Below are 72,089 nucleotides of genomic sequence, written 5' to 3' on the forward strand. Positions count from 1 at the left end.
AACGTTGACCGGCTTACTTTCCTGAAAATGAACAAGGCCTGGATCTCGCAGGAATTTGCCACTCCTCCTCCTGATTAAATAATTAGGTCACTGTATACGTTATCCAGGTCTCCTGTTGTGTTCATCTTTCTACCACCTGAACTTAAATTCCTGGGCTCCAACACCGCCAGTTGAGGCTCAGAAGTGCCGTCTGCACAGTCAAAACATACGACCCAGTGTTATTGGGTTTCAGTAACGTCAGCTGATCCCCAGCTGTGTAGCCGGCAATGTGTCATGCGACCGCCATGCTGACACAACAACTGAAATGTAAGGGAATCTGTCCCCCCCCCCCCAAGGCGTTTGTTACTGAAAGAGCCACTTGTACAGCAGTAATGCTGCACAAGGAAAAAGGTAGCTATTTTGGTTTTGCTCCTTGCACACGCAAAACTTAACACTTATAAAATGTGTCCACTGATACCGTAAAACCGTCCCGGAGGTGGGACTTTCCTTCGTAATATGACGCAGCACAGCCGTCATTCCTACCCCCCCGGCGCCACGCCCCGGCTCATCAGCGTTGTTTGATTCCGTCCCGGAGCCTGCGCTGTTATGTTATCCCGTGGCCAGGCACACTTAGCGCTGCCCGTCTTCTGGCATCATTTGGTGTCAGGCTGGCTGCGCCTGTGCGGCCGCGCTGGCCGAGAGCCCGCCTCTCAGTGTCTTCTGATTTAATCCCACTGGGGGCCTGGGATCCATGGACATGCGCAGTGCATATCTGAACCTCCACCTCTCACTCATCTCCCTATGGCTTCTTCAGACTGTTCAGTGTCAGCTGGTCCCTAATAGCATGCCACGGCCGTGACACCGCACAGTCTTAAGAAGCCATAGGGAGGGGAGTGAGAGGTTCAGATATGCACTGCGCATGTCCATGGATCCCAGGCCCCCAGTGGGATTAAATCAGAAGACACTGCGAGGCGGGCTCTCGGCCAGCGCGGCCGCACAGGCGCAGCCAGCCTGACACCAAATGATGTCAGAAGACGGGCAGCGCTAAGTGTGCCTGGCCACGGGATAACATAACAGCGCAGGCTCCGGGACGGAATCAAACAACGCTGAGGAGCCGGGGCACGGCGGCGGGGGGGTAGGAATGACGGCTGTGCTGCGTCATATTACGAAGGAAAGTCCCACCTCCGGGACGGTTTCACGGCTTCAGGGGACACATTTTATAAGTGTTTAGTTCTGTGTTTGCAAGGAGCATGATGAAAAGAGCCACCTTTTCCTTTTGCATCTTTTGTGCTGCACAAGCTGGCTCTTTCAGCTACAAACGCCTTGGGGGGGGTTAAAGGTTCCCTTTCGACTTTCTCAGGCTTCGGCCTACATTGTGTTCCTCTGCTTTTCCACCTGCCCCTGGGCTCCAACACCGCCAGTTGCCGTCCAGAAGTGCTGTACACACAGTCAACAGTCCCTCCTCTGTTATTGGGGTTCAGTAACGTCAGCTGTTCCCCTGCTGTGTGTGTGGCAATCCCTCCTACCTCCTCCAACCTCCTCCTCCTCCACCTGTCCCTGGGCTCCAACACCGCCAGTTGCCGTCCAGAAGTGCTGTACGCACAGTCAACAGTCGCTCCTCTGTTATTGGGGTTCAGTAACGTCAGCTGTTCCCCTGCTGTGTGTGTGGCAATCCCTCCTACCTCCTCCAACCTCCTCCTCCTCCACCTGTCCCTGGGCTCCAACACCGCCAGTTGCCGTCCAGAAGTGCTGTACGCACAGTCAACAGTCGCTCCTCTGTTATTGGGGTTCAGTAACGTCAGCTGTTCCTCTGCTGTGTGTGTGGCAATCCCTCCTACCTCCTCCAACCTCCTCCTCCTCCACCTGTCCCTGGGCTCCAACACCGCCAGTTGCCGTCCAGAAGTGCTGTACGCACAGTCAACAGTCCCTCCTCTGTTATTGGGGTTCAGTAACGTCAGCTGTTCCCCTGCTGTGTGTGTGGCAATCCCTCCTACCTCCTCCAACCTCCTCCTCCTCCACCTGTCCCTGGGCTCCAACACCGCCAGTTGCCGTCCAGAAGTGCTGTACGCACAGTCAACAGTCGCTCCTCTGTTATTGGGGTTCAGTAACGTCAGCTGTTCCCCTGCTGTGTGTGTGGCAATCCCTCCTACCTCCTCCAACCTCCTCCTCCTCCACCTGTCCCTGGGCTCCAACACCGCCAGTTGCCGTCCAGAAGTGCTGTACGCACAGTCAACAGTCGCTCCTCTGTTATTGGGGTTCAGTAACGTCAGCTGTTCCTCTGCTGTGTGTGTGGCAATCCCTCCTACCTCCTCCAACCTCCTCCTCCTCCACCTGTCCCTGGGCTCCAACACCGCCAGTTGCCGTCCAGAAGTGCTGTACGCACAGTCAACAGTCCCTCCTCTGTTATTGGGGTTCAGTAACGTCAGCTGTTCCCCTGCTGTGTGTGTGGCAATCCCTCCTACCTCCTCCAACCTCCTCCTCCTCCACCTGTCCCTGGGCTCCAACACCGCCAGTTGCCGTCCAGAAGTGCTGTCCGCACAGTCAACAGTCCCTCCTCTGTTATTGGGGTTCAGTAACGTCAGCTGTTCCCCTGCTGTGTGTGTGGCAATCCCTCCTACCTCCTCCAACCTCCTCCTCCTCCACCTGTCCCTGGGCTCCAACACCGCCAGTTGCCGTCCAGAAGTGCTGTCCGCACAGTCAACAGTCCCTCCTCTGTTATTGGGGTTCAGTAACGTCAGCTGTTCCCCTGCTGTGTGTGTGGCAATCCCTCCTACCTCCTCCAACCTCCTCCTCCTCCACCTGTCCCTGGGCTCCAACACCGCCAGTTGCCGTCCAGAAGTGCTGTACGCACAGTCAACAGTCGCTCCTCTGTTATTGGGGTTCAGTAACGTCAGCTGTTCCCCTGCTGTGTGTGTGGCAATCCCTCCTACCTCCTCCAACCTCCTCATCCTCCACCTGTCCCTGGGCTCCAACACCGCCAGTTGCCGTCCAGAAGTGCTGTACGCACAGTCAACAGTCGCTCCTCTGTTATTGGGGTTCAGTAACGTCAGCTGTTCCTCTGCTGTGTGTGTGGCAATCCCTCCTACCTCCTCCAACCTCCTCCTCCTCCACCTGTCCCTGGGCTCCAACACCGCCAGTTGCCGTCCAGAAGTGCTGTACGCACAGTCAACAGTCCCTCCTCTGTTATTGGGGTTCAGTAACGTCAGCTGTTCCCCTGCTGTGTGTGTGGCAATCCCTCCTACCTCCTCCAACCTCCTCCTCCTCCACCTGTCCCTGGGCTCCAACACCGCCAGTTGCCGTCCAGAAGTGCTGTCCGCACAGTCAACAGTCCCTCCTCTGTTATTGGGGTTCAGTAACGTCAGCTGTTCCCCTGCTGTGTGTGTGGCAATCCCTCCTACCTCCTCCAACCTCCTCCTCCTCCACCTGTCCCTGGGCTCCAACACCGCCAGTTGCCGTCCAGAAGTGCTGTCCGCACAGTCAACAGTCCCTCCTCTGTTATTGGGGTTCAGTAACGTCAGCTGTTCCCCTGCTGTGTGTGTGGCAATCCCTCCTACCTCCTCCAACCTCCTCCTCCTCCACCTGTCCCTGGGCTCCAACACCGCCAGTTGCCGTCCAGAAGTGCTGTCCGCACAGTCAACAGTCCCTCCTCTGTTATTGGGGTTCAGTAACGTCAGCTGTTCCCCTGCTGTGTGTGTGGCAATCCCTCCTACCTCCTCCAACCTCCTCCTCCTCCACCTGTCCCTGGGCTCCAACACCGCCAGTTGCCGTCCAGAAGTGCTGTACGCACAGTCAACAGTCCCTCCTCTGTTATTGGGGTTCAGTAACGTCAGCTGTTCCCCTGCTGTGTGTGTGGCAATCCCTCCTATCTCCTCCACCTCCTCCTCCTCCACCTGTCCCTGGGCTCCAACACCGCTAGTTGCCGTCCAGAAGTGCTGTCCGCACAGAGCCAAACACCTCGCCAATGTGTTAGTGGGGTTCAGCACCGCCAGCTGTTCCCCTGCTGTGTAGCCGGCAACGTGTACTGCGACCGCCACGCAGGCACAACAAGTTAAATTTAAGGGTACCTGTCCCCCCCCCCCAGGCGTTTGTTACTGAAGGAGCCACCTTGTGCAGCAGTAATGATGCAAAGGGAAAAAGTGCCTCTTTTCGTGGTGCTCCTTGCACATGCTGAACCTAACACTTATGAAAAGTGTCCCCTCCTACCGTGATACCGTCCGGTAGGTGGAACTTTCCTTTGTGATGTGACGCAGCACAGCCGTCATTCTTACCCCCTTGGCGCCGTGCGCCGCCTCCTCAGCGTTGTTTGAATCAGTCCCGGAGCCTGCGCTGTTAGGTTAGCCCTTGGCCATGCACACATTTTGCGCTGCCCGTCTTCTGACATCATTTGGTGTCAGGCTGGCTGCGCCTGTGCGGCCGCGCTGGCCGAGATCCTGCCTCGTACTGTCTTCTGATTTCATCCCACTGGGGACCTGAGATCCGTGGACATGCGCAGTGCATATCTGAACCTCCACCTCTCACTCATCTCCCTACGGCTTCTTCAAACTGTGCGGTGTCAGCTGGTCCCTAATAGCATGCCACGGCCGTGACACCGCACAGTCTGAAGAAGCCGTAGGGAGGGGAGTGAGAGGCGAGGATATGCACTGCGCATGTCCACGGATCTCAGGCCCCCAGTGGGATGAAATCAGAAGACAGTACGAGGCGGGATCTCGGCCAGCGCGGCCGCACAGGCGCAGCCAGCCTGACACCAAATGATGTCAGAAGATGGGCAGCGCAAAATGTGTGCATGGCCAAGGGCTAACCTAACAGCGCAGGCTCCGGGACTGATTCAAACAACGCTGAGGAGGCGGCGCACGGCGCCAAGGGGGTAAGAATGACGGCTGTGCTGCGTCACATCACAAAGGAAAGTTCCACCTACCGGACGGTATCACGGTAGGAGGGGACACTTTTCATAAGTGTTAGGTTCAGCATGTGCAAGGACCATAATTAAAAGAGCTAAGTTTACCTTTTCCAGCATTAGTGCTGTACACGATGGCTCTTTCAGCTACAAACGCCTGGGGGGGGGGGTTAAAGTTTCCCTTTCAACTTGCTCCAGTGCAGGCTTCGGCCTACACTCTGCTCCCTCTCCTCCTCCTGCTGACCCTGGGCTCCAACACCGCCAGTTAGGGCCCGGTACTGCTAGCTGCACAGAGCCAAACACCAGCCAATGTGTCAGTGGGGTTCAGCAACGCCAGCTGTTCCCCTGCTGTGTAGCCGGCAACGTGTCCTGCGACCGCCACGCAGGCAAAACAGACCCAAAGCTGCCGCCAGTGCAGGCTTCGGCCTACACTCTGCTCCATCTCCTCCTCCTGCTGACCCCGGGCTCTAACACCGCCAGTTGGGGCCCGGTACTGCTAGCTGCACAGAGAAAAACACCAGCCAATGTGTCAGTGGGGTTCAGCACCGCCAGCTGTTCCCCTGCTGTGCAGCCGGCATCGTGTCCTGCAAAAGCCACGCAGACACGAGAACTGAAATTGAAGGGAACCTGTCCCCCCTCCCCCAGGCGTTTTTACGTTATCCAGCCACCTTGTACAGCGGTAATGCTGCATGTGTGCAAGGTGGCTCATAAACGTATTCTCCTCGCACATGTGGAACTGAAAACACGTCTGAAATGTGTCCTCTGTGTGACCATTTAACCGTCCCGGTGGTGTGACTTTCCTTTGTAATGACACGCTGCAACCCCCTTGGTAGCGCTGCCCGTCTTCTGGCATCATTGTTTGGCTGGCTGCGCCTCTGCGGCCGCCCTGACCCACACAACGCCCCTCGGTGTCTTATTTATTGGGACTGCGAGGGTGTGATTGATGGGCATGATCAGTGCATCAGTTCGCCTGTCCCTCCTCTCCTTCCGCCTTCTTCGGACTGTGCGGCTTCATGGCCGTGGCATGCGATAAGGGATCAGATGACGCCGCACAGTCTGAAGCGGGTGTAAGGACCCGAGTGTGAGAGGCGAACATATGTGCTGCGCCAGGCCCTGAATCCCAGCCCCGCAGTGTTTTAACAATGTTAAGACACTGCGGGGCTGGGATTCATGGTCATCGCGAACCGCACCGGCCGACATTAAATGATGTCAGAAGATGGGCAGCGCTAACAGCGCTAGGCCAGGGGATAACACGACAGCGCAGACTCCTGTACAGCAAATAACAACGCTCAGGAGGCTGCACCCAGCACCAAGGTGGGATTCTTGACATCTGTGCTGCGTCTCATTACAAAGGGAACTCGCGCCTCCAACACAGTTTGACTGTATAAAGGGCTAAATGTTAGACGTGTTTCATTCAGCATGTGCAAGGAGCGAAATTAAAAGAGCAACCTTTGACTTGTGCAGCACTACTGCTGCATAAGCTGTGGCTCTTCTACTTTGTAACCCCTGAGGGGGGGTTAAAGGTTACCTTTGAAATTGGTTCAATTAGGCTTCGGCCTACACTCTGCTCCCCCTGCAGAGCCCGGGCTCCAACACCGCCAGTTGGGGCCCGGTACTGCTAGCTGCACAGAGAAAAACACCTCGCCAATGTGTCAGTGGGGTTCAGCACCGCCAGCTGTTCCCCTGCTGTGCAGCCGGCAACGTGTCCTGCAACTGCCACGCAGGCACAACAGACCCAAAAGCTGCCGCCAGTGCAGGCTTCGGCCTACACTCTGCTCCATCTCCTCCTCCTGCTGACCCCGGGCTCTAACACCGCCAGTTGGGGCCCGGTACTGCTAGCTGCACAGAGAAAAACACCAGCCAATGTGTCAGTGGGGTTCAGCACCGCCAGCTGTTCCCCTGCTGTGCAGCCGGCATCGTGTCCTGCAAAAGCCACGCAGACACTTGCTCTTGTACCTTCTGCTCCCCATCCTGGTTCCAGTACCGTCAGCTGGTTCCGGGCAGAGCCTTTGGCTTAGGTGCCTCCCTCTGGGTATCCGAGTTCCACCAACGTCAGGTGGTCCTTGGTAGTGCTTTCAGGCACGGGTACCTCCTGCTTAGTAACCGGGTTCCAGTAACGTCAGCTGGTCCTCGGTAGTTCCATTGACTCTTGGACCTTCGGCTACCCATCCGGGTTCCAGCACCGTCAGCTGGTTCTCGGCAGTGTCTTTTGCTCTTGTACCTTCTGCTCCCCATCCTGGTTCCAGTACCGTCAGCTGGTTCCGGGCAGAGCCTTTGGCTTAGGTGCCTCCCTCTGGGTATCCGAGTTCCACCAACGTCAGGTGGTCCTTGGTAGTGCTTTCAGGCACGGGTACCTCCTGCTTAGTAACCGGGTTCCAGTAACGTCAGCTGGTCCTCGGTAGTTCCATTGGCTCTTGGACCTTCGGGTAGCCATCCGAGTTCCAGTTCCATCAGCTGGTTCTCGGCATTTTCTCAGCCTTCTTGTACCTTCTGCTACATTGCCAAGTTCAAGAGACTAAACACGATGACCCGGAAGACCACCCCTAAGATGACGACGACACCAGAGACGACAACCACCGTGATGACGACGACCCTGGAGACGATGACCCTGAAGACCACCCCGATGACGACGACCCCGGAGACGACGACCCTGGAGACGACGACGACGACCTGGAAGACCGAGAAGCAGAAGAACAAGAGGCTGCAGAACAAAGAGCAGAAGAACATTAAGCATAACACTAAATATCAGAGCAAAAAATATTATCTAAATTATAAGCAGAAGAAGACTAAGCAGTGTATGGGGGTGAGTCCGTTCCTCCTCGTGGTGCCCCTGGATAACGCCTGATGCTGCAGGCCAAACTGAACGCGGACAAATGTAACTGTTTTGTGACAGGCAGAACGGAAGGTGTAATCTTCAAACTTTTATAGATAACAACTACGGGAATGCCTGTCACAAATAAGAATATGATGAAGAAGTAGAATATGATGAAGATAATAGTAAAATAAAAAGAATATGAACAATGTAACCCAAAAAATAATAGGTAGAAGATGAAGAAGAAGATGAATAAGGTGAAGAAGTTGATGTCAAAGAAGCTGATGATGAGGATAATGAAGAAGAAAGCGTGGGAGAAGTAAAAAAGAAGGTGAAGGGCGTGGAAGTAGTGAAACATCAATATCTGACATAAAAAAAAAAAAAATTAACATAGTCAAATTCTTTCTAACGCCGAACGTCATAAAAAAAAAAAAAAAATCATGCTATTCTATTACATTGGGCTAAACCTCTGTGCCTTTAATGTCTCCGCCACGTCCCCCAATACATCCTACATTATTCTTAGTTGTTTTCCTTCATGTAGAATGAACCTACAAGTTTATAAAGGGTTTATTTTAATTCCGATATTTTCGTCCCATTGACTTGCATTGGGATCGGGTATCGGTATCGGATTGGATCCGATATTTTGACGGTATCGGCCGATACTTTCCGATACCGATACTTTCCGATATCGGAAGGTATCGCTCAACACTAGTGGTCACAGCTTTCTACAGTAATACTTACCTGCACAAACAGATATCCTCCTAAGATAGCCAAATCTAAAAATAACCCACTCCAACTTCCATAAATATTAAGCTTTGATATTTTCGAGTCTTTTGGGTTGATTGAGAACATAGTTGTTGATCAATAATAAAAATAATCCTCTAAAATACAACTTGCCTAATAATTCTGCACACAGTGTAGATCAAGTAAAGTAATTATGCCCCTCTACTCTTCTTTGGTCAGACCTCATCTGGAATATCTGGAATACTGTGTCCAGTTCTGGGCACCACTTTTAAAAAAACTATGAACAAACTGGAGCAAGTTCAGAGAAGAGTGACAAGAATGGTGACCGATCTGCTTTAGAAATGTTTAGCTTCCAAAAGAGAAGACTGAGAAGAAACTTAATAACTGTCTACAATCTGAAGGGCTGTCACATTGTAGAGGGATCAGCTTTATTCTCATTTGCACAAAGAAAGACTAGAAGCAATGGGATGAAACTGAATGGGAGGAGAGACTGATTAGATATTAGAAAAAACTTTTGGACCATGAGGGTGATCAACGAGTGGAACAGGCGGCCACAAGAGGTGGCGAGTTCTCCTTCAACGGAAGTCTTCAGAGGCTGGACAGACATCTGTCTGAGATGGTTTAGTGAATTCTGCATTGAGTAGGGGCTTGGACCAGATGACGCTGGAGGTCCCTTCCAACACCGCCATTCTACGATTCTATGAATGAAAGACAGCTTTCAACACACGGGACCGTCATTATGAATACGGTGTAACAGGCCACATTAACCCCCCCACCCAGAATATACCCGGGGTTAAAGTGGCCTAGGCCAGATTATACCCCGGGTATATTCTGGCCTAGCCCAAACTATACCCCGGGGTATAAATTGGACTAGTCCAGTTTATACCCCTCTGGGCCAGATTATACCCCGGGTATATTCTGGCCTAGCCCAAACTATACCCCGGGGTATAAATTGGACTAGTCCAGTTTATACCCCTCTGGGCCAGATTATACCCCGGGTATATTCTGGCCTAGCCCAAACTATACCCCAGGGTACAAATTGGACTAGTCCAGTTTATACCCCTCCAGGTCAGAATATACCCCAGCTACTGTAGATCAGATTTTTCAGGCTTTTGAGAACCATTGAGTGACATTCTTAATAACGGGGCCCCAGGCAGCACCCAGGGCCCTAAGCAGCACACAGGGGCCCCAGGCAGCGCACAGGGGCCACAGGCAGCACATGGGGCCCCAGGCAGAGCACAGGGGCCACAGGCAGCGCACGGGGCCCCAAGCAGCGCACAGGGGCCCCAGGCAGCGCACAGGACCCCTGGCAGCCCAGAGGCCTCAGGCAGCCCACAGGGCTCCAGGCAGCGCACAGGGCCCCAGGAAGCAAACAGGGGCCCCAGGCAGTGCAAAGGGGCCCAAGGCAGCACACAAGAGCCCCAGGCAACGTACAGGGCCCCAGGCAGTGTACAGGCCCCAGACAGAACACAGTGCCCCATGCAGCCCACAGGGCTCTAGGCAGCACACGGGGCCCCAGGCAGCGCACAGGGCTCCAGGCAGTGCAAATGGGCCCAAGGCAGCGCACAATGGCCCCAGGCAACATACAGGGCCCCAGGCAGTGCACAGGGCCCCAGACAGAACACAGGGCCCCATGCAGCCCACAGGGCTCCAGGCAGCACATGGGGCCCCAGGCAGCACACAGGGCTCCAGGTAGTGCAAATGGGCCCAAGGCAGCGCACAAGAGCCCCAGGCCATGTACAGGGTCCCAGACAGAACACAGGGCCCCATGCAGCCCACAGGGCTCCAGGCAGCGCACGGGGCCCCAGGCAGCAAACAGGGGCCCCAGGTAGTGCAAAGGGGCCCAAGGCAGCGCACAAGGGCCCCAGGCAGTGCACAGGGCAGAGACAGCAAATGGGGCCCTAGGCAGCACACAGGGCACCAGGCAGCACACAGGGGTCCCTGGCAGCACACGGAGTGGCAGAGACAGTGCACAAGGGAGGGGGAAGAGACAGCGTGCAAGGGGGGAAGAGACGGTGAACGGGCACCCAGGCAGCACACAGGGCCCCAGGCAGCACACGGGGGGCAGAGACAGTGCACAAGGGAGGGGGAAGTGACAGCATGCAAGGGGGAAGAGACAGCGCGCAGGGCCCCTGTGCGCTGTCTCTGCCCCCTGGGCGCTGTCTGGGATCCCATGTGCGCTTTTTGGGACCCCCTGTGTGATTTCTGTGGCCCTGTTCTTGAGTACATTAAAGATTAAAGCATATTAAAGATCAGATTTTTCACGTTTATGAGCACCATTGAGTGATACTCAAGAATTACATAATTTTTCAACATTTTAGTGTTTAAAACTCTAAACACACAGACTTTTTTTTACTTCAACCTGAAAACCTTGACTGTTCATAAAAAAACTGTTCAGGATATAATAAAAGTCATAACATTCTGAAACATCAACTTATAAAGGTACTTTTACATGGGGCGATTATTGGTTCCATAGAGGCTTTCGGCTGATGATCGTACACATGGCTGGTGACAGGACAATACAATATAAACGTTCAAAGGTAATCACTGATAACATTAAAATGATCATGATTGTTTTCAAGATAAAGTGCATGTTCTGTTGATGACTGCAGATTGAAGCTTGCGGGATAGGTCAACCAATCCATGGTGTCACCAACTTTGGTGTGGATGACGATGTCACAGCTCAACAGATTTGTTGTGGCCATGATTTCAGCATCAGTTGCCCAGACTCCATCACGAGAGATGCCAGAAATGTTCACATATTCATTCACATCTTGATTACAGTAGCCCTGTAGTTTTTTGGACAAGTCAGTTTTCATGTGGTGGATGACTTTAGCTCTGAGAAGGGAGTAGTTGTCCTCTGTTCCTGTCAGGAAATAGCTGATGGCCCGAAAATAGCAGTTCCCATCACCTTTGGTTTTATATGTACGCCGTGGTTGTCCAAGATCTCTTGTGCCTCCAAAGTACACAACCCTATTAAAGGGCCACTGTCACCCCCTCCAGCCATTATGAACTAAAAGAGCCACCTTGTGCAGCAGTAATGCTGCAGTCTAACAAGGTGGCTCTTTTAGTTTTTGATTAAGTTATTACCTCAATAAAGCGTTTTGAAAATTGTCCACAAAGACCAGCTATTGTACCGGGAGGCGGTCCTAAGCGTCCTGTATGAATCCCCCAACGGCCGTCACTCTTCTCTTCAGGGGCGCTGGTTTCCGCCCCCTTCGCGGTGTTTCTTCTTAAATCCGGCGCCTGCGCTGTGCGTGCCTGCCTGGGGCCTGCGCAGTGTTCATTGTGAGTCACACTCAGACGCAGGGTGCCTGACTGCGCCTGTGCGGGCAGTGCGGCCACCCTGTTGCTGAATACAGCAAGCCTCTGCCGTCTGTTCTGCACCAGCTGCAGGAAAACTACATTTCCCAGCGTCCCCCGATAGACCTGGCAGTCAGGGCATGCTGGGAGTTGTAGTTTTCCAGCTGCTGGAGCGCAGTGACGTCCATGGAGCCTGTACAGCGCTGGATAACACCGTACAGCGCTGGATAACACCGCACCGCGCCCGGAGGAGCCTGAAGACAGCGGCCACCACTGGGGTAACAGCTCCGCCGCCGCCGCTGTCAGGAGCCCTGGATCTGCGCTATGACCGACAATGAAGACTGCGCCTGCCCCAAGCAGGCACACACAGCGCAGGCGCCGGATTTAAGAAGGAAAAGCGCGAAGGGGGCGGCGACCATCGCCCCTGAAGAGAAGAGTGACGGCCGTTGGGGGATTAATAGAGGATGCTTAGGACCGCCTCCAGGTACAATATCTGGTCTTTGTGGACAATTTTCAAAACGCTTTATTGAGGTAATAACTTAATCAAAAACTAAAAGAGCCACCTTGTTAGACTGCAGCATTACTGCTGCACAAGGTGGCTCTTTTAGTTCATAACGGCTGGAGGGGGTGACAGTGGCCCTTTAAACGTAAGGTCAAGACTGGTGGTAAGATGCTTCCTTCCTGAACTTGGTTGTGGGTTGAGTCTTGGTTTGCTGGTGTTTCTGTGTGGCAGAGTCACTGGGACAGTCATCAGGGGACTGGGGTGGTAGAGAAGTCTCTTCATCCTGGTAAATCTTAAGGTTGCTGGCAAATAAAGTTGTACAAAAATTTTGCTACTGACATGGCACTCTTGTCTGGAACAGCTGTTGCTTCAGTCCACTACGAGAAATGATCAGTGACAGCAACTATATATTTGTTGCCGTTTGATGTTTCCTGAAGAGGACCGATCATATCAATCCCAACTAAGCTCCATACTTTTCCAGGCACTGGTATACTGTTGAGTGGTGGAGCTTCTTTGCTGATTTTGGGACGTGTGATAAAACATTTTTGACAGGCTTTGACATCATTCTTCATTCCCTTCCAGGAATAATGGTCAGAAATTTTGGCAAATGTTTTATCTCTGCCAAAATGGCCACCGGAAGTTGGGTTGTCGTGACAGGCCTTCAGGATATTTGGCAGTCGGCTGTTAGTGAGAACCTCCTTTTTTCCATAGTAAATTATCCCTTTCTCTGCTCGATATGGCTTAGATGTTTCTCTATACTGGGACTGGGCATTTGATCATTTCTCTGGAGGTAGATCGTAGATCCACTGGGGGTACTTTTGTTCTGTTGCAGTGTAGAATCTCAAAAGCTGATCATATAGTTGGTCTTCCATTGTTGTCAAAATTGGGAAAACTTTTTTTTTTTGTTGGAGGTGTTCCAAGTTCACTTTATATACCTTATCAGGATAGAATAGGAACTCACAGTGGAGAACTTCAGGTGCATATCATAGAGAGCAGGGAGAAACATACATAACAAGTTACAAGACATAACATTAACTATGCACTGATGGAACTGCACCATCTACTGTCAGTTCAATGTAATGCCTCCAACACATGCTAGAAGTCTAGTCCACCCATTACCTTGCACTAGATTTGCTGCTGATTTTCAACAGGGGAAAAATCAGCAGTCAATCTGCATCAAAATCCGCATCCCAACGATGTGGATTTTTTTGTGCAGAAGCACAGCAGATTTCTCCGTGTCACGTGGAAGAGGGAAATCTGCTGCAGACTGCATGAAAATCTGACAAAAGCCGCATGAAATGGTATATGGCTCGTGTGTGTGCATCTATATATACTGTAGCACTACAGCAGCAAAAACACACTAATATTCTGCCCTAGAGGAGTATAGACCATGGGTATATCATACCTAGGCCAGATTATACTCCTCCAGGTCTGAATATACCCCTGCTGCTGTAGATTAGATTTTTCACGCTTAGGAGAACCATTGAGTGATGTACTCAAGAACGGGGCCCCAGACATTGCACATGGGCCCTAGACATCTTAGGCTAGTTTCACATTTGCGCACAGCTGTGTATGCTCTTAGTGAAGCCCCACCCACTGCCACGCCCGCCAGTTAAGCTCCGCCCAGGTACGCATGCGGCCTGCGTACCCTATCTTTATCATTGGGTACGCAGGCCCTGCGGATGTTTACGTTTGCGTCCGCATGCGTTGTTTTGACGATTTGGTGAACGCAAGAAAATCCAACTTGTTGCCTTCGCCGCGGGTTGCAGCACCGTCAAAAGAACATGGAGGAAACATAAAAAATCAACCATACATGGCCACACGCCAAAGGAAGAAGAGACATCAGTAACTAAAGAATTTAGTGTGGTAAACCTTTCCTCGCAGTCATCGACACAAGATCAATTAAATGTACTTGCGTTAGGATTGAATTTTGTGCCTGATACAAACTTTAATCTATTCATGACAATCTTAGACATTAACAAATTTATTCGGAATTTGACTGTAAAAAAACCATTTTTTGAAAGAAGGAAATGAAATGTGTACGGATGAAACCAATGCAATTATCAACGAATATGAAGAGCTGGACTTCAGGAACCAAGTAGCACTTGCATGCCTACACGATTTATCCATGGAATGGAAAGAGAGTGGACATAAAATAAATCAATCCAAAACCTTCAGGTCAAAAAATCCTTATTTTTACCCTATACAAACTAGGGTTGACAGTATGGACAGGTTTCAGGAGCTTATAGAAAAAGATTTGTTGAAATTAAAGGATGAACTAAGTTCCAAACCTGAAAAAAGTAAAAATAACACTCTTACAATGAAAGAAAGGCTTTACGTGAATTAAGAGATGAAAAATATTGTTTTTTAAAAAAGTGATAAAGGAGGCATGATAGTTGTCATGAATGTAGATGATTATAGAGATAAAATACAAGAAATGCTAGCGGATACAGAGACTTATGAAAAGTTAATAAAAATCCTACTAAGGAATATAATGACGAAATAAGAAAAATAATCGAAGGTCTCAATCTGGGAGTATTATCTAAGAAACAAGCCGACTATCTTTTGTCTCTTCTCCTGTATTACCCATATTGTATGGTTTACCGAAGGTGCACAAAGAGGGACCATTGACCATGAGACCCATAGTCTCTGGTATGGGCTCTATGATGGAACATCTGTGCGAATGGGTAGATTCGCTTTTGCAACCATTGTAATCAGATCTCCAGGTTATATTAAAGATTCCCGTGAGGTTCTTAGAATTTTTTCTAAAAAAATTTGGCATGACAGTTTCTCTTAGTTATGTTGTGATGTCATCTCCCTTTATACTTGTATCCCTCATGACTTAGCCATGAGGGCGTTACAGTTCCACCTTACTAATTCAAATTTATATTCACATGATTTAATTCAATTTGCGTTACAAGTTACCTTTTTTCTCTTAAAACACAATATTTTTTCATTTGACAGTGCTATTTTTGCACAGAAGACTGGAGTGCCCATGGGAGCGAGATACTCCCCGTCCCTTGCTAATTTAACTATGTCATTTTGGGAGAAAGAATACATCTATTCGGTGGACAATCCCCATTTGGCAGATCTTGTGTGGTATGGCAGATACATCGACGACCTACTCATTATTTGGGGCGGCGATGTATCTGCCATACCTAGGTTTATTGAATATATCAACACTAATGAGCTTGGTATTAGATTTACTCATAGATGCGACAAAAATCAGATATCATTTTTGGATTTGGAATTGAGTGGGATAGGTGGGGAAATAATTAATAGCAGAACATTTATCAAACCAATCAGCGGCAATACGGTGCTGCACACTAAAAGTAGCCATCCCACGCATACAATAAAATCTATACCAATTGGGGAATTTACAAGACTTAAAAGAAACTGTTTCAAGGAAGAGGAGAGGATTAAAGAATTTGATGCCCTTGAAAATAAATTAATAAAACGTAAATACCCCAAGTGGTGCATTGATAGGGCTCGCAAAATAGTTGATAAAAAGGAGAGGGCTGATTTGTTAATACAGAAAAATAAGAACAAAATTAATATAGACAAAAGAAAAGAAAAACCATTTGTGTGCCTTCAATTTAGCCCCCAGTTTTCAGACATTAAGTCTATTATTTATGAGCACCTGCCTGTATTATTGGAAGATGAGGAAACTGCCAAAATTTGAAGCAAGGGAATTAATATTGTTTCACGTAGTGCCCCCACAATTGGAAATATAATTTCACCAGGATTGTTTCTATCCAGACCTAGATCCCAAACTTGGTTGGATTGCAAGCGATTTTATAAGTGTGGCACTACGTCTTGCACCACTTGCGCTCACATCTTGACTGGCAAAACTTTTACCAATTATAATACAAAGGAATTTAACATAAAAGAATTTATCAACTGTCACGCTGAGAATGTAGTGTATAAAATTAAGTGTAGGGAATGTAAGGTTGCATATGTTGGGTGCACAACTAGGAAACTTAAAACAAGGATATCAGAACACCTGAGAGATATTACAAATTTTAATGCCTTTAATAGAAATATATCTATGGTTTCAAAACATTTTGCAACACACCATGAAGGTAATATTTCCGCTATGTTCATTCAGGGGATTGAGCTATTAAAGAAGTCTGTCCGTGGAGGAGATATTAAGAGACACCTCACAAGGGAGGCGTACTGGATATATAATTTACAAACTAGATTGCCTCTGGGACTTAACAAAAGGAACAAAATTATGTACCATTATTGTTAAAATGTTAATTTTAATCATAATTTTTTTTTCTTTTTATTGTTATTATATGGTTTTTGCATGTTAGTTTTGCTTGCAGGACCTGCGATCAGATCATGTGATCTGAAGTCTTCACTGTGATTTGCTAAAGCATTGCACATATACTTCCTCTGAATGTGTGTGTAGGTAGCCATGATGAAGATCTTTTAGATCGAAACGCGTAGCTATTAGCAGGTTTTTGTCGCTGTTCACATTCCCCTCTGTGGAGGGATGATTTTTAAGGATATGGATCAATAAAGGACTTTTAATCGGAAAGGAGCTGGAACAATCTTCATATTTTTCATGTCTTCAGCTGTTGCTACGTCTGGGTCAGGACGGGTTCACGTGCTCCTGTGGTCTGTTGGTGAGCTGACTGGGCCTTTGGTCTCTGTATTTTTTAATTGATATTTTGCTCCTGTGGGCTGCCTGGGGCCCTGTGTTCTGCCAGGGGCCCCCGTGTGCTGCCTGGGGCCCTGTGCTCTTCCTGTGGCCCCTCTGTGCTGCCTGGGGCTCCTCTGTGCTGCCTGTTGCCCTGTGCGCTGCCTGGGGCCCCGTGCACTCCCTGGGGCCTGTGTGCTGCCTGGGGCCCTGTGCGCTGCCTGGGGCCCTGTGGGCAGCCTGGGGCCCTGTGCGCTGCCTGGGGCCCCATGCGCTCCCTGGGGCCCCCGTGCACTGCCTGGGGCCCTGTGCTCTGCCTGGGGCCTTGTGTGCTGCCTGGGGCCCCGTTTGCTGCCTGGGGTTCAGTTATTGATTATATCACTCAATGGTTCTCAAAAGGCTGAAAAATCTGATCTACAGCAGCTGGGGTATATTCTGACCTGGAGGGGTATAAACTGGACTAGCCCAATTTATACCCCGGGGTATAGTTTAGGCTAGGCCGGAATATACCCGGGGTATAATCTGGCCTAGGCCACTTTAACCCCGGGTATATTCTGGGCGGGGGGTTAATCTGGCCTGTTACACCGGAGTTCTGGTGTTCGGGCTCAGCAATGCCCCACCTGTCTTCCAAGAATTTGCAAACAATATTTTTTTCGAGATCTTATCTACACTCTTGTCATGGTCTACCTTGATCTTTTCTGCAGACCTGTCCTCTCATAGGCGTAAGTGCTGCAACAACTCTAAGGAAACCACCTGTATGCTAAATTTGAGAAATGTGTCATTCAATAATCTTCTCTCCCTTTTCTAGGTTATGTCATCTTGGACACAGGCCTGGAGATGGATCCGGAGGGGTCTTCCATCCTTGAGTGGCGCGTCCTTATGGAGTTAAAAAATATTGATTCTTGGGATTCGCCAACTACTACCTGCAATTCATTCTATATTTCTCGTCCCGGACCACATTGATCTTCGCCATGATCTGTAAGGAAGCCGATCCAAAAGGTATGGACTCCAGAAGCTGAGATCGCTTTTCTCTCCCTACAGCAGGCCTTCTCCTCCACTACAGTATAACATCGACCAGACATGAACAGTTCTTTCTAGAGGTAAATGTTTCATATCCTGTAGCTTTTTCTTACCCAGAAGTCTTCTACTGGCCATATGGTGACCTGTGGTTTCTTCTCCAAGGTCTTCTCTGCCCCAGAGCACAACTACTTGATTGGCGACCGAGAGTTGTTAGCAATTAAAATGGTGGTACTTTTTTGAGGGAGCAGTCCATCCTGTCATTTATTTATACGGCCCACAAGACCCTGTCCTACCTGCAGTCCGCGCAAAGACTGAAACCACATCAAGCTAAGTGGTCGCTATTTTTTGCCATTTTTTATTTTTATTCTGCATTTTCGGCCTGCTGACAAAAACACCAAAGCTGATGCACTTTCCAGTTCCTTCCTGCCATTAATCAAGAGGAAGACCCTCAACTCATCATCAAGCCATCCAAGATGGTTATTGTGGTTCTGGTAAACCTGTTCCAAATTCTGCCGGGAAAGACTTTAGTGTAAGAATCAGGTAAGAGGCAAGTTATGCAATGCGGGCATTCATCCAACGTGGCCGGACAAGCTGGGCAAAAAAAGACTTTGCAGCTCATATCTTGTCACTAATGGTGGCCTATCATGCATAAGGAAATCTTGGAATTTGTTTCTGCTTGCCCTTCCTGTGCTCGTAAGAAAACTGCTAGGCAACTCCTAGCTGGGCGACTACTACCTCACCCTGTGCCCTTAGTAACATAGGAGCATACTGCTAAGGACTTTGTTACAGACCTTCCTATGTATTTGGGCTTTTCTGCCATCTGGGGAGTGGTGGAACGCTTCTCGAAGATGGCTCATTTCACCCAGTGCCATGCCTGTCTGCTCCAGACCTTGTGGAGAAATTCATTCAGCACATTTTCCATCTTTATGGATTTCCTTGTTGCATCTTTTCCGACAGTTGTCCATTTCACATCCAGATTCTGTTGGGGTTTATGTAAACTTCTGAACATTGTCCTGGATTTCTCATCTGCATACCATCCTCAATCCAGCTGACAGGTGGAGTCAACCAGATACTGGCCAACTTTCTGAGGCACTTCACTAACGCACATCATGACGATTGAGTCAAACTCTTACAATGAGCAGTTCCTTTATAACAACCACTTGAGTCTTTTGCGAGTTCTCCATTTATTAATGTTTGTGGGCAACTGGCAGGAATTCCTATACCGGTATCAGCTGCATCTGGTGCTCCAGCAATCGATGATCTTACTAGCAATTTCTCAAAGATATGGGAGGGCACTAAGGTCAATGCGGAAAAATCGTTTGTGTGTATGAAGAAGTATGCAGACCAGAGATGCTTGGATCCACCTTGTCGTCTTGGAGATAAGGTGCGGTTGCCCTCCAAGTACATCTATCTTAAGATCCTGTCCTACAAGTTAGGTCCTAGCTTCATCAGTCCCTTTGAAGTCAAATTAATGCTGTATCTTACAGATTGAACTTGCCAGCCTTCTTACAGATACCCAATTCCTTCCATGTGTCCCTCCTGAGGCCAGTCATCCTAAGTCCCTTCTTCAAGGATCCCGGTGTCACACCTGCTCTCATCAGATTCGAAGATGTATTTGAAGTGAAGAATATGCTTGCTTCGAAAGTGAGAGGGAGAAAATTTTTCTACTTCAATTGGATGGGATTTGTGCCAGAAGATCGTAGGAGCCCAAAAAGAATATTTTTGCTCCACTTCTCCCTGCAGGGACACCAGAATGTGTACTTACCCATCCGCGCTACCTGGCGTGTCTGCATCCAGGACCTATGGGCGGCACGCAGGTCTCTTGAGAGTTGGCTTAGGGCACGAGTTCCCCGACTCCTACAGGCCAAGCATGCGCTGCTAAATACGTCCCTAACTAATAGCTGGGAGACATCTTGTATACAAGATCCTACCCTATTGGGATGTGTCTTAGAAACTCTAAGTCTATGTGTTTCCTGCTAGTTAGTTGTGAGGTCATCATGCTTCTGATACGATCCGCTCTGTCCATACTTGTCCCTGTCCACCACGCTGTATCCATACCTGAATCTGCACAGCCTGTGTCTAGTCCGGATCCTGATCCATCTGACCTGCACCGCTTACCTGCCCAATTTGAACTTGCACCTGGGAACCTGTATCTGTGATCCGGTACTGTAGCAGTCCCATGTTCCTGTTCCAGTCCTGCTTGTGCCATACCATCCCGCTAACCAGTTCAGTCAGCTGTCATGGCTCTGTGGGTCCGTCCTGCAGTAGAACATGGAGCCATGTCTATCCCAAACACCAGGGGCTCTAAGGAAGAGTCAGGTGCTAGATTAGTTACGCCCCTCCTGGCTCTCCTCGGACCGTGGCACAGTAGTTGAACAGTAGTTGAACAACCACGTGAGTAACAGGCTTACCCACGAACAAAGCACATTGTAATTAATAGATCTAAGCATATTGGAATAACACAATGTTATGTAATAACAGTAATAAGCATACTGCCCAATTTAAATAAGTAATAACAAAAGATAAAAAACCTTGCATAATGCATAACGTATGATTAGTGATGAGCGAATATAATCGTTACTCGAGATTTCCCGAGCACGCTTAGGTGACCTCCGAGTATTTTTTAGTGCTCGGAGATTTAGTTTTCATCTCCGCAGCTGAATGATTTACATCTGTTAGCCAGCATAAGTACATGTGGGGGTTGCCTGGTTGCTAGGGAATCCCCATATGTAATCAAGCTGGCTAAGAGATGTAAATCATACAGCTGAGATGAGGAAAACGAGATCTCCGAGCACAAAAATACTCGAAGTACACCCGATGATCGGGAAATCTCGAGTAACGAGTATATTCGCTCATCACTACGTATGATGCCAACAAAATTACCCCGAAACACAGTATGATACCTCCACAATACCCTTCACACACATGGAATGATGACCCTACTGCACTCCCCAGCAAAGTATGGTGACCCCATCACAGTACGATTCCCCAACTGTAATCCCCACAAATTCTTCCATACAGTATAATGAGCACCACATAGTCCTCTATACAGTATACTGGATCCTGCATTGCCTTCCATACAGTATAATAGTTCCACATAGTGCTCTATACAGTATAATGGCCTCACATAGTTCTCCATACCGTATAATAGCCCTGTAAAGTCCTCCATACAGTATAATAGCCCCACATAGTCCTCCATAGAGTATAATGGTCCCACAAACTTCCTCCATACAGTATAATAGCCCCACATAGTCCTCCATAGAGTATAATGGTCCCACAAGCTTCCTCCATACAGAATAATGGCCCTGCCTGGCATCGCGGGCCAAATATACCCACACTGCGGGCCAGCTTTGGCCCGAGGGCCACAGTTTGACATGTGTGCTCTAAGGGATTCAAGACTATATACTGTCCATATTTTTAGTTTTAAAAACATGCCAGTGGGTTCGATACCAAAAAGTTGAACATTTCTGCCAAAGAGTAAAACATCTAGTAAATGGTATAAACTTACACTACTGAGACATTTTAAGACTGCTTAGTCAAAGGGATCGTTAACACAAAGCAACTGGTGACACTAAATGACCACTGATTTGTAAAAATCTAGTTTTATTGCCGGTTTGCACTGGCTGTCCTTGCTACTTAATCGTAATAGATTGCTCAGTGTGCATAGGCTGCCATTGTTTTTGGCTTCACATTTCCTGTTTGCACAGAATGATGTGCTGCAGAGAACAGTGATTTTTTTTATCAAGATTAAAAAATAATTTCACCAGATGAATCAGCGTTTTGCTCGTTTGTTGGGTGATAAACAGCCTGTTTACACAGCAAGATTATCGTGAAACTAGCGGTTCTTAGGAATGCTTATAACATGATAATCTTTCAGTGTAAATTCCCCTTAAGAATGACACCATATTGTTATAACACATACTAAATAAGCCCATTTGAGTGGTAACTCAGCTTTATAGTTTTTATGCTATTTTAGTGCTCCAGTGTAAACGGTGCACGTCAGCCACCTCTCCAAAGACAGCAGCGGTGGCCGGTTCCCTTGGCAAAATAGCAGCAAATAATAAAACCCAAAAGATAAGAAAGCAGGAGAATAGGGGGCAGGTAGAAAAGGCAAATAAATTGCAGAAGGATCCTCAGCGATCAGGTGTAATATCTGATGGAACACAATTTTCTGCGGCGCCGCCAAAGTGGAAAAATGAAGAATTATATCGATTCCATGAAAATGAATGGGTTATTTGTGTAATGTTGGGTGTTCCAGAGAAACTGGCACTGAATAAAAGACTATGAGCACATGGAAACGTCAAGTATTACGAGACCAAGCCGCTTCAGAAAAAAGTGGGCGATCTTATTCCGGAAGCGGTAGTTTTGTTACCATCTTTGCTATAATGTCTTTGTTCGGTACTTTTAAGTTGGCTTCTAAATGAAGAAGACTGAAGAATGAGCATGTTACGTCAAAGTTTCCGATCCCTGAAGCCGATAAAAATGACAAAAAACTGAATATGTGCACAACAAGGTCTTTTTGACATTGCTGTGCACTATGTTTGTTTTTTTGTGGCGCTTTTTTCCAGTCGGAATTTGGCAGAAAAAGACGCCGAGTGTACGTACCCCAACAGGACATTTAAAAAGGGTTTTGCAAACCAGACAGCTCCTTTCAAAAGTAAGAGGTGGAAGAGATTGGTTGCAATTTTACTGAGTAACCAATCTGCTATTTTACCGAGAAGCCTACACAAAGGGAACAAAGGAGTGCAGTCCATTGAGGAATAAAAATAAAAGGAATGCCAAGTAAGGAAATAAAACAACCACTTTATATAGTTTAGGAAAACTCCCTACTTTTTTGTTTCCAGTAATAATTTCACAGGTATCGATTATCCATAACTCACCTGAATTATAAAAGCCATTTAAACAAAAACGACGTTAACTTGCAAAACATAACATAATCCAATTCAATAAAGTGACAAGGTGAAACTGCAGACGGATCTAGGCTTACTCATAGAAAACAGTCACTTGTCATCACAAATGTATAAATCTCCTTTTTTTTTGTAGTAGCAGCAGCAGCAGAAGACAGGGTTAGCCTAAACAAAGTGTATCGGAAATATATATATATTTCGGAAAGAGAGAGAAAAAAAAAAAAAAGAATCGAGCCCTTAAATCTGGACTATATTAGATAAATGAAAAAAAAAATTAAAAAAAAAATTAAAAATAAATTAAAATGGTATCTCTATGTGAGAAATCCTCTCTAGATGCCAGGACTCTGGCTACGTCTCCTCGGTGGCCTCCCCCAATGGGGCGTTACACCATGATCTCACCGCATCTTCCTGGACCCATGATTAACCAAAGACTCTTCATCCAGTAACTTCTTTTATTCTCTGTGCTGTCAGAACCCCAGTATGGACTCGTCCCACAACATCTCCTCTTCCGTTCTTTGGTCCGCAACCTTTTTAGTCTTTTTGTGTTTCTTGCCCTCTTTGTCAGCGATCTGCTCCTCTTTCTTCTTCTTGTCTTTCCGGTGTTTAGACTTATCCGCGGAACACTCTTCCTCTTTCTTCTCTTGCTCGCCGTCTTCTTTCCCGGAGTCGGAATCTTCTATTTTTCGTCTTTTCTTATCGCTGCTGCCGTTTTGTCTTCTGGCTTTGTTGTGGTGAGGTTTCCTGTCTTTGCTTCTGTGTTCTTTTTTGTGTCTTTTCTCCTTTTTGTGGGAATCGTTGCTTTCGTCTGAGGAAGAGTCGTCGTCGCTGGAGTCTGGGCTGGAACGAGGGTGTTTTTTGTGCGGGACGGTTGTTTTGTTGGGGAATTTTGGCATTGGCTTTCCATGCCAGTAAGGCTTTTCCCAGCTGGGCAAACGAGAGTCAGGTGGATGATGGGGTTTGTATGCAGGGTATGGCTTGGGGTGAGGAAGTGGGGGATATTTGTAAGGGGCAGGGGCACTAGCTTTCGGATGAATCGGTGCAGGTAAGGGCTCTTCTTCCTCACCACTCTCAGACAGATCTTGCCTGAACTGAGTTTTCGGTTCCAGTCCTCTCGCTTTCTGTACTTTTATATAATCTGCTAATTCGTCTTGAAAAGACTCATACGTCTTCTTAGTAGTCTTCATTACATTAGCCACGAACGTCTCTCTGAGGGAACAAAATGACAAATCATTGTACGATGCTATATGTATATATTTAGGAATAAATATCGCATGCTTCCATGGTACGACCATCAGCCCCCTTCCTTTGGCACTGAGTAATGAGCTGTGATGCATTATCACTAATCTCGGCCAATACCTCCACGATGTGCTGATCACAATTGATCATCTGTCGAGAAGCCTGACATTAAGTGTTCAATTTCCCTGCAGCACCACCACAGGTAAAAGGGAGTATTACACAGTGCCTATATCAATATGTAGTGTATTACAGGACAGGACGCTTTTTGTGACCACTCTCACTCTGGCCATGAGTTGAGGATTCCGAACAGAATCCCCCTCTATTTATTCCGACTGACCTTATACAGTGAACGTAAATGGCTTTTCTGCACAGGATTGCTCCCTTTAGAGGGTGGTCCGACCACTTGTGGCCTTCTGTACTGCGGTCAGAAATTGACAATTGCGCTTGTGTCTCTCCATCCTATGTCTATGGGACTAATACAGATACAGTGCAGCACATTGCTGAAATGAATAGATCAGTAGTGGGACCATCGCTCCTTTCTAATGGACCCCCTGTCTGTTCTGTTCATACATTTATTACCTACTCTATCACCTAGATAGCAGAATACATTAGGAGATGTGCGGTATTGGTCACATAGACTGGAGTGGACTCGTTGACTTTTATGAGGAATGTTCTAGGCATGCTCTGTCACCTGCGCAGGGGTGACTGCGCAGGGAGAGGAGAAGGTGAGCTGAATACTATAGATAGGCATGTGGATAAAGGAAAAAAAATACCAAAAATAAACCCCATCCATACAGTCCATTATCAGGAGATGACTCCTGATGGATATTACATACTTGATTTGGTGCTTGTTTCCTTGCATGTGGGACTGTAACATCTCTATGGAGGTGAGGGTAATGCTGCAGATCGGACACACGAATATTCCTTCGCCTGTTGGTGGGAAAGACCATAGGAAACACATTGACACTGAGTAACTCGAAAACAAACGGCAGGAGTTAATTTTTCCAGTTATCCGCAATTCACTGAAAAGGACGTCAAATCCCCCCCCCCCCCCCCCCCCCCAAAAAAAAAAAATCAGGCCGTACTTCCCAATAACCGGTCACAGTACCAATGCACTGCAGGATGCTGCTGTCGGCGGTGATAAAGGTGGAGAATGTCCATGATGGGGGGATTCAGCACCCACAAGTCTCTGCCTCCTACAGTATATTGGTCTTGTGACCAGGTAATGGTAATTATGGATTTTTTTTCTGGGATTTCTAGTTATTAACTTAAGCTGGAGGCATATATGACTGATTCAAGCGAACACTGTAGATACAAGGTGTAAGACGCCGTGCAGAATCCGAGGGGTCCCGCACTAGATATAGAGTTATATCGGCTCTCTTGGGGGGTCTAGAATCCTACAGATCGCCCATCTTACTGCATACAATACTTTATTTCCCCTACAGAAACTGACTGGTTAACAAGAACCCCCCCTACGTCTCTTTCTCAACAGGCACAGGGTACGGGCTCTTTTGTAAGTCGCACTGCTCAACGTTTGTATGACGCGTGAAGACGACATATACAAACTCCTTCCAGACGGTGGAACTACCTGTGCGCCATTTGTCCTTACCCCCAGTGTCTATAGGAACCCCAGTCTCCCCCATCTCTTCCATCATTTTTCTGCGGGCCTCGTTGCGGGCGTGCTTTTTCCCGTTGTAGTGCTGCTGGGCCACCAGCGGCTTGTTGAAGGAAGCGCAGCAGAGCTTGCAGTACTTGTTCGGGTCGCTCAGGTCAATGGCGTTATCTCCGCAGGGAGGATCTGCGCTCGCGTCCTGCTGGTTGGATTTCTCTGCCAGAGGAGACAATGTGGGATCGGACTCGGCAACAGCTGCAAACGGGAAAAGAAACAGCTGAGACAACAAATGGCAGCACAGCTGTACAGACAAGACGGGCTGTGTTCCCCCGTAACCAGGACTGCACCAGATGACATCCTTTATTAACGGATGAAGCCCACTGCACAAAATGATCAGATTTATCAATAAAAAACATACACGTCAAAGTAATGTCATTACCGCCTGCTATTTCCCCCCCTTAGGATTATGAAGAAACCAAATGTGTACATGTATTTTCTGCTTTCTTACTTTTGTACCATAACATCCATATTTATAAAAACCGTCGTAGTTTGTGTCATATTGTGAGAGCTAGAATTTTTCTTTATTTTTCTCTATCAAAAGAGTTTACTGCGGGCTGATGTTTTAATTGGATTGGCTCCTTTTTGTGTTTTTATTTTATTTGTTTATTACATTTTTTTTGGGGGGGGCGGCAATGAATGAAAAAAACAGTAATTTTGGCATTATACATTTATTTTTATGGTAATGCAACATTATATAGCTGTGGTCATTATGAATATGGTTATACTAGTTAGGTTTGGATTTTTTACATAATAAAAAATATCAGTTAAAATGATGGAAGTCGTCATTTTTTTCACTTATTATTTTAATCTCACCAGAGGACTTGAGTGCTCACATCCACTGCAATACTTCAGCCATATTAAGCTTTTGGCTGGGTCTAATAGGAGGACTAAGATGGCAGTCGCTGGGGTCAGTGATAGGGGCTCCCCACTGCCAGGATCAGGCATTGCCACTACGAATGAGAACTAAAGCAAAGTGGGATTTAACAGGTGTGTATTTCTTTATTTTTTTTTTCCTTCTTTCTGCATCATTTTGTTGTGCACTCTTGGACAACCCCTGGTCATATATGTTTCATTAGTGGGGTGCATACGCCATTATGTTACCTCCCTGGAGAACCCCCTGTAATCTTTGTATAGTGATAAGTTTTGCAACTCTCTATTCTACTTAGTATATAAATGATGAACCTTTAGCAGAACTTGCTGTCAGTGAATGGATCGTTCTTGGCTCCATCCAGAGACATAAAACCTGCACAGGTTTCTCACCAAGGAGGATTTGTGGCAAATACCTTCATTGTACACATTCTTTCTCCTATAGGCGAGTGGAGGCAACACCCCGATCCAGCGGCCACGTTGGTAACCCCAGCGAACAACCTCCAACTTGATGGCATCCTTGGCACCTCTTCTGACTAGTAGGTTGCCACCATGGTCTAATCAGAAGAGGAGCCGCAGAGGATGGCATGGCTCTGGATCGGCGTCGGGTGCGGGCGAACAACGCGGCCACGGGACCGGGATCTTGTGAATAATATCTGTGCAAATCTTTTTCCTGATCTGATAAGTTTGGTACATAAATCAGTGCGTGTTTTGCCAGCTCAGACTGGATGCTATTGTAGCAAACGCTCAGCTGCGAGAAGTCTGTGCTGCTTCAGTGCGTAAACAAGAATATTTTCATTCCCTGACAACAAGCACAGATCTAGACAATGGTAATGAATTTGTTAGGATTCTTCCTTGTTTGCAAAAAAAAAGGGGCTCTTGTTGCCGGAAACTGAAGGGGTTGTCCTGCATCAGGCAAAAACATGGAAGCTTTTTTTGGATGAAATAATAATAAGAAATACAACACCTGCTAGGACCTGTAAGCCAAAAATCATCCGATCCTTGATCCTTCAGACGTTGGACACCACTGGCTGGCCGGTGGAGCGGTACATCTTCACATCAGGCACAGAGTTACACGTGTCCCTCTGCGCTGATGTCCCTGGCAGATGTCCGTGCTGCACCCGTGTCCTCACCTGTTTCAGGCTGGGCATTCTCCTCGAAACCCGTCACCATCTCGTTGTTTTCTCCGTTCATCTGCCGCAGCTTCTTGGTGTGAATCTTCCCTATGTAATGTGACTGGGCGACGACTGGCGAGCTGAACACCATGTTGCAGAGGCTGCAGAACTTGTTCTTGTCCTGAGATGAGTCTTTCTCCACCTAAATGGATCATAATGGGGCTGTTACAGTGCACGTGTCACCAAATCTCCTAGCACAAGCTCTATACAGTATTAAACTGATGAGGCCGGTGTACTTACTTTGCCATATTGGCTTCAAGATCTATTTTGAAAGTCTTCCTCCCTGACAATTCATAAGAGCATTTAATAATTGCATTCTGACCTGCATTGTCAATGCAAGTACACCAGCCTCATCAAGTCAAATAGTTTGTATTGTGAAATTTGGTGACAGATTTGCTTTAAAAAAATATATTCAAAAGGAGACAACATGAACAAGGTACCATTGTAATGGTAGAAATAAACTTGGCCATTGTGCACTGGATATAAAACTTCACCACAGTCACATAGTCATCACTGATCCTGTCTAACTGCAGGGACTCCCATCATTTGCAAGCACGACATGAAAATATCCATCTCGGTGAATCGACAAAAGTGTCTAATTAGGTGCAGGGGTGATTAATGCACAACTGATCATCTTGTCTAGTCTTTTTAAAGGACACATAATCTCTGTTATTGGGAAGCAAGTGATAACATCCAATCACTGGCTCGCTCTTCTTATCTGCATCTCAAAAACATTTCTAGAATTCGCCCTTTTCTTACTTTCGACTCTGCAAAAACTCTTACTGTCTCACTTATTCATTCCCGTCTGGACTACTGTAGCTCTCTACTAATCGGCCTCCCTCTTACCAAACTCTCCCCGCTCCAATCTGTCCTGAATGCTGCCGCCAGGATCATATTCCTCACCAACCGTTACACCGATGCCTCTACCCTGTGCCAGTCATTACACTGGCTACCCATCCACTCCAGAATCCAGTACAAAACTACTACCCTCATCCACAAAGCACTCCATAGCTCAGCACCACCCTACATCTCCTCTCTGGTCTCAGTCTACCACCCTACCCGTGCCCTCCGCTGCGCTAATGACCTCAGGTTAGCATCCTCAATAATCAGAACCTCCCACTCCCATCTCCAAGACTTTACACGTGTTGCGCCGACTCTTTGGAATGCACTACCTAGGTTAATACGATTAATCTCCAATCCCAAATTAAGCGTGCCTTAAAAACTCATTTGTTCAGACTGGCCTACCGCCTCAATGCATTAACCTAACTATCCCTGTGTGGCCTATTAAAAATAGAAGAAAAAAAAAACAAAAAACACATAATCAGGTTCCTAGCATCGTGTTCTCATATACTTTATGCAGTTAATAGCCTCTGTGTCTGTACTGCTACATACTTAGGCTGTTAACTGGTTCATGCAGCTTTACATGAACACCCGAGCCTTACACTATGGCTGGTCCAAATAACTAAAGCAATTGTTACCATCCACCTCTCGTGTCTCCCCTTTTCCTCATAGTTTGTAAGCTTGCGAGCAGCAGGGCCCTCATTCCTCCTGGTATCTGTTTTGAACTGTGATTTTTGTTATGCTGTAATGTCTATTGTCTGTACAAGTCCCCTCTATAAGTTGTAAAGCGCTGCGGAATATGTTGGCGCTATATAAATAAAAATTATTATTATTATTATAATTATACCATGAAGAAAAGTTCCTGAGTCCTCTCCTGGGTCAATAATCAGGGAAGAAATGACAGTAACAGGCTGTGATACATAAGAAGGGTGATAACATAAAGAAAAGTTCCTGAGTCCTCTCTGGGGTCACTCGTAAGAGAAGAAATGACCATAACAAGCTATGATACATAAGCATAGTGATAACATAAATAAAAGTTCCTGAGTCGTCTCCTGGGTCATTGTTCAGGGAAGAAATGAGAGTAACAGGCTTCGAGGCATAAGGAGGGCGATAACGCATAGAAAAGTTCCTGTACATTCTCCCTGAAGTCTATCCAGGGAAGATGTGACTGTAACAAGCTGTTTTAGGTAAAAGGAGTGATGACAAAGAAAAGTTCCTGAGTCCTCGCTGAGGTTACTGGAGGCTGGAAGGGAGCGATAACAAGAAGGGTGATAGCATAATGAAAAGCTCATGTTTTCATTTCCCTCCTCAATGGTAACTGGAGTTGTACAGAAGAGAGGTGACTGCACTAGGCTATTATAAATAAAAGGGGTGATAACATGAAGAAAAGCTTCTGTATGGCTCTGCAGCTCATGAATACTCAGGACTCGGCAGCACATGCATTACACTGAGAGCACTCCAGCCTCAGCTCTCACTGCAGCACATGATCAGTGCTTTTATAAAATAAAACTACTGCACACTACAAAAGTGACCAGGCGCTGAAATTGGGGTCTCTGATACTACTTTACCCTTGTCTCCAGGCTGCAGTTTGTTTAAAAAAAACAAACAAACCCGTACTTTTCTCACCCATCCCAGGTCCAGCGCAGAGTGTCCACCGCAGCTCCCGGTGTCTGTTACTGTCTGCAGCGCTGACTTCACGTCGACAGACCTGAAGTATCTGAGCTCGTCGTCACTCCGATTGGCGGCAGCGCTGTTGACGTGACATCAGCACTGCATCCCTTTAACATCTTGCAGTTCTTTCATGTCCATAGTTTATAGGTCAATTCTCTTAAAATAATAATTTTAAAAAGTTAGCAAAGGCCGAAGTCGAAAACTTACATGAAACTCCACATGATCCACTTTATGCTTCTTCTTGTAAGTCATTTCCTCCAGCTCTTGTTTCAGGAAATACAGACGGACCTTTTGAGCGTGCCTCTTACCCTGCGGCAGAGAAGACATTCCAAGGGGAATTAGTGAGGTTTATGTCCCATCTTAAAAGGGGTGTAAGGCATTCGATGGGGAATTAGTGAGGTTTTTGTCCCATCTTAAAAGGGGTGTAAGGCATTCGAAGGGGAGTTAGTGAGGTTTTTTTCCCATCTTAAAAGGGGTGTAAGGCATTCGAAGGGGAGTTAGTGAGGTTTTTGTCCCATCTTAAAAGGGGTGTAAGGCATTCGAAGGGGAGTTAGTGAGGTTTTTGTCCCATCTTAAAAGGGGTGTTCCAGACTTACTCTATATCAATATCAGATAGTTGGGGGTCCATCCAACACCGGCTGCCCCCTGAACAGTCAGCTGTTTACAGCACCAGGTGAAGCTCCGTTCCTACTAAAGTGAATAGGGGAAGGGCTGTGCGGGGAACGGTACTAAGTGTCGGACCCTCACCGACCACACATTTTAAACATGCCTCTGGTAATTCAGTGGGGTTTTTTTTTTGTTTTTTTTTATTTTCACCTGTGCTTTTCCGTTCCTACAATATGGCCCCCCTCTTCCTTTTTGTGCCCTTCATGTAAATATAGTATTGATAGCTAAGGGGGCGTGACCCGCAAGAAGACATGGAAAATCACACTGCTGTGATAAATTATATATATATATATATATATATATATATATATATATATATATTTTATAAAAGGTACAAAAATGAAAAAGTGAGAGGACGGAAAAAAAATGGAAACAAAAAGTCAGATTCAGGGGGATCAGCAGTATTTACACGTAGCTATGGCAAGTGCCAGGTCCTCTTTAAAGGGTTGTTCCCATCTTGAATAATGATGGCATAAAGCTGGGATGTGCCATCAGTGATTAGCTGGGGGGCATCTTCTGAGACCCCCCACAGATCCTGAGAATGTGGGGGATGCAGAGCTGTTTCGCTGATGCAGCCCGTTTACAGATCATCCCGGGAACACCAGCAGGACAATGCCAGGGAGCTGCAGCACAGCATGTATGCGCAGCACCGCGGCACCCTCATTCTCAGGATCGGGGGCGGAGGTCACTACCAGGAAACTAGAAAGGGAGGCCAAATGTGCCAACTGGATTAGTGAGGTGGAGTTTGGGGTGTACAATATTTACTATTTGATTGGAGAATTGTTGCAATTACCGGAGGAAGCGCTAATCTGACTACTAGGGTGAGAAGGGGGGATAAACCCTACAGTGGCCTGTAAGGCCAAACTCAAATCTGATTGGAAAGCATTTTCTGGGAGAAAAAAAAATCTGTATTTTTTTTTTTTTTGAATGATCAATTATTATTCTACAAGCGTGTTCATTAGAGTGTGGGGCTGGACTATAAGATAGGCTAAATTATTAAAATCTCCCTTGTAAGGGCAGACCCTATAACAAAGCCCATAGAACATTACCGCAAAATCTGCTTTGTATTTATATATTTTTTTCATATATTTTATTAGACCCTTGATTTTTTGGGTCCTAAATTTAAGGGATTTTGCCACATTTACAGCATGCATTATAATCCAAAGCCAATAATAACATGGCAGACTCGAAAGCCCAGAAAACGTTCGATTGTATAGACCGTACCTCGTAATGGGCGTTCCTGTGGGCTTCAAATTGTAAGACCGCCCCGCACACCCGACAGAAGGTGTCTGTAAAAAGTTCCCTTTTAGTTTTTTCATCCAGTTCTATTTCTGTGAAAAGAGAATTTAAAAAAAAATTTGGCAAATTAGATAGATCAAAGGTAACATGTCCCCCCCACTCTTCATTATATATCACTTCTTTGCAGGTCTGGTTGCTATGTGAAATAGACAACAGCTTCTTCCACCCTCCCCCCGGTAAGACATGTCACCTATGTGCTGTCATTCGGGTTCCCATCAATGAAGAATTAAGGAAAAAAACAGATCTTATCACAGGAGTTGACTTCAGGGGGGAAGAAACGTGGCTCATAAGTGGAGAAAGAAGTAATAAGCCAATCTAAAACACAGCTAAAAATCCTTAAGAGACCAGGTGGACCTTCCCATACTGAGGGATCAGATTACACACTGACCATATAAGATTATGGAGGGAGGACGGGGGTCGCAGCTGAGACACAAGACAGTGCTGCAGCTTTCTAGTCAGGGTAACATCTCAGCCTCACTGCTCGGTGCTGCTGTATAACGTCCTCTGTTTCGGACCAGGTGCTACATAAAGATAGGAGAGCAGGAATCCCTATAAAGACAGGAGAGCAGGAATCCCTATAAAGACAGGAGAGCAGGAATCCCTATAAAGACAGGAGAGCAGGAATCCCTGGCGTTCTGTGTGCTGATCATGGGAGACATCAGCAGCTGCTCAATACCTACCAGCTGAGAGACAACTGAAAATAGGCCGTAAAGTCTACGAGGGGAAACCCGGTGATAAATGCAGGATACAAGTTATATAACGGTCCGAAATAGTGTTGTTCCTCATGTACACACACATATTATTCTGAAGAGTCACCTAAAACTATGGGTAGATGTGCAGTACCAAGCACCGGCCACAACAAGTAGACGGCCAGCTCTGCAAGTGAGCACCTCCGACTGGTGGCGGCAGCTGACAACAGCTGATCGGTGGGGGTGCCGGGTGTCAGACCTCGACCGATCAATGTTGACCTATCCCAAGGATGGGCCACCAGTGTAAACTTAGTGGACAACCTCTTTAAAAAATTGTATTGGGGAGCTAAAGGGTTGGTCCCCTTGCACCAATCTCATTTTGCCAGCTCAGGTCTAGAAAAAACAAACTGAGCTTTACTTGACCAATGCTGCCTGCTGTCTGGCTGCAGTGGTGAGGTCAAGTTGACAACGCTGCAGCTAATCACTGAGCTCAATGGCACGTACCATATAAGTTAGCAGAGACAACGAGATAAGCGATTGGTTGCAGCTAAACCACAGAAATGGGCAGAAACACAACCCTGGACCTGGGGAGGGTCAGTTTGTTGAAAGGGCACAATTGCCTCTCTAGGTAGTAAGTATATTTGCTGCAACTTATTTCCTATCTTTTTCCATCATCGAAAATGGAACTCTGACCTCATTCACATGTCCGTGAAACATGGTCTGAGCACGGACCGTGATAATTGGATCTTCCGTGGACCTCCTGACCTGAACTAATATTCTCTTTGGTGCCTATAGCTCTACACGATGTATGAGGCAGGCAGATTGTTGTCAGAGGTCCCTGATGCCTAAAGCTCTGCAAGACATAAGAGGCAGGCAGAGGGTTGTGAGAAGTTTCTGATGCCTGTAGCTCTGCACAACGTACGAGGCAGGCAGTGGGTTGTCAGAAGTCTCCGATGCCTATAGCTCTGCACAACGTACGAGGCAGGCAGTGGGTTGTCAGAAGTCTCCGATGCCTATAGCTCTGCACAACGTATGAGGTAGGCAGAGGGTTGTCAGAAGTCTTTGGTGCCTGTAGCTCTGCACGATGTATGAGGCATGCAGTGTTGTCAGAGCTCTCTGATGCCTATAGCTCTGCAAGACATAAGAGGCAGGCAGAGGCTTATCGAAGTCACCAGTGCCTATAACTCTGCAATACATAAGAGGCAGGCAAAGGGTTGTCAGAAGTCTCCGATGTCTATAGCTCTGCACAACGTACGAGGCAGGAAGAGTGTTGTCAGAAGTCTCTGGTGCCTGTAACTCTGCATGACGTACAAGGCAGCAGAGGGTGATCAGTAGTCTCCGAAGCCTATAACTCTGCAATACATAAGAGGCAGGAAGAGGATTGTCAGTAGTCTCCGAAGCCTATAACTCTACACAATGTACTAGGCAGGCAGAGGGTTCTCCAAAGTCTCCGGTGCCTAAAGCTCTGCAAGACAAATGATGCAGGCAGAGGATTGTCAGAAGTCTACGCTCCATACTCAGCTGTTGTAGCTTTTTTATTCGTTTGCAGTCTACTCCCATGTGAGATTCTTGGTTCCCCAGGTACAGCAGACTCTAGAAAGACTGCAGAGTAGATTGTAACTCATAGCAGCATGAGTCTGGAGACAACTACTTTCACATAACGCTGCATAGTCATATGAGACCTGTGTGCCACATGGCACGGTGGCTTGTCACATGCGCAGGCGATCGTGGGGCTATGATCTTGGTCCAGAGGTCAAGTCAGTGTTCAGAGTCCTGCAAACCGAATCCTACCAGCCAACATTCATGGCTCTTTACATCAGTCGGACTGGTTTCAGCATGATGTGGAGATATCGCACCAGACCAACCAATCGAAAGAGTTGCCACGAATGTTGGCAGGTAGGAGGCGTCTGGTGACCACCAAATACGGACCGGGATAATGCAAATTGAATTCTGCATCTTTATTAATTAGCCAAACCACAGCACATATTGTTGAGTAAACCCCCAAAATTACAAAGAAAAATTACATGGACTTGTATAAAAATGCTGTGAAAGCAGTAAAGAATTTGTTGCAAAAACAAAAATGTCTAAAAACCAAACTTTTACTCCAAAACCCTCCCCCAAAACTGGGAAGTACACAAATCATTAAAAATGTATTTAACTCAATTGTCTAGATTATCCAAAAATCTCACATGTAAATATTTTTTATGCATGAAAAATGCTTGCTTTGGTCAGAAAGCAGGAGCAGAAATCACGCTGTATGTTTTTTTTCAACCATTTTTTTTTCTTTTTGTGCTAACCCATTTTTTTTATACAAAATCTCGGAAAGAATTAATATGTTACGTTGTTTAAAAAAACAAAAAAACAAAACAAAACCCATTCACACAAAACGCACCACCGGTCAAGAAAACCACAAGGAATCCAGATGCACTGTATGAAGGAGATTTTAGAAAATTTCACACATCTATGTTGCGGGGTCGCCGTCGGCCAAACTTAACTCAACAACGTGGCAGGGACTACCCCTTCACTGCTCCTTAACTAGAACTTTCCAGCCTACAAGACACACGAGAGGGTCAGGGCCAAACTTCTAGGACACCCACAATGTCATACAAAGAAGGCATAAAACCACATAAACAGTGAAAAAAAACAAGTAGAAAATAGACTTTAAAGTAAGAATCAAAGAAGCATTTGGCACAAAAGAGAAAACAGCCATACCCAGGAATCAGCCAAAAAAATGTGAACAAATGCAATAATGAATCGGGCCCTATAATTTTCGGAGACTGCCCTGTAGTTCCTATAGAGGGGACCCTGACTGTACAAAAATGACCAAACAAAACATAGGACAAGCGGTTTTCAGAATAACTTAAATGCAGTCACTGGATTTAGAATCCGAAGTCCATTTGGGTCCTCGCTAGTAGCCATAAGTGAGCCACGCTGGCGGACTTGGAGTGGCTGTATTAAACAGTCGCCTTTTCATTTAGCTGGATACTGACTAATCCACTAAAGGGTGGATAACATTATAGATCCATGAGTGGTGTAAAGTCGTAATGTGGAGGGAGTGTTCTCACCACTCATGTTTTTCCTAAAAAGTTTCACCAAGTCAACGGTAAGGCCAATGGATGCTCCATCTCTAGAGATCTTATTAAAGGTAGACAAACTTGACGATTTTGTCTGATCATCTAATTTGTATGAAATACTTGGCTTGTGTGGTAGATGTTGCGGTGAAATAGAGAATGATGAATTACAGCATGTCCTATCATTGTTAAGGGACAAACTGACATTGGCGGTGCCTTACAGCTACTTAAGGTGCATTTACTCTGGCCAATAAACCTGTCAGATTCTAAAGGTTTATTGGTCAGACTCGAAAAATATGATCATGTTTCGCAGATGTTCAACATCCGCAACACATGCTGGAATTGCCTAATAGGCTATCCCTGTAAGTGTTGCAACTATCGAACAGCCAAGAGACATGCGGGCGTGGGGACTTTTTCAAGCAAGCCGAAGGCTCTCTGTTAGCACCCGAACATGCTCGAATAACACCGTATCCAGGCACTTTCACTCATCACTTGTAACGACCCAACATTCATGGTAAATGTGTAATCTGAATGGGATGAGCCACAGTACAACATGTACAAATCGCTTGTTTATCGTGCATGAAATTGTTTAGGCGAGCGAAAAAAATTCCTGTTCAGTGTTTGAAAACCGTGTGATGTAAATGGAGCTCATTCGCTCATTCAGTAATTAGACCGGCAAGAAGGTGGAACGGACTGGTCACTATTCAACCATTTACTTCACGATTCTCGTCCTGTATAAACACTTGTCTGACTTTGCTTGCTCGTCGCAAGTTTAAGATCACATCGCCCATCTGATTGGGTAAGCGACCCCTTACTCCCTACTATGAGCACATGAATGCTCACCAAATGCCACCTAAAGTGTACGACCACCTTAAATGCCCCCAAAAAGCATCAGAGAAAAGTTGTCTGTAATAGACGATTTGGACCATAACGAACAATTTTTCCTTTCACCCGACAATCAACTGGTGAAAACCCCTTTCGTTCAAAAGACCGATAGCAACGATGCAGTCTGAAATGGTATTGGTCATTGACAAACGACCAACTGTTGGTCGGCCCATATCTAACTCGTGTATGGAGGCCTTGATTGTGAATCGCGTAGAAGAATTCACTATTTTTCCAATTGGTTTTTAAGGTGGCAGCCGGAACATTTACCCCCGACACGGAAAAGCTCTGAGAAAGACCACAAAAAATTCTGTAGGCACCTCATTTTTTACGTGTTTTCTATTGATATATGCCATACTTATTGCCAGATGAGTACAAAAAAAAAATCAATTTGGCTACTATCGTGTTCTAACTGGCTATTCAAGTCTGCAATATTTCACCCATGCCTGGACTTACCGGAGGGAAAGGGAAGTCCACGTTAGTACACCGCTGCCCTTATAAGAGTATAAATTAGTAACCGGAAAGACTCATTTAGAAGACCAATAATTGGCAATGAACGTTCCTAAGAAAGCTTGTTTTCCATCTATCTTCCTGACCAAACTGGCTATTAATCAGTTGACGGACGAGCTAGATGCTCATTTATCAGATTAATTGATTTATAAGCTGGCTTAATAATCGATCTGCTCAGCACTGTGCTGATGATAAAATGATGTTCTATGAGCACAGAATGATTATTTTATTGAAGGACAGTTGGTCTAGCATTGCTTCACGGAAGAACTTCACAATATGGTGACGCCCAACAGTGGAACATATCACTGTGCCATGTGGACTCGGCACTTGATGCAGCTCACATTATCAGTGTAGCACAACCAGCCTGTATAAACGATTCTTGACTTTAAGATCTGTTTGTGGTCATTCATAAGTTCCTTCTAGTGGGTAATAAAACATCAGACTGATGGCCTGACCCCACCACCGATCAGCTCTTACCATATTCCGCAGCCTCAGAAAGTGCAGAGCATATAGATGCGGAAAAGCACAGCTACGTACATTGCTGCAGAAGGCGTTAACCAAGGATCTGTCACTGAGATCCTTCTGACAGGTCAGTAACTCTTATCTGTGTTCCTCCTAGCTCGTTTAGGACCATAGACCACATCAAAGTTGAATGTGAAGGCAAGAAACCCAACTGCAAAAATTGTGTTTCTCGTGCCTCACAACAGCAAAAGTTGGGGGACACTTGTTAGATTTCAACTGCTCAATCCTTTTGTTCTTGGTGAGATAAACCAGTCAAGTCTTTTGGCATTTTACTCCCCTCTGACTACTTGATGAAGCACAGTATGTATGTGTGGGTATTTCAAAGTGACAGTAGTCTGCCTATGGAAAGTTGGGCAAGCCTAAAGGTCCTCTTACGAGGGCAAATGTTCTGCTTGACCTGAGAACCTATCAGTGATATCGCATGTCGAACAAAGCTCATTTGGCTGCATTTACATGGAGCAATCATCAGCACCATTCACCACGGACAAACAATTTTAGTATTTGTACAAAAAAAAAAAATCAAACCATAAACGTTTCCTCACTTGGTTGACGGTCATGTTTTCAAGGGCCAATGCTTTGCCGATCATTGAGCAAAGAAAGAAGACCTTATCAAGAAATAATTCTCCCCTAGCTATAGGATTTCATCCTCCAAAAATGATGTATCATGAGTTGGTTTCGGTTCCAGTTCTCAATATCTGATGGGTAAGGGCACGTTGTGTCCTGTAACCACAGGTTGTAGGTTGTGACCACAGAAGAGGGACAGGGAAATATTCCCAAACTTTCCTCTGGAAAAGCTGTTTTTCTACTAGGGTACAATGTCTATTTTTAACAAGCCTTTGCCATATCAATACACCTTGTGTAATCCACCGTTAGATTTCTTATCAGCGGGATGTCTCCAGAAGGCAGTGTGATGTCATCTACTACTGACTAGAAATGAGCGAATATCTTCGTCTCCCTCCTTGATCGGCAAACTATAGGGCTTACCGAAGACCGCTGCAGCGGGAACCTGGATCACTCCAGATAATCAGGTGTCTGGCGCCGCAGCTGATTATCATGAGAGCCCCAGATATCCGGGTTCCCGCTGCAGCTTCTTTGGTAAGGCAGGTTCACATTGCGTTAAAGCAGCCCGTTCAACACATGCGTTAAACGGACTACATTAACGCAAGTGCCGAAATGCCATCGCGCTAGCTCAGATAGAGCTAGCAGATGCTCTATCTGCGCTAGTGGTGACGGACCCGGAAACGCTGCAGCCCGCGTCCTAGGGTCCCTCACTCAATGACGGCACATCGCTAGCGCACGAAATAGGGCTTAATGGCGGTGTTAACGGACTGCGTTACACCGCGTTATGCCACGGTGTAACGCAGTCCATCTAACGGACTGCTTAACGTAATGTGAACCCAGCCTAAGCGCTATAGCTTGCCAATCAAGAAGGGAGAAGATATTCGCTCATCTCTACTCCTGACCAGTCACACTTCCTTCTTTAAAACAATGCTTTGAGCAGAATGTCAAAAGCTGGGGTACTGTATATGAAGGTCACTCAGCCTCATGGCGCTGTCTGGATGGACCACAGAGTATGGAGGGGCTTTCATCAAACACAATAAAGGCGTCCGAACCATGGATTTTGGTGGGACTAGACAACTAACGTATGAGTAGGAGAAGTTCCCAACACAGGATGTTGGGGGAAAGAGGAATAAGGCACTCAGTTCTTTAGTTTTCAGGGAAGATAAGCGGCCATATTAGGAGAAATAGCTATCGGCTGAATGAGCTTTTGGCCAACATATATCTAAAGGCACCCATACATATTTGAGAAACGGCCAAATCCCCATGAGATGCAGATAGATTACAACAGAGATTTCGCAATGCTTCTTCTAGTCTCTGACACTTGAGGAAGTGTTATATAATGCGAAACAGCCATTGCCATCTTTCTGCACCTTCTCTTCTGGAACTCATTTTTATGTGTCTTGAAAAAGTAAATTGGCGAGTGCCACTTTTTCTTTTGGATTAGCATGAATGTATCTGAAACTATATTTCTTGAAGTGTGAGCAACATGGACATCAGTGTTGGCCACCTGTTTATACAGTATTAGGAAGAAAAATGGAGTTGTAGCTGACTTTTTTTTTGCTTTGGGACTGCTTCAGCATCCAACCATTTTACTCCCATAGGAGAAATGCTGCTGCCAGAGGAGTCTGGCAGTGACTTATTTTCCATTCTACTGGAAACACATGCATGCTCGCCAGTGCGTGTATTGCTTGGATCATGAGGGATAGCTCCTGAATATATACTGATTGGCACCTTTACTGGGTTTAGAAGTGTACGGGTATGTTCACACTGGGCGTTTTTTTATGCTAATTTTCAGCTGCTTTTTACAGTACCAGCAAAGCCTTTGAGATTTCAGAAATCTCACGCACACACATTATTTTTTTTGGCATCGGGATTTTGTACTTTGCAGCGCTTTTTTTACATAGGGCATGTCACTTCTTTCAGCGTTTTTGCAGAAATTTTCACCCATTGACTTGAAAGGATGGTCAAAAAAAGCTGCAAATACGCAGGTTGACTTTTCTGCAGCGTATTTGCTGCAGAAAAGTCAAAGACAGCCGGACATGACCTCACACTCGGCTCTGCTGCCTCTAGATGACAGGCTGCATGATGCGTCCATACAGCCTGTCATCCAACAGAGCGGACCCGAACCCCATTCACCTGAATGAGGGGCCCGACAATACAGTGTTTGACACGCTGTCATATGCATGACAGCGCAGCAAACATAGCTTCTGATCGGCGGTAAAATCATCCCCGCCGGTCTGAGAGCCGCGGTTCCCATGCTGTCAAAAAGACAACGGGAGTGCTCAGCTGTAATCGGAGGTATACAGTTTACCTCCGAAAACCGGTGTCAGCTGATGGGACTACAGCTCCCACCATCCAACACCTGCTGTCGCTAATAACAATGAAAGCAGGAGCGACTGATGGGAGAATTCATCCGCCGCTCCTACACTAAATAATTTTTAAAAAAACTGCGTGGGTTCTCCCTTATTTTTGATAACAAGCCAGGCAAAACTCACAGCTGTCAGCTTCAGCAAGGCTGGTTATCAAGAATAGAGGGGTCCCCACGCCCTCCATTTTTGACAACCTGCCATGCTAAGGCTACGTTCACATTAGCGTTGTGCGACGCAGCGTCGGGCGACGCATGCGTCATGCGCCCCTATATTTAACATGGGGGCGCATGGGCATGTGTTGCACTTGCGTTTTGTGACGCATGCGTCACTGCGGCGCACGCGTCAGGGCGCAGAGGACGCAGCAAGTTGCATTTTTTGTGCGTCCAAAATCAAGCAAAAAAAGGACGCATGCGTCACAAAACAATGCGTTTTGCATGCGTTGTGCGTTGCGTCGCCGATGCAACACACAACAACGCAAATGTGAACGTAGCCTAAAGCAGACAGCGGGGGCTGGTATTCTCAGGCTGGTAAGTGGCCATGGATATTGGCCCCCCAGCCTAAAAATAGAAGCCAGCAGCTACCCAGAAAAGGCGCATCTATTAGATGCGCCATTTCTGGCGCTTTGCCTGGCTTTTTCCACTTGTCCTGTAGCGGTGGCAAGCGGCGTGATAGTTGGGGGGTTGATGTCACCGGATAATACAAAGGTTACATCAACGCCCGAGGTTAGTAATAGAGAGGCGTAAATAAGATACCCCCATTACTAACCTCATAGTCACATTGTAAGAAAACACAAGACACCCAGAAAAAAGTCCTTTAATTAAAAAAATGACAGACTGCTTAAATAATCTCAATTAAACCATACTTACGACCATGCCTAATTCCACCAAAGCCTTCGTTCTCCTGTAGTAAGCCAAAAATAAAAACAACAATATCCCTCACCTCTCCGTCGTTCTGTCCCATGCCGTGATCCACGTCTGGGGGATAATTAGTTTTCAGCCTGGACGGTGCCAAGACGGTGACAATGAGATGCTGCGAGCACAGCCTCAGTGACTTCACTGAGGCTCTGTTCCCAGCTGGGATGAACTGCGGTGACCTCGGTGAGATCCCCGCTAGCACCTGAGAAAGTCGCACGGGCTGTGGAGTCGGAGTTAGCTTTGGTTGGAGTCGGAAGAAATGTACCGACTCCAGCTTTAAAAAAAAATGTATTAATATTTCATAATTGAACTTTCATATGAATTTTATAAATGTTACTCAAATATATGTTCTATCAAACTATGAACAACAGTGATAAGCAGTTCTGCTGAAGATAGAGACATTTCTTACTTCTTGTGTCACTCTTCTCCACTGCCCTTATCTAATCTTATACTTGGTTAACCTCATGGTGCCCCAAACCCCCCTACTTACAATGTATGAAACTGAAAGTGAAAATGTGTTTCAATTTCTTAGTAGTAAAGCTCCTCCTCTAGACTAGATGTTTACTAGGTGTGCGTCTTCCAAGCATCTCACAGCTGCTACTCAGAAGAGGAAGACTGTAAGAAGTATTATCCTTTCAACAAACTTTGTATCAGTTAACTGTGAGTACATGAGGAATAACAGTATTACTGACCACTATATTAGTTGTACGACCGGCAACAATTTTGTACAATTGTTTTTAGGAAAAACAAATGTCATTTGGATTGTGAATGCAGAATTAAAAACCTGAGAATGTCAAAGAAGCGTCACATTAAATCAGCTGTATTTGAACATTTCACCATCACTCAAGATAGAAAACATTATGTCTGTCAGTGTATGACAAATGATCCAGACGAAAACAAATGCTGTGAAGCCAAGATCGGTGCATATTCAGGCAAAGATAAAAATGCTCCTACCAGAGCTTCTAATCTAAAGAGACATTTACAGCGCTTTCATCCAGAAGTACTGAAAGCAGTGGATGAGAAAGACTGAATCCAAACCAATGAACCAGTGCCCAGCTCTTCCAGCCAAACAAAGGAGCAGAGAACTTTGCAGCCATCAGTTGCAAGATATTTTGTCAGCGACAAAGTTACTGTGACAATGACAGTAGATACATTTAAAAAACAGATCATAGAGCTTGTTGTAAAGGATAGTGTGCCTATTTCATTATTTTCACGACCAGCTTTTATGTGTCTGAATGGGGAAATGGCCCGCAAGCTTGGTGTTTCTCTGGAGAGAGAGTATTAGAAAATTAGTAATCGAAGAAGCTTTTAAACAAAAGGAAGAACTTAAAAAACTCTCAAGGGACGCTTTCTGTTTCTTAAAATGGATGCCTGCACACGTCACAGAGTGAACTATTTTGCCATCAATGTCCGATTTGATTGTGACAAAAATGAAATAGTTACCAAGACATTGGCAGTAAAAGACACCAAAGCTCATCACACCAGTGAGTTTCTCCAGGTCTTGGTGAAAAGGTTCTGCAAGACTATGAACTTAAAAAAGAGCAAGTTCTTTCTGTCGTAACTGACAATGCTTCAAATATGATAAGTACTATTAAGCTAATGAATGAGAGTAATGATGGTGACCAGCAGCTAGAAGAACATTCTGGGTCCACAGACACAGAAATGTTTGAAATAGAGGAACACAGTATTGTAACTGAGGAGCAAACTGAAGTTGCTTCAGATGAACAGCAACATGATAGTTTAGATGATCTTGTTGAAACTGTGTCAATACGTTCTTTCATTCATCACATGCGCTGTGTTGTGCATACGCTACAGCTGGCTATAAGAGACAGTCTGCAAGAAGGACATGCTGCTGCACTGATTGGCAAGGTGAGAAAATTGGCTACTGTTGCCAGAACCCCTAAAGTTGACTCAATTTTGAAGAGACGTGCTGGAAAAGGGGCAATTATTGATCAAGCCACACGATGGGGCAGTACTTAATGATTCAGCGCTTGGTTGAACTGAAAACCTTTCTTGTAGACATGGCTAACCATCAACTGACGCTAAATGAAAGTCAGTGGAATCAGGTGACTGAGCTGGAAAAATTGCTAGAGCACCCATTTACAGTGACTAAAAAATTACAAGCAGAGGACTTAACTCCTTTCTTAAAGGAGTGGAAGAACCTGATGTTTCGCCTGTCCCAAAGAGGAGGGTTAATTGCAAGTGGCATTGCTACATCAATGAAACGGAGAGGAGCTACTATTACAAAATAACATTCTTTTGGCAGCTGTTTATGTAGACCCAATGCATCTTATTCTTCTAGATGATCAACAGCTAACTAAAGGAAAAGAAGCTCTGTTTGAAATAGCAGTAAGGATGAAAAGGTTGCAGAACAGTCAGGAGGAACAAGAAGAATTTGGTCGTCCTGCCACATCTTCACCCTCATCAACTGATGAAGAATTTAATTTTGAAAAATATTTGGATCACAAGGACCGTGCAAAGCGTTCCCGCATAGAAGAAGCGTCATCCCCATCAAAGAACACAGCCAGTACATTTCAGCAGAATTTTTCATGTGCACTAAAAGAAATTGAGAAATTTGACTGTTCATCAAAAATAACAGTGCAACAAGCGATTCCTCTGTATCCTGACATTGTCAGAGATGTTGCCCAAGTGGTTACTGCTTTGCCACCAACCCAAGTTAGTGTAGAAAGGTTGTTCTCTAATCTCAAAATAATTAGATTTGAGGGCATCCATGAAGGAGGATCTGACAGAGGCAATACTTTTTCTGAGGACAAATTTATAGATTTCTTATTAACTGAATAACAGTGTTTATTGCATATTTACTTACAAGAGTTTATAAAAGTTATTTGCTATATTCTAATTGTATTCTAATAAATATAGTTTTTGCTCCAAGTGGTCTGATTACTTATATGATGGTGAGAAATTGAATAAGCACGATGTTAATATTTTACAACAGTAAATTTATTGTTACAAATTGGCCATTTATGAAGGAGTCGGAGCCGGAACCTGATAAAATCCAGGAGTCGGAGTCGCAACTGTGGCTTACTGACTCCACAGCCCTGCGGCATGGTGCAGAAGAGAGTTCATCACAGGGAAATTCTCCCAGTGAACTCACCTCTGCACTGTGCGACTTTCTCACGGTGCTGGTAGGGATCTCACCGAGGTCACCGCAGTTCATCCTGGCTGGGAACAGAGCCTCAGTGACGTCAGCTCACAGCATCTCATTCACCAGTGTTTTTCAGCCGGACGGTCGCATCTTGGCACCGTCCAGGTTGAAAACTATTTCTCACTCAGACATGGATTACGGTGTGGGACAGAAAGACGTAGAGGTGAGGGATATTCTTTTTTTATTTTTGGTTTATTACAGGAGAACAAGGGCTTCGGTGGAATTAGGCGAGGTTGTAAGTATGGTTAGTCTGGGTCACTTTTTCAATTAAAGGACTTTTTACTGGGTCTCTGTGTTTTATTACAATGTGACTATGGGATTAGTAATGGGGAAGTCTTATTGATGCCTCTCCATTACTAACCTCGGGGCTTGATGTCACCTGACAAAACAAAGGTGACATCAACCTCCCCAACTATCACCCCACTTGCCACCGCGACAGGGCAAGTGCCAGAATTGGCGAATCTTAGAGATGCGCCTTTTCTGGGGCGGCTGAGAGCCGATGTTTTTAGCCTGGGGGGCAGTATCCATGGCCCCTTCCAAGGCTATTAATATCAGCACACAGCTGTCTGCTTAGTCTTTGCTGGTTATTAATTACAGGGACCTACATCATTTTTTTAGGGTCCCCCATTTTAATAGCCAGTAAAGGCTAATTATACAGCTGTAAGCTGATATTAATAGCCTGTGAAGCTCCATGGGTATAACTCCCTTCCCAGGCTATAAACATCAGCTCCCAGCTGTAGGCTTTCCCTCTGCTGGTTACGAAAACTGTGCAGGAGCCCAGGCCATTTTTTTTTCCTAAAAATAATCTTTTATTAATTAAATACGTGTACAGTAATTTGCACACACACGGTACTAATTGTATTTGTCACAGACATCTGTACATCTACCTATTCTATTTGCATTTACTGTATGTAATCCATCTCTTCTATCCTGTCGGCTTCTGCAGTGATTTTACACTACACGGCAGATGAATTGTCAGCTTTTCGTCTATGTAAAATATATACATATATATGTGTGCGTCACTGACATCTATTCTTTGTGTATATATCTATTCTAACTTGTCACTGTGATTATACTGTACGCGGCACATGAATTGCTGGCTTTTCTTCTATGTAATATACAGTATATATACATATGTGTGTCACTGACATCTATATAGCTATCTATTCTATGTGTATATATCTATTCTAACCTGTCAGTGTGATTTTACTGTAGCGGCACGTGAATTACTGGCTCTTCAAAGGATCTAGAGGTATGGTTCTACCGGAAGTAGTTTTTTTTTCCTTTAGGGGCACTCAACTTTATTAGCATGCACAAAGAGACACAAGTTAGCCCCCAAAACGCATGAAAAAAAAGCACCAAAACACGCCTTTTTGCCGCAGCTTCTTTCCTGCCAAGAAATCGGGTTTTGCTGCAAAAAAAATAACCCAGTGTGAACATACACTACTAGGGCAAGGTGTATTGAGCTGATCTCAAACTAGTGCATATTTGCTGGAGTAAGGGTTATTAGGGAACTCTTGCGAGGCGGTGTGCAAGCAATGTGCTGGCACAAGGAATGGGGCACTGCACAAGTAGGTATTCTCTGGTTAGGTACTGTCCATGGGAACCATCTTTTGCAGGAGTTCTCCACTAGATATTGAGGACCTATGCTTAGGATAGGTCATCAATATCCGCTCAGTATACATCGTACACATAAAGCAGCCAATCAGTGGTGTGTGCGGGGTTATACAGAGCTCAGCATTCAAGCTCTGCTAGATCTGCAGCAGAGAAAAATGATTCTATCACAGCTGCTGCACTCAGTAAACTAAAGTGACACATCGCTGGAATCAGAATCTGTGCCCCTACAATATGCTGCTGTCAGATTACATAGCAAAAATCTGCTGACATACTCCCTTTAAAGGGGTTATCTGGTGCTGTGAGCGGTGCCTATGATGACGTTATGATGCTGTTCATCCATTTTCAGTCCTGAAACAGGACGTGTCAGGCTATGTGCACAAGCAATCTTCTGGCAGAGTTTTCAGAAACTCCAAGTTTTTCAAGATTTGGAGAAATTCCGCTCAGTTTCTCCTCCAAAAACCTCCCATAAAACTCTGTGTGCACATACCATCACATGGAAGGCAAAACTAAAATCCTGGCCTACTGATGTGATTCCGAGCTTTGTTCAGTGACCAAGAATGCCCTTGAGGGAGAACATCACATATGCTCAAGATATTTGTTTTTGGTGGGGATAACGTGGACTTTTTTTCTGGGGTGGGGGGGGATTCCACATCCCATATGATGTGATACGTAGACCCCCAACACTTATGCTTCCAACAGGTCTTGTTACACAACATGACTGGCTCATGAGTCTTGGATCACAAAAGAAAAGATAAAAGGCAAAAATATCAAGATATCTAAACAAAAACACCAAATCTCTATCTTTTTATTAGAAGTCTGGCAAAGACCACTTCCAGTTGGAGTTAATGTGTCTTCTGTGGGGTACAGGGTTATATGTAACACGTCCTATGATTGACATCAACGGAAAGAAAGCACCACAAACAGCAGAAAATAAAACGATGTCATAGCCCACTAAGTGGAGGGATGGTTTTATTACACCATATATAGATGTGACGGAGGGGGCTCCCCAGACCCAAATTACACAAAACCACTAAAAATTAGATCCGAAGGGCTCCCAAATCACATCATATATGAAAAGAGTAAGCCTATACCATCATTTAACATTAACGGACTTTGAGGTTGGAGAAAACGTGGGCTGAAGACTCTCCAAGGTCAATGGACGAGATCTCCAAGGCTCCGGGTGTTTAGGCTGGAGCTAGATGAACACTTTTTGATGTCACGTACCAAAGGCCATTCCCATGACTTCAACTTGGACAGAATGTTACGTCTGGCACAACTTGACTCTACAAGTGACCCAAAATGCCAGGACAAGTCTCTGACTCCAGCCATAAAAACCCAGTACTGACCTCTGATCTCATTTTGGGTACGTGGTGCGGTGAGGGCATCTCCCACCATCTTATAAACAGCTTTACCTTTAGACAATGGAGATTAGGAAACATCTCGTTTACTTCTATGTCCAGTGATGGCATCTCTATATTATAAACCTACTTACGTGTAGTAGATCTCCCAGAGGAATACTGCACACCAGAGGGGTTTGGAACGGGTAGTGTACAGACACGAGGACCTGGAGGACATTCTACATCCATTGTGTACCTGCCTGATAAATCACCCACCTAGAACATTTATTAATCGGTATATGGGAATTCCCATGATGTTGCTGAACGTGAACGTAGATGAGGAGACCCAGCCCTGATACAACCTACATTACTAGGGAACCCTCGCACTTTCACTCCTACTTTGGCACAGTCGACCATTTTGGTTCTAATCTCCTATGATTCCAAGGTCTAGGATTTCACGTCTCCACTTCGGACCAGCAAGACACGTCATGGGAGAAGATCGCTGAAGTTGTTCTCCCCGGTCGTATCCTGGTGAATCGACACTGATAATAGGGAATTGCTAATTGCCTTGGCTAATGGGCCAACAGGGAAGCCAAAGGAGACCTGAAATCTCAGTGGTTGCCCTTATCGGAAATTCATAGGGGTTTACACGCGCGGTTATCCATTGCTCATTTGTCTACATTAGATGTATATTAGAAGAACCAGAACGTGGTGACTGACTCTCTGCTGTCAAATATTGGGGAAAAAAAGGATCAGGCAGCTAGATTTTCAAAACTTGTCACTGGATTTTTTTTTTTTTTTAAACTTAACAGCTCAGCTCCTCTAATTGTCGCTGCTCCGCTGATTTTGGAACAGTTTTTTACTGTTCTTCTATGCCCTAATCCAATTTAGTGCTCCCCGATTTAAAGATACAAATGCTCCCTTTAACCAACTGGGCGTATACCCCAGAACATCTCTGTAGGGGAGTTCGTGTTTTCATTGACCAGCATCAGGGCTTGATCAGAGTGCAATCTGACAAAACATCGGATCACAGCAGGACCAACATTATTCAATGGGGCCGTGCACATGTCCAATTCTTTTCTTGGACTGTCTCGGTCCGAGGGAAAAAATTGTAGAATGCCCGAGTTTGATCAGATATTCGGATCCCACTCAGCCATGAGTCCATGGAAACCATCGGACTTCACTTGGATGACATCTGAGTGTGGTCCGGTTTTCATGGACTGTCAGAATGAAGACATTGCTTTTCCATATCCTCATCCAAAACACTCGTGACCACACTCGGGACCGAGATCAAATACTTGTATTTTCCCCAAGTCTCAGGGGAATAAAAGCAAAAGCCTGTGATATACACCCAGACAGTTATATGGAAAATGTGCACCTTTATTACCAGAGACATACCGTAACTTTGGACCTGAGGAGCAAAGAAAAAAATGAAAATCTGTTCCAGAATCATTGGCATCAATTGAAGATGCTCAGCTTAAATTAAAAAAAAAAATCCAGTGAAAGGTCCACTTTAGTCCCCTATTGTTTTGGAGGAAATAAGCCACCAGCAAGTCTGGTAGTGGCTGACTCTCCTCGGCCCACTGAGTGCTTGGAGTTCATGTAGAGGATTTTGGCCGATATCCATCTAATGTGCGTAGCCAGCCTTAGGGCTCATTCACACATCCATTTTTCACAAATGAGCAGCAAGTTTTTAAATACTCAGAATTTTTTTTTCTAATTTGCCTGCGGAATTAACTGTGGATTCTTCTCCCTTTTCGCTACTACAATATAGTTGTAATGCCTTTTTTTATTTTTTAAGGGAATCCATCAGCAGGATTTTACACCTCAAACTCTTTAAATGTACACATAGCTCTTTCACCGACGAGTCCAGCAACACCTTTAGGCTACGTTCACATTTGCGCTGTTGGGGCGGCGGCGACACTACCAACAACGCATGTACACAATGCAGCGTTTTGCGACGCATGCGTTGTCATAAGATAGTAAGGATCAGAACTTTCGGTGCAGGAAAAACGCTACAAGTAGCGTCCTCTGTGCCCTGTATTGTGCGTCAATATGACGTAAAACGACGCAAATGTGAACGTTATCTTACATGGTCAGCCCGTTCCTCCGTTACTGAGAAATCAGCATTAGAATTTAAATGAGGCTAAAGAACTATGGTAGATCTGAAGCCTGTCACTCCAGCTCTATTCCCTGACCAGAGATGCCTCCTCCTGCTTGAAGACACACAGCATAGAGGCTATCAGTCCAGCAGGAGGAGGTGGAACAGAGCTGGAGTGACAGAGGCTTCGGATCTACCATAGTTCTTCAGCCTCATTTGCATATTACTTTAAACGCTGATTTCTCAGTAATGGAGGAACGGACTGGCCATGTAAAGATATCGCTGGACTTGTCTTTGAAAAAGCCACATGCGCATATAGTTTGGTGGGTGAAATCCTGCCGACAGATTCCCTTTAATCCCTGTGATAGCTGACAGCCATGTTGGCTCCTACAGAGGATGTCACCCATCTATCCAGATACGTTAATAATTTGCACAGCTCTTTATCGCTATGTCCGAAAATAAGTGACGACCTCTAGTAGCTGAAATTGCCAGTTGTCAAATATGAAATTTAAAAAAAAAAAAAAAAAAAAACTGTAGCAGAATAAGAAACAACTAAATAGAAATTGTGAAAATCTTTGGTAAGTGAACAAGTCAAGGGTTAATACTTCCTGGTGAAGAAATAGACCGAAATGCGCTTAATTGGTGCGCTTAAAGGGGCATCTAATTTTGGCTTCTCAGGAGGAAATTGCTCCCCAGCTACCTGGGTAGTGGCAGTTCGCTCCTGAAGATTTCCAGTACAAACCAACAGCATAGAAAAGCGGATGACACTAGCTGCATCCAGAGATCAGATCAGCACTTGCAAGTTAATGCTCCTGGAATAGGAAACTGGCCATTCCGATAGGTGGTGGGTAACCTAGGCAATCAGCAGTAAACACAAATTAGAAATCCCTCCGTTTTTGAGAACAGAAAGGATTTTTAGTGAGTGACTGTGGATTTTCCATAGATCTCCCAGATATAAATAACCTTTTACATTACAGAGGTTGTCCACTACTTTACCACTGATAGCCAATCCTTAGGAAAGGTCATCAATGTCTGATCAGTCGGGGTCTGACACCCCCCGCCAATCAGCTGTACTTTGTGTCAACAGCTGGAGATGCTCAACTGAGGCGCTGCTCCGTCTTCTGATAGTGGCTGTGACCGAGTTGAGTTTTCTAGTTTCGGACAACCCCTGTCCCAATCCCCCAAAAAACAGACTGGAAAACCAGCTTTAAAAGGAACTCCAGTCAGCCCAGAATGAAGGTTCAATCTAAGTCCAGGGCCTCGGTGCTCCTTCCCATTTGCTTGTTTTACCTTTTATCACTATCCTCTACTTTGATTGACAGCTCTGGCTTCATAGAGGCAGAGATAGAAAATAAGCAGGTGGGAATTGTGGCTATAGGATTGGCCACGTAATGATGCCACGAGCACCTGCATTAATCAGTCTTCTATGCTGACAGAGGCCCTTTAAATGCTACGTTCCCACAATGAGTTTTTGAAGCTGTGTATTGTCAAAGAAAAAAAATGCAAGTAACCTATTTTTCTTAATGGGGACAGAAAATCTGCATCATCAAACGCTCATCGTGAGAACGGAGCCTAACAAAGCCTGAGCGCATCCCACGCACGTAAACGGGTTTCTGCAAAGCTGCAGCCTCAGATTTCCGTCAGATCGGATATTAACCTCTACGGGGAACCTGCAGTATTGGGTGCAGATTTGGGCCGAGATCTGGGGCAGAAATATCCTGCCATCTACATTTTCATGGGTTATGCTAAAGACTTAGGAGAGGGATTCAAAGTCACCCCAGAAGTTGAGCACAGCAAAAACATAAAGAGGTTATCCAGGACCAAGGCTTTTTTTTTTAATGGGTTATTCCCAAAAATAAAAAGATATCCCCTATTCAGAGGATAAAAGACACCTTGCTGATCACTGGCGGTCTGAATGCAGAGACCCTCAATAATGCGGTAGTCAGCGCTCTACAGCCTGTGGGACATAGAGGTGCACATGCTCAGCCCCCACTCCGCACATTGTCTATGGTACTGTGCTTGACCATTTCTGGCAAGGGAGGTTGTGAATAAGTAGAGCCCTGACCTCGTGATCGCCGAGGGTCCCAGCTGTCATAGGGGAGAACTTGTTAACCCTTCCTAACATTATGATTAGCCACATTTAATCCAAAAAAACACAAAACAAAAATCATGAATCTTTCCTTTCCCTTTCGCCTGCAAAAGTGAAACATGCCTGTCCATCAAGTGATTTAATATATAAGCCAGCAAATAAAATAAATAAAAACCGCCTGATGGAAAAATGGGACGGGCGGCCGGTAACATGTACTGTGTATGGGAGGGGGCAGAACGACGATGATGTACCTAGTCCATCATTACTGGCCCAAAACCGTCCAGTGTAAATGGGCCATTACACGTCGCTCCACCTCCTCTACTGCCGACATGTCTGATCATGTGGCATACATAACGTAGGATTCCCTCTGTACCCCAATACCTGGCACAAGAACCCTGGCGAAAAGTTAGGTCTAAGGCTATATGCCCACGTTGCGGATCAGCCTCAGGAGTTGTTTGTGCGGATTCTGCATCTCTAGGCAGAAAACACAGGTGCGGAGTTGTGTCGTTTTTTGTGCGGATTTTGTGCTGATTTGCTGTGGATTTCTATAATGAAATGGGTACAAAAACGCTGCAGATAAGCAAAAAAGAAGCAACATGCTCCTTTTAATCCGCAGCGTTTCTGCACGGAATTTTCCACACCATCAGCACAGCGGGTTTTTTTTCTTCTCATTGATTTACATTGTACTGTAAATCACTTGCGAATCTGCAGTGTTTCTGCACGGTAAAAACGCTGCGGATCCGCAGGAAATCTGCAACGTGTGCACATAGCCTTAAAGTGACCAAAAAAAAAATTAAAATTAAATCCTGGTCCCAGACAGCCCATGTAGAGGAGCGCTCCGACAGCCACATTGCCTCCGTTTTTGGCCATAAATTACCGTAAGGCTGCTTTTACACTTGCCGTGTTTTTGTGGCCCCAATAGATTTCAATGGGGCCGCAAAAACGGGCCGCCAAAAATCGTAGGAGCGCGGTACACCGTATTTACGGCCGTGAAAAAATATCAAGCTTGCTCAATGTACTTCACGGCTTACGGACACGGCCCCCATTGTAAATCAATGGAGCCGCAAAAACAATGGAAGGTTGTTTTTGCGGTGCACCTTGACTTCCGATTTTGCGGACCACTGTTTTTTTTTTCCAATACTTTTGCTATAGTATTGGGAACCTGAAAAATGGCGACTCAAGTTTTTTTTGGAGGTCCGATATTGCAGCAGACCTTGAAAATTGTGGCAATACGGCCTGCAAAAAGTGTAAAACAAGCCTAATAGTAATAATCAGAGGCATACTCGCTTCCCGGCGCCCCTATAAGTGGCGCCTGCCCCTTCATAAGTCCGAGCACCGCTGCTGCCTGTAATCGTCTGCAGCGGTCAGGTGACTATTAAGAGCGTTTCGCTACTGACGGATCCCGGTGCTGGATCCGTGGGGGCTCCGGAAGGCGAGAACGCCCTTCTAACGTCATAAACACTACTGTACTGTCGGCCCGCCCCTTTAAGGCCCAGGTGACCCACAGCCAGGACCCGCCTGGGCGTATCACCCGCTAGAGCCGCCATAGTAACGTCACGTGACCGCGGAGCATATAAGGATATTACGGTTACCGGTGACCTGACCTCCTTACACACAGGCCTGACTTGGCGTGTTCTTTGGCTTCCTGGTGACATTCCCTTTAATCAGCTCCTGGCCCCCAGCAGAGGTGAGCACTACAGGTCCCAGGATGCCTCAGCCCTGCCTGGCACCGAGGAGCCGCAGTCAGGGCAGAGGCCTGTGTGTCCCCACCACCCTCCTCCTCCGTGGTGTCCGGGGCCTGTCCCTGCCGGGGTCACTCACACTCACCTGTGTGGCAGGGGATGGTGGTGTGGGCACTACTACTAATGTCCCCCCCCGCCATGGGCTCGCTACAGGGGCTGCTGCTGCTCTGTGTTATACTCTCCACTAGCTGCGGGATGCTCGCACCCTCCGTCGCCATGTTACAGGCACTCTGAGCTCTGCCACTTCCCCCACCCGCCTCCTCGGGACTGACCGCACCGGGGTGTGGACACCTACGTCACCCGTGACGCACACGGACGCTCTCACAGGCGTATATCTGGGGACTTCCCAGCAACCCTTGCGTTTAGCGCTGTGACCGGAAGTGAGTGCACCACGTGACGCAACGTCACTTGATGTCGGCGGCCATATTGCTTACTGGCAAAGTACAGTCTAAATAATTCACATTTCACCTCAAAATCCCCCGCATTGTCCTGTCAGGAACGTTTTTTCCTGTAGGGTCGATTTTTTTCCCCGTATTTTTTCAACATTTTGTGAACTTTTCTATCTCTATTGTTGCATGATAGTTTTTTGTTGTTGTAGTTTTGAATGTCACCGTATAACTAGAAAAATACTAAATAAAACCCCCACAATTCCGGTGTTGTAATTTTGTGTTCGCTTTTACACCTCTTTTTGTGACCCAGAAGCCAGATTCTCCAGATTGGGGCGAGTACGACAATACCGGACGTGTGTATATATATATATATATATATATATATATATATATATATATATATATATATATATTAAATATTTTAGTTAAAAAAAAGAAAGTCTTTTGTCCCTATTGTCCCATGACCTTTTTTTTTACACATGGATCTGTTCTTACTGATCGTTATCTGAGGAACAAACGTCATTCTGATCTTCTTATTGCACATTTTGGGAGGAGGCGCGCAGACTGGAGAATGGCGATTCCGGCTCTGACTTTTAGCTTCTTTTTTTGCATTTACTGCATAAATATTCCTATCTTTTATTAGTTTGGGCAATTTATATGTATTTTTATACTTTGCTGTTTACGTTTTGAGTTTGATTTAAACTTTTACATTTTTGACATTTTTTGTGTTTTTTTACACTTTTAGTACATTTTTATTACCTGCCCTTTGGGGACTAGAAGCTGCAGTGGCTTGCTTGCATGTACCAGAACTGTGTAAATTTACAATCTGGCCCTTTGTCTGTCTCTCGCCTCCCCGCGCACAGGGACAACCTAATGCTGAAGCCTTGCAGGGCGCACTGTGCTACTGAGCCATGTAGTCACGTAGAGACAGCACTGGACATGGCCGCATGCCTGGCTCCAGCTGCTCCTTTCTCCGCCAGTCTGCCAGTGTCTCATCAATATGTGCATCTGATAGCTGCTCCATGTTGGGTCCCCCGAGCAGTGCACAGGAGACTACATGCCGGCGCTGCCTAGTCCCTGCAACCTGTGAATAAAGCCCAGTCCTTGGTAAACAACCATGTGAACATGTCAATTCCTCATTGAATGGCCCAAATATCTTCTCAAAGTGTGCTTTGTTCTGTCCAAGAAATGTACTTTGGACAGGTGAAAACACATTTGGGACTTATGTAAAGATGGTGGACTGTGCTCCAGTGTTCCTTCCCCTGCAGGTACCAATGTGTGTTGTAGTGTGAAGGTCTTGCATCTTTTGCATATATTGTGTAATGTGATACGGTTATGTATAGTGTAAAGCATAGTGTTATAGGACAGGTCGTATAGGGATCTAGATACTTGACTGTACCTTAGGCAGTGACGATAGGGTAAGTTAGAATGGAGTTAATGTTTGGGACTAACCCACAAGGGTGGGACTAGTGTTAGGGCATGTGACTGCTTCCTGTGAGTTATACAGTTCAAATTAGGAGTGTAAAGTAAATAGTGCTGCCTAAAGGGTGATCCCTATTGAGAGGAGACTAAGGCGACGGATAGTGTGATCTTGAAGAAAAGCAGCTGATGAGACAGAGTGGACTTCAGGAGAAGGGTCCTTAGATTGAGCGCCGAATCAGGAACCCCAGAGCTTGTAGTAACGCAAAAGGTGACGGACCTTTGCAGGACTGAGTACGACAGATTAGTGGGGGTCCCGAGTGCGAAGCTTCCAGGGCAGCAGTAGTGGAAGAAATAGGACCCAGAAGCGAAGAGCAAGTAAGGAGACTTGCTGATCAACACTGTAGCGTTAAAGCTGGGTTGTGTTGGAGTAGAGAGAAATAGCGTGCCTCACCGGCCCTGGAGTAAACTACGGAGGAAGGATACTGAACATGGAACATGCTTTATTCTGTAAATGAAAAATCCATAAGCTTGTGTACCCGCCATTCCTTCAGTATAACCTTTACCAAGTTACCATTCAGTAAAGAGTTTGTTTTGGATCGGAAGTCTCCCTCATTGAACTGTAAAACACATGGTCCTGACCAGCTCACACCTCCGGCTATATTCGGCCTCCACGGGCATACGGGGTGACGCATGCGTAAACGTATGCGTAAAGTATGACGAAGGGTAAAAGGAGACGAGTGCCTCTCCTGCGGTTAACGCCCGTGTCGCACTACACTTATGCACATATGAGATAAGAAACTTATATAAGACTTCTATTCATTCCACAGATCCACCTGCCAAAAATCCCAAATATTTTTTATTATAAATTGAAAAATGCACATTTAATGCATAATCAAAATGTGTAAACCCTCCCTTAAAGGGGTGGTAAATTACTGTCCAGCTGCTTCACCGTCTCCTCTACCCTGTGCCAGTCATTGTACTGGTTACCCATCCTCTATATAATATACTTATCTCTCTCACCCACAAAGCGCTCCACACTTCTGCACCACCCTACATCTTCTCCCTCATCTCTGCCCCTGACCTCCATTCTGCAACTGATCTAAGACTAACATCACAATCCGAACCGTCCACTTCCCTCTCCCGGACTTCTTATTGCTTTTTTGCTTTCTTGAGTAAAAGCGCTGCATCTCCACCCCTGCTCCGGTCTCTCTGGAAGCACAAGCGACTGAGCTAGTGATTGGCAGCAGCGGTGATGCGCGCTATAGTTGGGATGTCACTACTGTAGCAAGTAAAGACAGGAGCAGCAGAGGCCATATTGTGATGGGGCACTTCTGGCGGCAGTCGCCAAGAGGTGAAAGGGATTTTTTAACTTTATTTTTTGGATGCTCTGGTAATAAGCAGAGCTCTGATTGGTTGCTGTTGTAATAAGGTGAGCTCTGATTGGTTGCTTTGGTAATAAGCTGAACTCTGGTTACTCTGGTAATAAGGTGGGCTCTGATTGGTTGCTCTGGTAATAAGGTGTGCTCTGATTGGTTGCTCTGGTTATAGGTGTGCTCTGATTGGCTGTTCTGGTAATGAAAGCTGAGATCTGATTGGTTGCTTTGGTAAAATGAAAGTTGATCTCTGATTTGATGCTCTGATGAAAAGCTTAGCTATGATTGGTTGATCTATTGATATGAAACCTGACCTCTGGTTGGCCTGGTAACATGAAAACTGAGTTCTGATTCTGCTTGTTCCTGTACAAATAACAAAAGAAAAACAGGGCTGGGTTGGGTGGTCCGTGCTGTGTTATTCAGAGCAGAGAGCAGCAGATGGATACAAGTCTGTCTGCCTCATGGAGACATGAAATTCATTTTCCATATAGACCCAGCCTTAACCACTTAACGACCAGAGGTATTTTTGTTTTTGCATTTTCATTTTTTGCTCCCTTCTTCCCAGAGCCATAACTAATTCATTTTTTGCAAGATTTAGGATTCACCGCACACTCTTAGGTAGTATAAAGTATAGTGGGAATTTATTGTATACACAATCTGGGAGCGGAACAGAATATACAGTTTATGCGATCTTTTTACAACGTTTCGGCTCAACCCGAGCCTTTATCACATGATCGCTTGTTATAGTATACACAGTACTTTGGTAGAGGAAGGTTTTTACTGAAAATCCTACACTAATGGGATGTAAATGTCCCCCTGAAGCAGCCAAAGATCTGGATCTGCAGTGTCCTGTGTGGTAAGCGGCGCTCCCGCTCCCTGCTGTGACCGGTGCGGGAGCAGCAGGGAGCGGGAGCGCCGCTTACCACACAGGACACTGCAGATCCAGATCTTTGGCTGCTTCAGGTGGACATTTACATCCCATGAGTGTAGGATTTTCAGTAAAAACCTTCCTCTACCAAAGTACTGTGTATACTATAACAAGCGATCACGTGATAAAGGCTCGGGTTGAGCCGAAACGTTGTAAAAAGATCGCATAAACTGTATATTCTGTTCCGCTCCCAGATTGTGTATACAATAAATTCCCACTATACTTTATACTACCTAGGAGTGTGCGGTGAATCCTAAATCTTGCTATAGTTGAGACCTTTGGTCTATTACACCAGCACCTCGCCTAAGGCTGAGTGCACACCATTACATTTCTTTAATTCATTTTTTGGTCAATATAGCCATATGAGGGCTTATTTATTTGCGGGACGAGATGTACTTTTGAACGACACCATTGGATTTAACATATCGTTTACTGGAAAACTGGAAAAAAAATCCAAGTGCGGTGAAATTGCAAACAAAGTGCAATCCCACAGTTGTTTTTTTTTATGATGTTCACTAAATGCTGAAACTGGCCTGCCGTTATGATTCTCCAGGTCATTACGAGTCCATAGAAACCAAACATGTCTAGGTTATTTTTATCTAAGTGGTAAAAAAAAATTCCAAACTTTACTAAAAAAAAATCAATTGCGCCATTTTTCAATACCAGTAGCGTTTTCATTTTTGGTGATCTCAGGTTGGGCAAGGGCTTATTTTTTGCTCGCCGAGCTGTAGTTTTTAATGATATCATTTTGATGCAGATACAATATTTTGATCACCTGTTATTGCATTTTAATGCAATATTGCAACTATCAAACAAACATCATTCTGGCATTTTCACTTTCATCTTCTTATGTCATTTAACGATCGGTTTAATTCTTTTTTTTATTGATAGATCGGGCGATTCTGAATGTCGCTGTACCAAATATGTGTATGTTTGATTTTTTTTTTATTGTTTTATTTTGAATGGAGTGAAAGGGGGTGATTTTTGTTATTTTTAAAATATTTTTGAAAACTTTTTTTTTTTACTTTTTTCATGGTTCAATAGTCACCATGGGAGACTAGAAGCTGCAGTTGTCTGATCAGCTCTGCTACATACAGGCGATGATCAAATGCTCACTTGCTATGAGCACCAACCACCGGGCGGCGCTCATAGCAATGCAGCTATTACAACCATAGAGGTCTGCTGGAGACCTCTGGTTGTCATGGCAACCCATCGGTGACCCGCGATCATGTGACGGGGTCATCGATGGCCGGGATTTCCGGGGTTCTTGCCGGAATTGTGAGTTAAATGCCCCTGTCAGAGATTTGTGAGATGTGTGTCAGCTTACCAGGGAGGTATAATTGAAGATAAATGTAATTGTACTCTCTCTTGAATAATCTTTATACTTGTTGTCAATAGATTTGTTTCTTTATAGTTAATGTTGTTAACTGGCCACATGATGTAGCTGTTGTTTGAACATGGTTAAGAGACTGTAATATGTCTGTAAGATGTGAAAGGGAGGGTTTTATAAAAGTGAAAGACAAGAAGAGGAAGCGTGGCCATCTTGGGCAGAGTCTGCAGGAATGAGGAGTGTATGAGGCTGTGCTGGAGAGGGATACGATGATATCCCCTCGTGACAGTACTCGACTGAGCAAAGAGCGGCGGCAGATTGAAGCAGAACTCAACCGGTATCCCAACCTGTACAGATGCAAGGGAATTCCTGCTGTAAAAGCTCTTAAAGAACAGAAGGGGTCCTGTTATGGTTCTCAATGGCAAGAGAACATAGCCCAGCAAACATAAGAACTAGCTCTTGGAAGGATGGAAACTAAACTGACCATGAACTAAACCTGCCGCACAACTAACAGTAGCCGGGTAGCGTAGCCTGCGTTTTATCCCTAGACGCCCAGCGCCGGCCGGAGGACTAACTAATCCTGGCAGAGGAAAATATAGTCCTGGCTCACCTCTAGAGAAATTTCCCCGAAAGGCAGACAGAGGCCCCCACAAATATTGGCGGTGATTTTAGATGAAATGACAAACGTAGTATGAAAATAGGTTTAGCAAAATTGAGGTCCGCTTACTAGATAGCAGGAAGACAGAAAGGGCACTTTCATGGTCAGCTGAAAACCCTATCAAAACACCATCCTGAAATTACTTTAAGACTCTAGTATTAACTCATAACATCAGAGTGGCAATTTCAGATCACAAGAGCTTTCCAGACACAGAAACAAAACTACAGCTGTGAACTGGAACAAAATGCAAAAACAAACAAGGACAAAAGTCCAACTTAGCTGGGAGTTGTCTAGCAGCAGGAACATGCACAGAAAGGCTTCTGATTACAATGTTGACCGGCATGGAAGTGACAGAGGAGCAAGGCTAAATAGCGACTCCCACATCCTGATGGAAACAGGTGAACAGAGAGGATGAAGCACACCAGTTCAATTCCACCAGTGGCCACCGGGGGAGCCCAAAATCCAATTTCACAACAGTACCCCCCCCTCAAGGAGGGGGCACCGAACCCTCACCAGAACCACCAGGGCGATCAGGATGAGCCCTATGAAAGGCACGGACCAAATCGGAGGCATGAACATCAGAGGCAGTCACCCAAGAATTATCCTCCTGACCGTATCCCTTCCATTTGACCAGATACTGGAGTTTCCGTCTGGAAACACGGGAGTCCAAGATTTTTTCCACAACGTACTCCAACTCGCCCTCAACCAACACCGGAGCAGGAGGCTCAACGGAAGGCACAACCGGTACCTCATACCTGCGCAATAATGACCGATGAAAAACATTATGAATAGAAAAAGATGCAGGGAGGTCCAAACGGAAGGACACAGGGTTAAGAATCTCCAATATCTTGTACGGGCCGATGAACCGAGGCTTAAACTTGGGAGAAGAAACCCTCATAGGGACAAAACGAGAAGACAACCACACCAAGTCCCCAACACAAAGCCGAGGACCAACCCGACGCCGGCGGTTGGCAAAAAGCTGAGTCTTCTCCTGGGACAACTTCAAATTGTCCACTACCTGCCCCCAAATCTGATGCAACCTCTCCACCACAGCATCCACTCCAGGACAATCCGAAGATTCCACCTGACCAGAAGAAAATCGAGGATGAAACCCCGAATTACAGAAAAAGGGAGACACCAAGGTGGCAGAGCTGGCCCGATTATTGAGGGCAAACTCCGCTAAAGGCAAAAAAGCAACCCAATCATCCTGATCTGCAGACACAAAACACCTCAAATATGTCTCCAAGGTCTGATTCGTCCGCTCGGTCTGGCCATTAGTCTGAGGATGGAAAGCAGACGAGAAAGACAAATCTATGCCCATCCTAGCACAGAATGCTCGCCAAAATCTAGACACGAATTGGGTACCTCTGTCAGAAACGATATTCTCCGGAATACCATGCAAACGGACCACATTTTGAAAAAACAGAGGAACCAACTCGGAAGAAGAAGGCAACTTAGGCAGGGGAACCAAATGGACCATCTTAGAGAAACGATCACACACCACCCAGATGACAGACATCTTCTGAGAAACAGGAAGATCCGAAATAAAATCCATCGAGATGTGCGTCCAGGGCCTCTTCGGGATAGGCAAGGGCAACAACAATCCACTAGCCCGAGAACAACAAGGCTTGGCCCGAGCACAAACGTCACAAGACTGCACGAAGCCTCGCACATCTCGAGACAGGGAAGGCCACCAGAAGGACCTTGCCACCAAATCCCTGGTACCAAAGATTCCAGGATGACCTGCCAACGCAGAAGAATGAACCTCAGAAATGACTTTACTGGTCCAATCATCAGGAACAAACAGTCTACCAGGTGGGCAACGATCAGGTCTATCCGCCTGAAACTCCTGCAAGGCCCGCCGCAGGTCTGGAGAAACGGCAGACAATATCACTCCATCCTTAAGGATACCTGTAGGTTCAGAATTACCAGGGGAGTCAGGCTCAAAACTCCTAGAAAGGGCATCCGCCTTAACATTCTTAGAACCCGGCAGGTAGGACACCACAAAATTAAACCGAGAGAAAAACAACGACCAGCGCGCCTGTCTAGGATTCAGGCGTCTGGCGGACTCAAGATAAATTAGATTTTTGTGGTCAGTCAATACCACCACCTGATGTCTAGCCCCCTCAAGCCAATGACGCCACTCCTCAAAAGCCCACTTCATGGCCAAAAGCTCCTGATTCCCAACATCATAATTCCGCTCGGCGGGCGAAAATTTACGCGAGAAAAAAGCACAAGGTCTCATCACGGAGCAATCGGAACCTCTCTGCGACAAAACCGCCCCAGCTCCGACCTCAGAAGCGTCGACCTCAACCTGAAAAGGAAGAGCAACATCAGGCTGACGCAACACAGGGGCGGAAGAAAAGCGGCGCTTAAGCTCCCGAAAGGCCTCCACAGCAGCAGGGGACCAATCAGCAACATCAGCACCCTTCTTAGTCAAATCAGTCAATGGTTTAACAACATCAGAAAAACCAGCAATAAATCGACGATAAAAGTTAGCAAAGCCCAAAAATTTCTGAAGACTCTTAAGAGAAGAGGGTTGCGTCCAATCACAAATAGCCTGAACCTTGACAGGATCCATCTCGATGGAAGAGGGGGAAAAAATATATCCCAAAAAGGAAATCTTTTGAACCACAAAAACGCACTTAGAACCCTTCACACACAAGGAATTAGACCGCAAAACCTGAAAAACCCTCCTGACCTGCTGGACATGAGAGTCCCAGTCATCCGAAAAAATCAAAATATCATCCAGATACCCAATCATAAATTTATCCAAATAATCACGGAAAATGTCATGCATAAAGGACTGAAAGACTGAAGGGGCATTTGAAAGACCAAAAGGCATCACCAAATACTCAAAGTGGCCCTCGGGCGTATTAAATGCGGTTTTCCACTCATCCCCCTGCTTAATTCGCACCAAATTATACGCCCCACGGAGATCTATCTTAGAGAACCACTTGGCCCCCTTTATGCGAGCAAACAAATCAGTCAGCAGTGGCAACGGATATTGATATTTAACCGTGATTTTATTCAAAAGCCGATAATCAATGCACGGCCTCAAAGAGCCATCTTTCTTAGCCACAAAGAAAAAACCGGCTCCTAAGGGAGATGACGAAGGACGAATATGTCCCTTTTCCAAGGACTCCTTTATATATTCTCGCATAGCAGCATGTTCAGGCACAGACAGATTAAATAAACGACCCTTAGGGTATTTACTACCCGGAATCAAATCTATGGCACAATCGCACTCCCGGTGCGGAGGTAATGAACCAAGCTTAGGTTCTTCAAAAACGTCACGATATTCAGTCAAGAATTCAGGAATCTCAGAGGGAATAGATGATGAAATGGAAACCACAGGTACGTCCCCATGCGTCCCCTTACATCCCCAGCTTAACACAGACATAGCTTTCCAGTCAAGGACTGGGTTATGAGATTGCAGCCATGGCAATCCAAGCACCAACACATCATGTAGGTTATACAGCACAAGAAAGCGAATAATCTCCTGGTGATCCGGATTAATCCGCATAGTTACTTGTGTCCAGTATTGTGGTTTATTGCTAGCCAATGGGGTGGAGTCAATCCCCTTCAGGGGTATAGGAGTTTCAAGAGGCTCCAAATCATACCCACAGCGTTTGGCAAAGGACCAATCCATAAGACTCAAAGCGGCGCCAGAGTCGACATAGGCATCCGCGGTAATAGATGATAAAGAACAAATCAGGGTCACAGATAGAATAAACTTAGACTGTAAAGTGCCAATTGAAACAGACTTATCAAGCTTCTTAGTACGCTTAGAGCATGCTGATATAACATGAGTTGAATCACCGCAATAGAAGCACAGCCCATTTTTTCGTCTAAAATTCTGCCGTTCACTTCTGGACAGAATTCTGTCACATTGCATATTCTCTGGCGTCTTCTCAGTAGACACCGCCAAATGGTGCACAGGTTTGCGCTTCCGCAGACGCCTATCGATCTGGATAGCCATTGTCATGGACTCATTCAGACCCGCAGGCACAGGGAACCCCACCATAACATCCTTAATGGCATCAGAGAGACCCTCTCTGAAATTCGCCGCCAGGGCGCACTCATTCCACTGAGTAAGCACAGCCCATTTACGGAATTTCTGGCAGTATATTTCAGCTTCGTCTTGCCCCTGAGATAGGGACATCAAGGCCTTTTCCGCCTGAAGTTCTAACTGAGGTTCCTCATAAAGCAACCCCAAGGCCAGAAAAAACGCATCCACATTGAGCAACGCAGGATCCCCTGGAGCCAATGCAAAAGCCCAATCCTGAGGGTCGCCCCGGAGCAAGGAAATCACAATCCTGACCTGCTGAGCAGGATCTCCAGCAGAGCGAGATTTCAGGGACAAAAACAACTTGCAATAATTTTTGAAATTTTGAAAGCAAGATCTATTCCCCGAGAAAAATTCAGGCAAAGGAATTCTAGGTTCAGATATAGGAACATGAACAACAAAATCTTGTAAATTTTGAACTTTCGTGGTGAGATTATTCAAACCTGCAGCTAAACTCTGACTATCCATTTTAAACAGGTGAACACAGAGCCATTCCAGGATTAGAAGGAGAGAGAGAAAGGCTGCAATATAGGCAGACTTGCAAGAGATTCAATTACAAGCACACTCAGAACTGAAAAAAAAAAAAAAAAATATCTTCAGCAGACTTCTCTTTTCTCTCCTTTCTCTGTCAATTAATTTAACCCTTTTTCTGGCCGGTCAAACTGTTATGGTTCTCAATGGCAAGAGAACATAGCCCAGCAAACATAAGAACTAGCTCTTGGAAGGATGGAAACTAAACTGACCATGAACTAAACCTGCCGCACAACTAACAGTAGCCGGGTAGCGTAGCCTGCGTTTTATCCCTAGACGCCCAGCGCCGGCCGGAGGACTAACTAATCCTGGCAGAGGAAAATATAGTCCTGGCTCACCTCTAGAGAAATTTCCCCGAAAGGCAGACAGAGGCCCCCACAAATATTGGCGGTGATTTTAGATGAAATGACAAACGTAGTATGAAAATAGGTTTAGCAAAATTGAGGTCCGCTTACTAGATAGCAGGAAGACAGAAAGGGCACTTTCATGGTCAGCTGAAAACCCTATCAAAACACCATCCTGAAATTACTTTAAGACTCTAGTATTAACTCATAACATCAGAGTGGCAATTTCAGATCACAAGAGCTTTCCAGACACAGAAACAAAACTACAGCTGTGAACTGGAACAAAATGCAAAAACAAACAAGGACAAAAGTCCAACTTAGCTGGGAGTTGTCTAGCAGCAGGAACATGCACAGAAAGGCTTCTGATTACAATGTTGACCGGCATGGAAGTGACAGAGGAGCAAGGCTAAATAGCGACTCCCACATCCTGATGGAAACAGGTGAACAGAGAGGATGAAGCACACCAGTTCAATTCCACCAGTGGCCACCGGGGGAGCCCAAAATCCAATTTCACAACAGGGTCCTAGACCTGTGAAGTGAAAGGTACCACATCCTGTGGAAGTGTTATAGCACAAGCCTACTTCGCATTGCTTACCGGCTGGAAGAACTCTGCATCCGCCTGCGTGTCCTGATTGTGTGATTCGAAGCAGACCTAGCGGTAAGAAACACTAAAAGCCTACTGCGACGCCGCAGTAAGTAAACATGCACGCATCACTATATTTTGGCGCCAAGAGACACAAGGCCAGAACAAAGACTTTAGTTAGGTATATTGACTCTATGGACCACATTTTCCTACCATAATCAATGACCAGAAACCCTAGATTTGTCACTACGTTTTCGTGCTGTTCGGTAACTTGGGATTCTATGCTACGTTTAGGTGCTGACACAGTGAACTCCAGGAAGGACTTGTGTTTTCCTCTCTGTTCTGCAGGAAAAGGCGTCTCTCTGTAGAACAATATACGGTGGAGCAGTGATTCAGCTCCAACAGATTTTGTCAACGTCACCTTCTCTGATGTGTATACATATATTTGGTTAATTTTGTAATATGCTCAATATAGCTGTCCAGCACAGTGGATATAGCCTTCTGGCAAAATGTTTGATGTGATTTTTTTGTGTGTTTATCAAAACTGAGTAGGAATATCTTCGTTCCTAAGTAAACTAGTTACTGACAGTGGACTGTGTGGAAATGTGTTCTTTTCTCGTCTGTGACTCCGCTGTATTTTGAACAACACCCTTGTTGCACGATTTACAACTTGGTGTAGTCGGCAGGATACAGCGATCGTTATGGACGAGAAAATGGCAGAAAACAGGTCCTCAGAGTCGACTCAGAGCTCCGTTCCAGGTTCCTCAGCCCAGCAAAGTCAGCTCAACCCAGCACAGTTTAGCCAATCAGCCCATATGCCACCAGTATGGCCTGATCCCACAATGTCAGCCCAGGTAGGGTACTTTCCAGCAGGAACCCTACTTAACCACATGGCCAAGTTCTACGGTAACAACATGGGCCTTCAGGATTGGATAGAGAGGGTTCGAAGTGCAGTCAAGATGTGTAACCTGACCCCGGAGTTACAAGCAGAAATAGCTCTAAATGCGTTAGAGAGTGATGCCAGATGACATTGTTGGTGCACTCTGAATCTGAGGGACACTACAGAGAAAATATTTGCTCTGCTGGAAAGGATCCATTGGACCCATGTGTAGGTGGCACAGCTGAGGAGCGAATTCTTTAATCAGCAGCGTGAGGGGGAAACACTGATGCGTACGCGAATGCCCTTCAGGTAGTAATACAGGAGATCCAGAGATGCGACCCAACAGGCATGAGTGCTTTTCAAGAGCTGGATTGGCTCCTGTGAGACCAGTTCATTGCTGGGATGGCTAATATGTCCTTACAGGACAAACTCTTGAGAGATGACTCGAGGTAACGTCGCTCTGACGTTTCATGATATTTACCTAGCTGCCCTAGAGGGGGAAGAGGAGCCAAATTCTGTGATTAAAAATTCTGTGAGCAGTGCTCTAGTCACAGAAGATTGGAACGGGTCAGAGGAGGCAGAGGCCCTGAGAGAGGCGGTCCAGACTCTGACATCAGCAATGCAAGAACAAATATGGGAGCTCCGCTTAGAGGTAGCTCAGATAAGGACTTGGTCAAATAACAAGACCAATCGGGATGCAAAATCCCGCGGGCTACAGCATATCTTGGACACGATCCCTCCGGGGGCCCCAATGCTGGCACTGTCGATGATACAGACATATCCCTGGGGACTGCTCAGTACAAAGGGAGATTAAGCCTGCGTTAAGCATCCGCCTGCCGCAGTAGTCAGGCACCCTGTGGTGGTCCACCGAAAGTCAAGTCCCGTGCGAAATGATCATGACTTATATGCCAGCAGTCCTGTTATGCAAGGCGAGTTAGAAGGTCCAAAGGTACTCTGTCTAGTTGACACAGGGTCGGAGTGCACTATCATGCTCCTGGATTTCTACCAAAGGCATTTTTGGCACATGATGGAGCCTGAAGACGGAAGCTTTGGTGAAGTGTTAGCAGTGGTCATGTGCAGTGGGCTGCTAGGGCCAACATAAGCCTGTTACTTGGGTCAATGGATTGCTATAGAACCCTTCCAAACTAATCCGTCTGTCGGCCTGAGGACCTCGAGAGATCGATGTTGTGGCCTTTGGGTGCAGTAAGCCTAAGCTGCAGAGAAAGATGGACTCAGATTCTCAGAGGAGGAAGGTAAAAGAATCCGGGTGCGCTGCCTTTTGGGGAGAAGAATTCCTAGTGCTAGATGAATTAGCAAGGGGGATGCTGTACCCAGACCGAGAACTAAAGCTGAAGTTATGTCCAGTACCTGTGGGAAAGACTGTAGCCCGTTGTGCCCTATCGTACTTGGTTCAATGTAATGTTCGTAAACTGCTCAGTAAAGGTTTGACTGTTATAAAGTATACAGTGTCCCCTGGATTGTGTGCTGCAAACATTCTGGAAGCTGAAAGCCTGGAGCCAGTGGAGGCCTATGTGCCTAAAGTAAGGGTGATGCACCCTACACACAGCAGCTCACTGGGACTTGGACACGATTTTCCTGTAGGGTGCTGGAGCCTGGAGAAGCAGCAGCTCGTCCATGACTACCTCGCTCAGGCACCTTACACACTGAACACCTTGTACTTCTCTATCTTGCTCAGTGGTGGTCGGATCCAGCCTCCTTACCTCCGCCATGTGTCTGAGCACTGAACACCTTGTACTTCTGTGTCTTGCTCAGTGGTGGTCAGGCTCATCCTCCTTACCTCTGCCGTGTCTCTGAGCACTGAACACCTTGTACTTCTCTGTCTTGCTCAGTGGTGGTTGGGTTCAGCCTTCTCACCTCGGCCGTGTCTGTTAATGCGGCCAAGCCCATAGATGCTCCCACGCCGACCGACCATGACGGCGTGGGGCACGCATCCCCTGGGGACGCAATACAGACCCTTTACACCGCAGAGGGGGACCCGTGCCTACCCGAACTAGGGGAGGGCAGAGACCGGGGTTCTGTGGCAACTGAGCATGTGGACAAGGAAAGAGACACGTAGGACTTGATTACACCGCACAACTTCAGGTATAGAAAAGGAAAGTTTACTAAAGTAAAGTCACACAGTACATAAACCAAACATGACTATGCCAGGCTCCCGATTCCACACCTCCCAGAAGGGTACCACCCAGTGGACCCCAAGGCACCAACGGATCACCGAGGCACACATAGACGGGACATGACACAGGCAGGACATCAGGGTATACGAGGTCATCAGGATGCAGGCAAGACATCAGGACACAGACAGGACTTCAGGACATCAGGGTACATGAGGTCATCAGAGTACATGAGGTCATCAGGACATCTGGGTACATGAGGTCATCAAGATGCAGGCAGGACATCAGGGTTCAGACAGGACATCAGAACATCTGGACCCAGGGTCACCGGCAGACATCAGACAGGAGTTGTTCGGTTCCGGACATCCGACACGACCTACTGGCACCACCACAGTCATCAGGCTCCAAACTCCAGGCAGCTGTCATCAGGTTCCAGACTGCGGTCGTCAGGCTCCGGGCATCGGACCTAGGAAGGAACTCAAGTTGGATGGTGCTAGAACCGCAGAATTGCTGCGCCTGCCAGGAGCTAGCACCGTATGGTAGACAGAGCACAGAGTAGCAGATGCTCAGCATAAACACCGATTACAAGAGACTCAAAGTCACTGGGTGAGAGGCTCCAGATGCAGAGGGATTCCAGGAACATAAAACAGCAGGCACAGTTCAGACAGGGTCAGGTACAGGACAGGTAGAGGATCAAGGATTCAGACCTGGATATACCGCCTCCAGAACAGGTGCTAGAACAGGACATAACAGAAATCAAGGCAAGGACTTTGGTGCCAAAACATAGACAGGAGAAGTACAGGAACACAAAACACACATAGCAAAGTTCAGGAGCTTTGTGAGTAGCTCAGGCCCCGCCCATAGGGCAGGGGAACTATATATAGGAGCTGCCCCTCAGCAATTGACTGGCGACAGCATTTCAAGTACACACACTAACCCTGATAAAAGCAGGGGAGGTGTGGCCGTGCACGCCCTTAGCACAAACAGAAACCATTACAGCACAATAGGTGCAGGAACTGTGGCTCAGGGCAACTGCACGCCCAGACACATGTGGAAAGCCATGCACCAGCTGCAAATGACCTAGTGCGGCGCCCCAGGGTCCTGGTCGTCGCAGTGGTATTGCTTTCCTCTCGGGGAGAGTGATGCTACGTTTGGAGGCAATGAAGGAGAACTCTTTGTCAGGTAACACAATGCATGCAACATGTTCACACTCCAGACCAGAAGGGGGAGCTCTAAGCCTGTTTTAGGTGAACTCCCCTATAAGAACATCTTGATCTGGAGGGAAAGAGTTCAGTTCCTGTCAGGGAGACAGAGGGAAAGGAAGCAGAGGAGCCGTGTAGCCTGAAGTGCTACAGCTCCTGGGAAGAGACATTCAGAAGGCAGAACTGTATTGCAGTGAGCGTGCAAGGAAGTCGAAGCAAAGGAGAGGATACCAGAAGGGGACCAGCACTGTACAGGCTGCCTCCTTCTGAGGCGCAGAATCCCGGTAGCCGGAACACCGAGGGAGTAAGGACCTTTATGCTTTACTTCAGAGACCAGCAGGACAGCTAATTACAGGTTACCTGTCCTCACCTACACCCAGGAGGCACGGTGGCAACCTATGGAGGCCGGGGTATGCTAGAGTCCCTATAAACAGCCTCAAGCCACCAGCCATACTGGTATTGTCCTATCCTATACGGGGGACAGAGAGAGAGACACCACATCTGTGAGACCCTTATGTGAAGCCATAGGCAGTAAGGGACTACACCACTACAGCTCAAGGGAAGGCTTTTGATTTCCACCTGGACAAGGGGACTCTGGACTTGCCTCCAAGCCGGCGGGACTCTGACTGCCCTGTGATCTGGTGCCCTGGACTGGGGATGCTGAAGTCTTCAGTAAAGGTAAAGAGACTGCAACCTTGTGTCCTCGTTCTTCTCTGCGCTTCTCACCATCCACCATCAACACAGGGAAGCCCTGGGGACATACTTCACCTGTGGGTTGGTATACCATCTAGCTGCCATAACATCACCCCAGCGGACCCCTTAAAGCAGCGTCGGTCACCCTGACCGAATACCACAGGTGGCATCACGAACACAAACTTTATCCCTTTAAAGACCTTTCCCTTTTACACGGACGTCCCAGGGCCACGGACCGGGTCAGCCACCGAGACATCCCCCCTGTGAACCGCAGGACCCGGTACCGAGTACCCCATGGCCCCATGGGGGCGATCCACTCACAACCCATGGACAGCTTCCACAGCGGCAACCAGGGACCGCACATGCGGATGGTCATGCAGCAGAGCAAAGACCTAACCACCCATGTACGGCTACACAGCAGAGCAGGGAACTAAGCAGGCTTCATACAGGTAACAGCCAACAGTATTCCAGCTCAATTAGGGGGAAAGGAGCAAAGGGTTAAAGCAAAGACATGCATTGTCATGCCTAAAACCAGATACAGACAGAACAGCGTGACATTGTAGTTCTGGATTATGACAGCACTGGAGGATAATGGCTCCTGGTCCCTTCACTTCTGATTCTTCTCGTATCTTTGGCCGTTATTGTGCATCTTTTGTCCTCATCACAGTTTTTGTGACTGTTGATTATTAGCCACAAAATATTTGCTGATTCTGTGATTGCCACAATATCTGACAATCTCAGGAGCTGCTCCCTCTGTAGACTGGTAACAATTTGTGACTTTTCAGAGGCAGGTAAATCTCTTTGGCCCATTTTGCCTCAGGAAACAAAACTAATAATTCTGCATCCCCTGATAAATGGTGTTGTATCCTTATGTGTCACCCCCCTCATTACACAAATACACATCACATGATATGCTCCATCTAATCAGCATTCAGCTTTATACAGCACAGAGGTGGAAAATCTGCATAAAATAATGATACAGTGACAATCCTCACTGCCTGATAATTCTGTACACGGTGTAGTAGAGTGTGCACATCCCCTGTTCCTGCTGCACATATTGTTGGCGTTGGTTTTGTACCCTTCGCGGTACCTCACGATTATAGTGTGCAGCAATGGCTTCTTACCACCTGTCACCAGCATGGGTTTCTGTGTCGGGATTACAGGGCTGCACACATGCCTATTGTCAGATATTTTTAGGCATTACATTTGTGTTTAGGGGTCTGTACTTGAGTGGAGCTGAGCTGCAGATAAAGTAGGAATTTGGCTTCTGCAATTTCCACTTAGTGCTGCTTCTATTAATAATGTCTCTTTTGTGTCCGGCTCGAGCGACCAGGTGATGCACAGTGTGAGGCTGTATTTCCAGAGGAATAATAACAATAGTAATAGTATATAGCATGTGGTATAATATTTGATGGATACACAGTAAATGAAAACTCTTGAAGACATAATCTCACAGGCAATTCCACAATTCCAGCACTTCCAAACCACCCTAGCCCTAGCAAATGTCTAATGTTGGCTCTGGGCATTCGCTGCTTATTTATTTATTTTTTTGCATAGTCTTCATCTCTATTGATTACCATGATAGACTCTCATCTACAGCTATAGTCTTCCCCAAAAATAGATACAGGAGCTATGTGTGTAGGACCATGTTAAAGAAGTCCGCAAGAGGTTTGATGGTCGGAGCAGAACATGTAGGTCTTCTGCATTAGAGGTCAGCTGACACAAGTTAAGGTTTTAATACTAGAGACAGGTT

General features: G+C 46.1%; 1 protein-coding gene across 5 annotated transcripts; it reads right to left on the reverse strand.

The window, feature by feature from the left end:
* Positions 1-22,682: 22,682 nt before the first annotated feature.
* On the reverse strand, positions 22,683-54,166 carry KRCC1 (lysine rich coiled-coil 1). Of its 5 annotated transcripts, none has more exons than XM_077280247.1 (7): positions 53,888-54,111; positions 32,158-32,264; positions 30,475-30,576; positions 27,715-27,898; positions 25,652-25,909; positions 24,879-24,972; positions 22,683-24,012 (listed from the first exon to the last, which is right to left on the reverse strand). In XM_077280247.1, exons 1-7 carry the CDS (start codon positions 54,018-54,020, stop codon positions 23,274-23,276), a joined length of 1,617 nt encoding a protein of 538 aa, XP_077136362.1. In that variant the 5' UTR covers positions 54,021-54,111; the 3' UTR covers positions 22,683-23,273. The 5 variants fall into 5 exon arrangements, with proteins under 5 accessions (XP_077136362.1, XP_077136365.1, XP_077136363.1 ...); XM_077280250.1 differs by having other exon boundaries at positions 54,075-54,104; XM_077280248.1 differs by having other exon boundaries at positions 54,008-54,082.
* Between the last annotated feature and the right edge of the window lie 17,923 nt (positions 54,167-72,089).

The sequence above is a fragment of the Ranitomeya variabilis genome, chromosome 1 (assembly GCF_051348905.1).
Source record: "Ranitomeya variabilis isolate aRanVar5 chromosome 1, aRanVar5.hap1, whole genome shotgun sequence".
Lineage (NCBI taxonomy): Eukaryota > Metazoa > Chordata > Amphibia > Anura > Dendrobatidae > Ranitomeya > Ranitomeya variabilis.

Coding starts and splice junctions, on each gene's coding strand:
- KRCC1 (XM_077280247.1), bottom strand. CDS start 54,020: ATGGCGACGGAGGGTGCGAGCATCCCGCAGCTAGTGGAGAGTATAACA. Junction 25,910..27,714: donor GAATGCCCAGCCTGAAACAG/GTGAGGACACGG, acceptor TCCCGTTTGCAG/CTGTTGCCGAGTCCGATCCC. Junction 24,013..24,878: donor GGAAACAAGCACCAAATCAA/GTATGTAATATC, acceptor TTGTTCCCTCAG/AGAGACGTTCGTGGCTAATG.